Source organism: Lipophrys pholis (assembly GCF_963383615.2).
Source record: "Lipophrys pholis genome assembly, chromosome: 14".
In the NCBI taxonomy this organism is placed as follows: Eukaryota; Metazoa; Chordata; class Actinopteri; order Blenniiformes; family Blenniidae; genus Lipophrys; species Lipophrys pholis.
This window is the reverse complement of record NC_137633.1, coordinates 21,784,350-21,856,438: the sequence shown is the minus strand read 5'-3', so window position 1 is coordinate 21,856,438 and position 72,089 is coordinate 21,784,350. Positions and strand designations below refer to the sequence as shown.

Sequence of the window (72,089 nt, the reverse complement as noted above, 5' to 3'; positions counted from 1 at the left end):
GCAAGATGTAGAGATTAAGGAATGATGGCTATTTGTACACCTTCTAAACATTTGACCGGCTTAAGAGAGAATTTGATTTGGAGAATGGGGACCTATTTCGGGATCTACAATTAAGACATTTTTATGATAAAGAAATTAAAATCAGCAATACATCAGCAGTGTTGGAGACAATGTGGAATCATTAATGCCAATCATTCTCATATATTCTGGTCATGCACAAAGCTCGAGTTCGAGGAAGTATTCGGATAAACAATCCCCAAGGACCCCAAGATGGTGCTTCTGGGCTTGATACCTGGTAACAGTATTCAAACAAAAGACATACAGGATATCTCTTCACAATTATGACACTTGCCTCCAAAAAGGCAATTACCAGGAACTGGTTGAAAAGTGCTCCCCCGAATCCAGATGGATGGCAGACCATTGTACAAGAGATCCATTCCATGGAACCTGAATAGTTAAATTCTAAACAACAGAATTAAAGAAAAGACATGAGGGTGGAAAACATTGTGCTGGAGTCACTTGGCGTGGGCCGATCCAGCAGGCCCCAGCACAGCCTGTGAGAGCGTCTAAAAGACAGCAGGTCCAAGCAGCAATCTCCTGAGCTGGACCAAGACACCGTCCGGCCGGGGAAATGAAGCAGGAGCACAAAAAAAGAAAAACACAAAACAGAAGAAGACAAATGTTCTTCTCTCCTGCTGGTTCCTGTCAGGACTCTTGCTGTGGCATTATGAATCAGTCGAAGACGTTCAGCAGTTATTCAGACACCCTGATATTAGGGAGTTACAATAATCTACTCTGGAGGGAACAAATGTGTGGATTAGTTTCTCAGCTTCATTCTGAGTCAACATGTTCCTGATATTAGAAATATTAAGCAGGTGACAAAAGGCAGTCCTGCAGATTTGTTTAATGTGGAGCTGAAGGATCAGCCCTGGTCTAAAGTAACTCCAGGTTCCTCACAGTGGTACTGGAGGTCAAAGTAATACCATCCAGTGTTACTATATGTTCAGATCATTTCTCTCTCAGATAATTTGGGACAACTATAATAACTTGTGTTTAATCTGAGTTCAGAAGCAGAAAATGATCATTCATCCAGACTCTTGTGTCTTTAAGAGAAGCTTCTAGTTTGACAAGTTGATCAGTATCATCTGGTTTCATAGATAAATCGATTGGTGGATCATCTGCATAGCAATGGAAGTTAATGGAGAGTTTTCTGATCATCCCTGCTCCCTCCTGCTCATCCTCTACATCCTCCTTATTGGCAATATCATCAGTAAACATGATCTTCATTTCCACTGCTACGCCGACAACATACAGATCTACATTTCAACCAAATCTATCACCCCAACAACCTGCTCCACCTTCACCAACTGCCTCAGTGAAATAAAAACATGGATAAAACATGAAACATGAACTAAACTACGACAAATTGTACATGATAATCATGAGACCCAAATCCCTCACAAAACACATTGACAACTTCACCCTGACCACTGGAAACTCCACCCTGTCTCCGTCACCTCACACCTGTAATCTGGGAGTTATTCTCCACACCAACCTCACCTTTGAACAACACATCAACCAGATCACTCGGACCGCCTTCTTTCACCTCAAAAATACGGCCCACCTTCACAACTCACTCTCCTCCTCTGCTGCTGAAAGCCTCATCCACTCATTCATCACATCCTGAATCCACGACTGCAACAACATTCTCCTCGGCTCATCTTCAAAAGTCCTCAATAAACTTTGGTGTATCTAGAACTCTGCTGCTCGTCTGCTCACCCACTGCAACTCCTGTGAACACATCACCCCCGTCCTCCTGAACCTCCACTGGCTCCCTGTCCTCCAAAACATGTCACTAACATCTCTCTCTCTCTCTCTCTCTCTCTCTCTCTCTCTCTCTCTCTCTCTCTCTCTCTCTCTCTCTCTCTCTCTCTCTCTCTCTCTCTCTCTCTCTCTCTCTCTCTCTCTCTCTCATCATTTTCTCACCTTCTATCCACATATTTTTTTTTTCTCTCTGTAAAAGTACCTGGATATGACTGTGTTGAATTTGGTGAAATATAAATAAAGTTCAATTGAAGTAGAATATGGACCTTTCTGAATAATAACAGACGTTTTTTAATGCTTATATTCTAATCCTGCTAAATCTTCAGGCTAAATTAAAGCATCTCTAAAGGAGGAGATTTTATTTGTTTCAGGTGGAAATAAGTCGTGCAAAGATGTACAATTTAAAGATTTCTATTGAGTTTCGTTTTTTAACTCAAAAGAATTTTTAGGTTTCTTATAAATGCAAAGTACCTGAAATATCACTCTACATTTAATCTACTTTACGCCACATCTACGTCTCCTAATATCTTCTGTAGGAAACAAAGAGTTGAAATGTTTAATCAGAACAGTCTGGATGTTCACTGTAATTATTAGTATTAGTATTAGTATTTATTAACCTGATATCAGCAGGAAGAGACAGAAACTCCAACAAAGCTCATTAACTGCAGTAACAATTCATAAAATCAACCTGTATGCTGATGATGTGTTTAGTATCTTAACATATTCTCTCACTCGACTAACCAAAGTCAAATCACCATTTTGAGACTTGATCACACTTCATATAAAAAATGTAGACTGTCAAAGTAATCTGAATTTGTATTTAACCACATTTGTTCATGATGGATGAAGAGCACAGCTTCCTCTGACTGACTTTGTTTTGAGTCTGTTTCATATGAAAGTAATTCAGCAACAAGAGGTGGAATCCTGAGAGTATCTATCAAGTCAAACTTCTGCTCCAAAGAAGGTGTGAGGATGATTTTATTGCTGTAAAAAAGTCATGAAAGACCAAAGATTGAGGTGAAAACTGTCTTTATTTTGTCAAAGCTTGAAGAAAATGATGATGAAAGAAGATGAATATTGATGAAGTCAGTTTGCTTTGATGATAGAAGAAAGTGAAAGAGGGTGAATGACAGAGGTGAGATCAGTGTGAGAGTAAAAGCAGTGTGAGAGTCCCAGTGAGTCCGGTCAGGACTGGGAACACTGGTCTCTCCTCAGTGTCTCTCTGAGGGGAGTCTGGGAGCCCCGGGTGGCCTCACAGGTCACAGAGCCCACCTTCCTCCACTGGTCTGCAGGGAGCCTCAGGGTGCTGCTCCAGCTGTAGAGGCCGTCCTGCAGCACCCCAGGGCTCCTGCTCTCCTCCCAGCTGCTGCTGCTGCTGCGGCTGTCCTCCACCTTCCAGCTCAGACTCCAGTCTGAGGGGAAGCCCTCGTTGGCCAGGCACATGAGCGTGGCCTTCCCCTGCTGCAGCTCCTCTCTGGAGGGGGGCAGCACCGTCAGGGTGGGGCGGGTATCACCTAGGAGACACCAATCAAATTAGAGGACAGGGAGCACCCAGCTGTCAATCAAGCAGCACACACCTGGACAGCTTTAGTGGGACAGAGCTGATTCTGTCCTGGAAGAAGTTGCTGTCAGAGGCTTTTTCTGCTCCAGCAGTCACTCACTCACACATTGTTTCACTTCCCTTTAAGAAGCCTCTCATGCACATCAGCACAGAGAGAATCATCCAACACTTTGACCTGAAATACCTCAAACTACACAGGAAGGAACACAAGCTGATGCCTCAACGTTTACTCTTCATTTGCATCAACGTTATCAGAAAGTTTACACTTTAGAACTTATGACTGGAAACTTTAACATGAACTTCAAATCTAAATTAATATTTTCAATTTTTAGGAGAAAAATATGAAATAAACAGTAAATAAAGATGTTTTCTTTGGAGGATTTGATTATTTTACATTTATCATCAGTATTTCTATTTTACTGTAAAATAACATGAATTGTAAAGTATCAGCAGAAACAGAATTGGGAAACATTCTATAGAACCAAGAATAAATCCAGCTGTGATGAAGAGACACTCAATAAAACAAGAAGAATAAAACCTGCACACATTCCAACACAAACACATTTCAAACAGTGGACATGTCAACTAAAACTCAGCCCAAAGACAGACCAGTGCACCAGAAATGTCACTAAATACACAGGTCAGTGTAAAAACAGCTTCAACATGAGACTGGTCGAGTTAAATCAGTGTGTTCCACAGCCATCAGGCTCTAACTGAGCACTTTTAAAGACTGACAATATCTTTTGTTTTGTCATTTAATCCTAATGAGATTTTAATCCGGTGTAGATTTAAAACTAATAACTTTTCTCTGTGATAAAATTAAAGTGAAACAGAGCTGAGCTAAACTACATGAAATCAATGGAGATTAAAACTTGATCACTACAATAATTATTAAGAAATAAAAACATCTTTCTAATCTCAAATCCTTGAAAACAAGGTTTAATGTATGAATTTGAATTATTTAGTTGAAAGTTTTTAAAAGGAGAATAAACTTACCTCCAACATCCAGTCTGGTTCCTCCACCGAACGTGTACCACAGTGATACAAACTCATTGAGCCGCTGTACAAAAACCTCTGACTGTAGAGAGACGCCGCTCTCTGATTGTGAAACAAACAAACTCACCAAAACAACTTTTACCACCTGATCCTAACGGAACACAAGAGAACAATTCTTTCATCTGCAATGTCTACTTGAAATACATATATTTATAGAGATTGTTTTAAAGATCATTTTCTATTATTTCTATTATGTCTATTGGAATTTATTCCTTAATGGATTTGACAGCAAAATTAGAAAATGTAAAAAAATATAAAAACTACAGACGTATCTTTAATTATTCAGTTTAATTCCTTAATATTGTCATGAAAGTTATAATCCAGAGTGAAAATGAGAGATGAAAGTGATCCAGGTCCCTGCTGGAGTCAGTCAGAACATTTCCATAGAGCCACTTTGCATCAGCAGCACCATGCTCCAGTGCTCTGGGAGAGTTTATAGTCCTGACAGTTGAAGACTGGATGACTGACAGCCGTCCTTCATGACAACAGAAGACAGAGAAATCCTCCTCATCAGAAACATGAGTGTGATCTGCGTCCTCATCTGGACTCTCCTCTGCTGCTGCTTCACAGGTAAAGTCCAGAGAATCAAACTCCTCTCCTCTGTCAACATCCGTCCCTCTGAAATGAAGCCCACAAGACCATGAGGCTGCTTGATGTTTCTGTCTGTGTTTCCTCAGAGTCCAGAGGCCAGGTCACTGTGACTCAGCCTGGAGCAGTCAGCTCTGCTCCGGGAGCCTCCGTCACCATCACATGTAGGACCAGTCAGTACCCAAGCTATTTACACTGGTACCAACAGAGAGATGGACAACCTCCTAAATTGCTCATTTACAACACCAACTCTCGAGCATCAGGGACTCCAGCTCGTTTTACAGGCAGTGGATCAAACTCTGACTTCACTCTGACCATCAGTGGAGTTCAAGCTGAAGATGCTGCAGTTTATTACTGTCAGAGTGCTCATTACATCAACAGTCAGTGGGTGATCACACAGTGAAAAACCGTCGTACAAAAACCTCCCTCAGTCAGACTGAACAGAAACTGACTGCTGCACACTGATACACTTCACTGAACACACACACACACACACACACACACACACACACACACACACACACACACACACACACACACACACACACACACACACACACACACACACACACACACACACACACGCACACACACACACACACACACACACTTTAGAAATGTCCAATATAACCTGAACTTATGAATTTATTTATTGAGATCAGATGTTTCTTCACCAGAGGCAGTGGTGTTTCAACATGTAAATACTTGGTGGTGAGATTTTATTTCAGGTCTACTGAGCGCAGAGTTCAACACCACTTAATACCAAACTACAGTTTGTGCAGAAGTTTTGTGCTCCAACATCTTTATGACAACCATATACTGTAGGATCCCATCTTGTGAAAAGGTTTAACACGGGGAATAGCCTCTGATTAGATAATTTAATAAACTAAACTGTGTCTCGGTGGGGAGTTGAACACGGGCCTACTGATTGCAAGGAAAGAATTCCTCCACTAGACGAGCAGCATATTGATTTACAAGTGAGATTCTTACACAGATTTTATTATGACCTTACACTCACTTTACCTCCAGTTTCTCCTCTGAAGTCAGAGTTTTAAATTTATACACCAGTAAATAATCAACCTCATTCATTTGGATTCTTAACTGTTAGCTCTAGCGGTGCATAAGCTGGCGTCACAACTCACTCTGGTTCTGCCAAGCAGTGCCTACATTGACGCCAGCCAATCAGCTCTGAGCTTCTAAATCATCTTGTAGCAGGGCTTCGGGCTGCAAGCCCCACTCTACATAAAAATCATGTGATCTGAATGAATGTACCACAGTCTGAGCATGAACACTTACATATGACTGCATGAAATACAAACTGCATTGAGAGAGAGGAGCTCGTCCAACTCATGCAACCATCAGTGTGGATCAGGAGAAAACTCAGCCTGAAGCAGCAAGAGGAGACCAAGAACCAGGAAGTTCAATCCTCACACACAAATATGCAACTCAGGAGGAAGCTATATTCACAGAAAATAAAATACTATAGATGATCTTAAAGAGTTAATAATGTACTTTGCCTGCAGTTATTTTTCCCTGGTTCATCATGTGGTGCTCAGCTCCACCTGCCCCTAATGACCAACTGCTCCTGACCAGAGGTCATAATAATAATTTCCTGGGGAATTGCACCCCAGGAACTCCTATCTAAGGTATTTTACTACATAAGGTCAAACAGGTTCAAAGATACCACGAGCCAAGACCATTTACAAATTAGTTAAAAAATATTTTTAATTAGATTAATAGATAAAAAGAAATATAACTGAATAAGGTCACACACCAGTCAAACATGTTCACACTAAAATGAGCAACTGGACAAGAAAGAGGGTGAGGTCAGGGCCGGAGCTCAGCATGCGGCAGGGCAACCAAATGAGACGGGAATCCTCAACTGAATCATCTGTGACACTGCAAATACTCACAGAATCAAAGTAAGAGGGAGACGACTGTGAAGACTGCACCACCACTATGGAAGAAACTGCTGCAGTCAACCTACACCACCTGGAGACTAAGAAAACACAGGTTGATAAAACCTGCCCACAAGCTCAGACAACTGGTGTGGACAAAGTGAAGAAATCAAATACAATCACATCATTAAGAGAAACCAAAAGAAAGGAAACAAATACAGAGAACTAAAACAATTTATGCAATGAAGGAAATGCACAGAAAGGAACCTGAATAGTTAAATTCTAAACAACAGAATTAAAGGAAAGAAATGAGGGTGGAAAACATTGTGCTGGAGTCACTTGGCGTGGGGCGATCCAGCAGGCCCCAGCACAGCCTGTGAGAGCGTCTAAAAGACAGTGGCTTATCATGAATCCTTGATTAAAGGCAAACCGCCCCCAACCCTGTCTGAAGCAAACATTTCTCTTCTTCTAAAAAAAGGCAAGGATCCCCTTGAATGCCATAATTACAGACCCATCTCACTTTTGAATGTTGAATAAAAGATTCTTGCTGAAGTCTTGGCCACACGCCAACAATAGGCTCTGCCTCCCCAGATTTCCACCAATCAGACTGAGTTCATGGCAGGAAGAAGTTCCTCATTAAACACCAGACGACTCCTCAACATTATCGGCTCCACCAACCCTGTAATACCTGAGGCTGTACTCTCGTTAGACGCAGATAAATCTTTTGACAGGGTTTAGTGGGAATACCTGTACTACGCCTTGTCAAAATTTGGTTTCAGCCCCGACTGTATTGTCTGGATTAGGCTGTTTTATAAGTCCCTAACTGTCCACATCCTCACAAACAGTGTGAGATCACCCTCCTTCCCCCTTCTCCGGAGAGAGTTGGGACCCTCGTTGAGAGTAAGCTGGATATGCAGTGTTGCTACAGATACCTTGAAGAAGTAATCCAATTAATGATGACTAATTACTCCTTTAAAAAGTAACTTAGTTACTTTACTGATTACTTGTTTTTAAAAGTAACTCAGTTAGATTGCAAGTAACTTTTTAGTTACTTTCAGCAGCTGCCAACAACATGCCCCTCTCAATCTCAACATAAAAATGACAACTGGTTTTACCAGAAACCGAGTTCTGATCACTGCCTGGCCTCCTGCTGATACATTTTTAACCTTTGACCTTCATTCTTTGTTGTATTTATATCTGACTCATGGTTTTATTATCAGATTTTATGTATTACTGGTATTTATTAGTACATAGTCTATTCTATTGTTGCACTATTTATCTTTTTTAAATAGAGCAATAGTATTTATTTGTTTGCACAACCTGCTCTATGCAATATTTTAATCCCCCCCCCCCCCACCTGCTACCCCCCCCAAAAAAATAGTCCTTCGTTGATTGATTGATTGATTGATTGATTGATTGATTGATTGATTGATTGATTGAAAAAAGGGGCTGATTGTAATGTTAAGGTTTATTGATCATGTTAGTTTGTTCCCATTCTTTTGTGTTACCTGAACGCACCGTTAGAGCGAGTTGACCTGTGATTGGCCGAGAGTGGAGAAATGGGCGGGTCAGGTGAGCGTGCACACTGCATGCATGCTCTGCGTGTGTCAGTTTGGAGGAGAATGGAGGAGTGGCCGGTTCTGTGTGATGTCGAAACAAGGAACCCAAAAGTAGAGACGGATAATCGGAGGAAAAGGGAACAGTTTATTTCTCCGTAAAACACAAAGCGAGCCGGAGTGCGGCTGAAAAAACTAAAAACTGAAGCGCATGCAGCAAGCGTCGGAGACGAAACGGCAGGCGACACCGGGACCACTCAGAAGAGTGGGGAGAAGGGGAGAGAGGGAGGAGAGATGCACCAAACAGGAAACACAGAACATCACAACTTACATTGATATTGCAAATATACTCAATAGTCTATTTTTGGAGCAACTAAGATGTCTGAAGCTAAAAGCACTATTGGCAGGAGTTTTTTTTAGCTAGAAAGGATTGTAAAACTCACTTATTGAATCAAAATTCTTCTCAGAATGACTTAAGAACTTATTGAAACTTTATTCAGTCATCACAACAAAAAAACTGTCCATCCCTCTGGACGCTTGACCTCAGAGCCTCACCACCTCTGCTCTGAGCTTCTTCTCCTGTCTCTTCTCTCACATGTTCTGTCTTTTCTCTGCTGTGCAGACCTCCACCTCTCCTTTCCTCAGACCATTATGAAAAAATTTAATGTTCTGGATACCATCAAAGAAGTCATCATCATCCATGTCTTCACCTTCCTCATCCCCTGTGTCAGACCGGCTGCTGGACTTCTGGACTGACACCTCCTGACTCACCCTCTTATAAGCATGAAGTGTCTGTGGGGAGTCATTCTTTACTCCCAGAAATCTTCCTGCTGCTTCAGCCACAAACTTAATAACATCTGACCTTGATTTCTGCTGAACCGTATGGCTGTTAACGCCAGCGTTTCCACTGAGTTATTTTTATATGTGATAAAATTATTCTCAATTCTTTGATTTTCCATGTACGGACGATGATTCTAGACACATTAAAGATGCATTAACATTTTATAATATACGTCTTTAAAGTCAAAATCCTGATTTTATTTATTTTACTTTAATATAATATTCTCAGAATAAAGTCAAAATTCAGACTTTTTAAGTCTCCAAGGAGAAACTCGTCACTTTGATAACTTTTCATCTGGTGAATACAACTATGTACATGAGTCAATGTTTTATCAGCATTATCAATTGTCATTGTCATTGGTAATGCTCTCATTGCTGCACTGTTTAGCGCTCTCGCTTGACAGAAGATTGTGGGTTCAGAAATTTTGGGAATAACAGCCGCTTTTTTTATGCAGCTGAAACAGAAGGAGACTTGAACTTTGATTTTTTTCATCCATAAAGGTATTTATTCTGGCGGCACGAGTATCTATCTGTGATGCAAAGGCTTTTTATACTGCATTTCTGCATGATGACCTGGTTTTTGTAGCCATAAAAAGGTTAGTGAGGGGTGGATTGACTCAGACCAGCACTAGTGAAGGCTGAGGTGTGAAATGCAAGGCTGCCACTGTTAAAATCTAATCCAACCATTTATAGGACATGCAAATACGTTTCAACTTCCAGGTTTTATTGAAAGATATAAATAAGGATGTGAGGATATAAACACTCTCATATACTATTTTTCCATTCATTCATCTTCTAAACCGCTTTGCCATTATTATTTTATTGCTGTAGAAAAGTCATGAAAGACCAAAGATTGAGGTGAAAACTGTCTTTATTTTGTCAAAGCTTGAAGAAAATGATGATGAAGGAAGATGAATATTGATGAAGTCAGTTTGCTTTGATGATAGAAAAAAGTGAAAGAGGGTGAATGACAGAGGTGAGATCAGTGTGAGAGTAAAAGCAGTGTGAGAGTCCCAGTGAGTCCGGTCAGGACTGGGAACACTGGTCTCTCCTCAGTGTCTCTCTGAGGGGAGTCTGGGAGCCCCGGGTGGCCTCACAGGTCACAGAGCCCACCTTCCTCCACTGGTCTGCAGGGAGCCTCAGGGTGCTGCTCCAGCTGTAGAGGCCGTCCTGCAGCACCCCGGGGCTCCTGCTCTCCTCCCAGCTGCTGCTGCTGCTGCTGCTGTCCTCCACCTTCCAGCTCAGACTCCAGTCTGAGGGGAAGCCCTCGTTGGCCAGGCACATGAGCGTGGCCTTCCCCTGCTGCAGCTCCTCTCTGGAGGGGGGTAGCACCGTCAGGGTGGGGCGGGTATCACCTAGGAGACACCAATCAAATTAGAGGACAGGGAGCACCCAGCTGTCAATCAAGCAGCACACACCTGGACAGCTTTAGTGGGACAGAGCTGATTCTGTCCTGGAAGAAGTTGCTGTCAGAGGCTTTTTCTGCTCCAGCAGTCACTCACTCACACATTGTTTCACTTCCCTTTAAGAAGCCTCTCATGCACATCAGCACAGAGAGAATCATCCAACACTTTGACCTGAAATACCTCAAACTACACAGGAAGGAACACAAGCTGATGCCTCAACGTTTACTCTTCATTTGCATCAACGTAAGGTTTACACTTTAGAACTTATGACTGGAAACTTTAACATGAACTTCAAATCTAAATTAATATTTTCAATTATTAGGAGCAAAATGTGAGAAAAGACTGTGAAAATTATATCAAGAGGTTTTCATAATTTGACAACATTTATCATCAGTATTTCTATTTTACTGTAAAATAACAATATTAATAATGCATTTTAAAGTAAGAAGAGAAACAGAATTGGGAAACATTCTATAGAACCAAGAATAAATCCAGCTGTGATGAAGAGACACTCAATAAAACAAGAAGAATAAAACCTGCACACATTCCAACACAAACACATTTCAAACAGTGGACATGTCAACTAAAACTCAGCCCAAAGACAGACCAGTGCACCAGAAATGTCACTAAATACACAGGTCAGTGTAAAAACAGCTTCAACATGAGACTGGTCGAGTTAAAACAGTGTGTTCCACAGCCATCAGGCTCTAACTGAGAACTTTTAAAGACTGACAATAATTTTTGTTTTGTCATTTAATCCGAATGAGATTTTAATCCGGTGTAGATTTAAAACTAATAACTTTTCTCTGTGATAAAATTAAAGTGAAACAGAGCTGAGCTAAACTACATGAAATCAATGGAGATTAAAACTTGATCACTACAATAATTATTAAGAAAAAAAAACATCTTTCGAATCTCAAATCCTTGAAAACAAGGTTTAATGTATGAATTTGAATTATTTAGTTGAAAGTATTAAAAGGAGAATAAACTTACTTCCAACATCCAGTCTGGTTCCTCCACCGAACGTGTACCACAGTGATACAAACTCATTGAGCTGCTGTACAAAAACCTCTGACTGTAGAGAGACGCCGCTCTCTGATTGTGAAACAAACAAACTCACCAAAACAACTTTTACCACCTGATCCTAACGGAACACAAGAGAACAATTCTTTCATCTGCAATGTCTACTTGAAATACATATATTTATAGAGATTGTTTTAAAGATCATTTTCTATTATTTCTATTATGTCTATTGGAATTTATTCCTAAATGGATTTGACAGCAAAAATAGAAATTTAAATATAAAAACTACAGACGTATGTTTAATTATTCAGTTTAATTCCTTAATATTGTCATGAAAGTTATAACCCAGAGTGAAAATGAGAGATGAAAGTGATCCAGGTCCCTGTTGGAGTCAGTCAGAACATTTCCATAGAGCCACTTTGCATCAGCAGCACCATGCTCCAGTGCTCTGGGAGAGTTTATAGTCCTGACAGTGGAAGACTGGATGACTGACAGCCGTCCTTCATGACAACAGAAGACAGAGAAATCCTCCTCATCAGAAACATGAGTGTGATCTGTGTCCTCATCTGGACTCTCCTCTGCTGCTTCACAGGTAAAGTCCAGAGAATCAAACTCCTCTGCTCTGTCAACATCCGTCACTCTGAAATGAAGCCCACAAAACCATGAGGCTGCTTGATGTTTCTGTCTGTGTTTCCTCAGAGTCCAGAGGCCAGGTCACAGTGACTCAGCCTGGAGCAGTCAGTTCTGCTCTGGGAGCCTCCGTCACCATCACATGTAGGACCAGTCAGAATGTTTATGTTGATAGTGATGGTGACCATTTAGCCTGGTACCAACAGAGAGATGGACAACCTCCTAAATTGCTCATTTACTACACCAGCCGTCGAGCATCAGGGACTCCAGCTCGTTTTACAGGCAGTGGATCAAACTCTGACTTCACTCTGACCATCAGTGGAGTTCAAGCTGAAGATGCTGCAGTTTATTACTGTCAGAGTTATCATTACATCAACAGTCAGTGGGTGTTCACACAGTGAAAAACCGTCGTACAAAAACCTCCCTCAGTCAGACTGAACAGAAACTTACTGCTGCACACTGATACACTTCACTGAACACACACACACACACACACACACACACACACACACACACACACACACACACACACACACACACACACACACACACACACACACACACACACACACACACACACACACACACACACACACACACACACACACACACACACACACACACTTTAGAAATCTCTAACATAAACTGAACTTATGAATTTATTTATTGAGATCAGATGTTTCTTCACCAGAGGCAGTGGTGTTTCAACATGTAAATACTTGGTGGTGAGATTTTATTTCAGGTCTACTGAGCGCAGAGTTCAACACCACTTAATACCAAACTACAGTTTGTGCAGAAGTTTTGTGCTCCAACATCTTTATAACAACCATATCCTGTAGGATCCCATCTTGTGAAAAGGTTTAACACGGGGAATAGCCTCTGATTAGATAATTTAATAAACTAAACTGTGTCTCTGTGGGGAGTTGAACACGGGCCTACTGATTGCAAGGAAAGAATTCCTCCACTAGACAAGCAGCATATTGATTTACAAGTAAGATTCTTACACAGATTTTATTATGACCTTACACTCACTTTACCTCCAGTTCCTCCTCTAAAGTCAGAGTTTTAAATTTACACACCAGTAAATAATCAACCTCATTCATTTGGATTCTTAACTGTTAGCTCCAGCGGCGCAAAAGCTGGCGTCACAACTCACTCTGGTTCTGTCAAGCAGTGCCTACATTGACGCCAGCCAATCAGCTCCGAGCTTCTAAATCATCCTGCAAGCCCCACTCTAAATAAAAATCATGTGATCTGAATGAATGTACCACAGTCTGAGCATGAACACTGACATTTGACTGCATGAAATACAAACTGCATTGAGAGAGAGGAGCTCGTCCAACTCATGCAACCATCAGTGTGGATCAGGAGAAAACTCAGCCTGAAGCAGCAAGAGGAGACCAAGAACCAGGAAGTTCAATCCTCACACACAAATATGCAACTCAGGAGGAAGCTATATTCACAGAAAATAAAATACTATAGATGATCTTAAAGAGTTAATAATGTACTTTGCCTGCAGTTATTTTTCACTGGTTCATCATGTGGTGCTCAGCTCCACCTGCCCCTAATGACCAACTGCTCCTGACCAGAGGTCATAATACTAATTTCCTGGGGAATTGCACCCCAGGAACTCCTATCTAAGGTATTTTACTACATAAGGTCAAACAGGTTCAAAGATACCACGAGCCAAGACCATTTACAAATCAATTAAAAAATATTTTTAATTATATTAATAAAGTCAAACATGTTCACACTAAAATGAGCAACTAGACAAGAAAGAGGGTGAGGTCAGGGCCGGAGCTCAGCATGCGGCAGGGCAACCAAATGAGACGGGAATCCTCAACTGAATCACCTGTGACACTGCAAATACTCACAGAATCAAAGTAAGAGGAGACGACTGTGAAGACTGCACCACCACTATGGAAGAAACTGCTGCAGTCAACCTACACTACCTGGAGACTAAGAAAACACAGGTTAATAAAACCTGCCCACAAGCTCAGACAACTGGTGTGGACAAAGTGAAGAAATCAAATACAATCACATCATTAAGAGAAACCAAAAGAAAGGAAACAAATACAGAGAACTAAAACAATTTATGCAATGAAGGAAATGCACAGAAAGGAACCTGAATAGTTAAATTCTAAACAACAGAATTAAAGGAAAGAAATGAGGGTGGAAAACATTGTGCTGGAGTCACTTGGCGTGGGGCGATCCAGCAGGCCCCAGCACAGCCTGTGAGAGCGTCTAAAAGACAGTGGCTTATCATGAATCCTTGATTAAAGGCAAACTGCCCCCAACCCTGTCTGAAGCAAACATTTCTCTTCTTCTAAAAAAAGACAAGGATCCCCTTGAATGCCATAATTACAGACCCATCTCACTTTTGAATGTTGAATAAAAGATTCTTGCTGAGGTCTTTGCCACACGCCAACAATAGACTCTGCCTCCCCAGATTTCCACCAATCAGACTGAGTTCATGGCAGGAAGAAGTTCCTCATTAAACACCAGACGACTCCTCAACATTATCGGCTCCACCAACCCGGTAATACCTGAGGCTGTACTCTCGTTAGACGCAGAGAAATCTTTTGACAGGGTTTAGTGGGAATACCTGTACTACGTCTTGTCAAAATTTGGTTTCAGCCCCGACTGTATTGTCTGGATTAGGCTGCTTTATAAGTCCCTAACTGTCCACATCCTCACAAACTATGTGAGATCTCCCTCCTTCCCCCTTCTCCAGAGCACAAGACAGGGATGCCCCTTCTCCCTCCCCCTATTTGCTCTCGCTGTCGAACCGTTGGCCATCTGGCTCCAGGGGTAAGAGAAATTTTTTTGGAATCACCAGAAATACCATCACTGAAAAGCTCTCACTATATGTGGACGATCTGTTATTATATATATCAAACTATGGCTCATAAGTCCCAGTTATCATAGATATTTTAACTCAATTCGAAAAATACACTGGTTATAAATAAAATTTCTGTAAAAGTGAAGTCCTCCCTGTCAACCACCTGTCTAGGATGATGCCGTCCTTCTCTTTTCCATTTAGAACAGTCCTGCAAGGGTTTAAATACCTCGGCATATTTATCACGACTTCTATTGAGGACCTTTTTAAAAGAAATGTTCCTCCTCTCGTTGCGAGTAAGCTGGATATGCAGTGTTGCTACAGATACCTTGAAGAAGTAATCCAATTACTGATGACTAATTACTCTTTTAAAAAGTAACTTAGTTACTTTACTGATTACTTGTTTTTAAAAGTAACTCAGTTAGATTGCAAGTAACTTTTTAGTTACTTTCAGCAGCTGCCAACAACATGCCCCTCTCAATCTCAACATAAAAATGACAACTGGTTTTACCAGAAACCGAGTTCTGATCACTGCCTGGCCTTCTGCTGATACATATTTAACCTTTGACCTTCATTCTTTGTTGTATTTATATCTGACTCATGGTTTTATTATCAGATTTTTACTATTACTGGTATTTATTAGTACATAGTTTATTCTATTGTTGCACTATTTATCTGTTTTAAATAGAGCAATAGTATTTATTTGTTTGCACAACCTGCTCTATGCAATATTTTAATATGGAGAATGGAGGAGTGGCCGGTTCTTTGTGATGTCGAAACAAGGAACCCAAAAGTAAAGACGGATAATCGGAGGAAAAGGGAACAATTTATTTCTCCGCAAAACACAAAGCGAGCCGGAGTGCGGCTGAAAAAACAAAAAACTGAAGTGCATGCAGCAAGCGTCGGAGACGAAATGGGAGGCGACACCGGGACCACTCAGAAGAGTGGGGAGAAGGGGAGAGAGGGAGGAGAGATGCACCAAACAGGAAACACAGAACATCACAACTTACATTGCTATTGCAAATATACTCAATAGTCTATTTTTGGAGCAACTAAGATGTCTGAAGCTAAAAGCACTATTGGCAGAAGTTTTGTTTAGCTAGAAAGGATTGTAAAACTCACTTATTGAATCAGAATTCTTCTCAGAATGACTTAAGAACTTATTTAAACTTTATTGAGTCATCACAACAAAAAAACTAAACAATTACACTCTGCAGTCTTGTAGCTCTTATTTATGTTAACTTAAACAACTTCACCTGGTTTTTGTGGCAAATAAAAAAATATATAGAATGAAACCCAGTGAATCAGTTTGACTAACATATAAATTATAAAAAACTACAACATAAACAGTTTTCAGTAAAACCAATCAGAAGAACCCAATTCTAATTCAAAGTGTCTTTGGCTGGTTGGGTTGAAAATAAATCCTAAAAAAAGTGCAAATACAATAATAAAAATAAATAAATAAATCTTATAATATAATATTCTCTTATAATATAATATTCTCAGAATAAAGTCAAAATTCAGACTTTTTAAGTCTCCAAGGAGAAACTCTTCACTTTGATAACTTTTCATCTGGTGAATACAACTATGTACATGATTCAATGTTTTAAGAGCATTATCAGTTGTTATTGTCATTGTGCTCACAAATAATACATTAGTATAATCTTAAGCTCCATGGTATGAACTTATAAAGATAATTATAACAAATACAAATAAGGATGACATTATTTGTATTAAAAGAATAATATAATAAAAAAAAAAGAAAACACAAAATTGACCAGGGAAGCAGAGGGTCTCATTATTCTTTTGGGAAAAATTCTTTAAATAACTCAATAGTTTTATTGCTGCTTTTGGTGTTTATGTTACTTAGTGTTTTAATGTGTTCTTTAAATTCAATATAAAACTGAACAAAAATTTGGGTTTACCTTTGCTAATCTGCATTTGTGAATGTGACATTTTCCAACTAGAAATATTAAATTAACTATAAATTCTATGTCTTTATTTTTGTAAGTAAAATATGCAATTACACTTTTACAATCAATTTGAGCATGATTTTAGTTTTACACAGTATATAATTCCACTCTCACTTATCCGGGTGGCAAGTACTGTCACCCAGATCACATTGCATCGATTAAGAACCTTCCTAAAGGTGGTGAGCCCACAGGAAGGTGGCGCCCGGTGCGGTACACCACCTTCAGGAAGGTTCTTAATAGATGCAATGTGATCTGGGTGCTCAGACTGCCACCCCCGCCACCTGGAAACAGATAAGCTGGATGGATGGATGATTCAAAATGTGTAAACCATTAATAAACAGCAGGGTTTTATCCTCAGAACTTCTTGATATTGTAGGTGACTCTTCATCAGGTGAAGTAACCCAGTGCCGAAGGCTTTTATGACACAAATAGATATTGGTGACTCAGGACCCGCCAGCAGGCCTCGGGTGACGTCAGTGTATTCAAGCCCTCTGATTGGATCGTCAGAGAGTTCCCTCTCCAGCGTCTGGAGCGAGCTGCATTAACAATATTACAGTTGTGTTTGTTTAATAGTGGTTTTGTCAACCTACAATGGCTAAAGGAGAAGATAAAGAGGTTTGGTTGCAGATTTATTGTCAAAACAATTTTCAAATAGGACTTTTCCTAGAGGTCTTTGAACGCACCGCAGGGCTCCAAGCACACAGAGGTCCGGTACACTTTACTTGTGCTCACTACAACTTCCATGGCAGGATTCAGGATTATGTTATTTGCCATTATGTTCTTTTCAAACAACGAAAAACTGATGTTTGTCACCGTCCACGGTCCCCAGAAATTTTGGGAATAACAGCCGCTTTTTTTATGCAGCTGAAACAGAAGGAGACTTGAACTTTGATTTTTTTTCATCCATAAAGGTATTTATTCCGGCGGCACGATCTGTGATGCAAAGGCTTTTTATACTGCATTTCTGCATGATGACCTGGTTTTTGTAGCCATAAAAAGTTATTGAGGGGTGGATTGACTCAGACCAGCACTAGTGAAGGCCGAGGTCTGAAATGCAAGGCTGCCACTGTTAAAATCTAATCCAACCATTTATCGGACATGCAAATACGTTTCAACTTCCAGGTTTTATTGAAAGATATAAATAAGGATGTGAGGATATAAACACTCTCATATACTATTTTTCCATTCATTCATCTTCTAAACCGCTTTGCCATGATTATTTTATTGCTGTAAAAAAGTCATGAAAGACCAAAGATTGAGGTTAAAACTGTCTTTATTTTGTCAAAGCTTGAAGAAAATGATGATGAAAGAAGATGAATATTGATGAAGTCAGTTTGGTTTGATGATAGAAGAAAGTGAAAGAGGGTGAATGACAGAGGTGAGATCAGTGTGAGAGTAAAAGCAGTGTGAGAGTCCCAGTGAGTCCGGTCAGGACTGGGAACACTGGTCTCTCCTCAGTGTCTCTCTGAGGGGAGTCTGGGAGCCCCGGGTGGCCTCACAGGTCACAGAGCCCACCTTCCTCCACTGGTCTGCAGGGAGCCTCAGGGTGCTGCTCCAGCTGTAGAGGCCGTCCTGCAGCACCCCGGGGCTCCTGCTCTCCTCCCAGCTGCTGCTGCTGCTGCTGCTGTCCTCCACCTTCCAGCTCAGACTCCAGTCTGAGGGGAAGCCCTCGTTGGCCAGGCACATGAGCGTGGCCTTCCCCTGCTGCAGCTCCTCTCTGGAGGGGGGTAGCACCGTCAGGGTGGGGCGGGTATCACCTAGGAGACACCAATCAAATTAGAGGACAGGGAGCACCCAGCTGTCAATCAAGCAGCACACACCTGGACAGCTTTAGTGGGACAGAGCTGATTCTGTCCTGGAAGAAGTTGCTGTCAGAGGCTTTTTCTGCTCCAGCAGTCACTCACTCACACATTGTTTCACTTCCCTTTAAGAAGCCTCTCATGCACATCAGCACAGAGAGAATCATCCAACACTTTGACCTGAAACACCTCAAACTACACAGGAAGGAACACAAGCTGATGTCTCAACGTTTACTCTTCATTTGCATCAACGTTATCAGAAAGTTTACACTTTAGAACTTATGACTGGAAACTTTAACATGAACTTCAAATATAAATTAATATTTTCAATTATTAGGAGCAAAATGTGAAATAAACAGTAAATAAAGATGTTTTCTTTGGAGGATTTGATTATTTTACATTTATCATCAGTATTTCTATTTTACTGTAAAATAACATGAATTGTAAAGAATCAGCAGAAACAGAATTGGGAAACATTATATAGAACCAAGAATAAATCCAGCTGTGATGAAGAGACACTCAATAAAACAAGAAGAATAAAACCTGCACACATTCCAACACAAACACATTTCAAACAGTGGACATGTCAACTAAAGCTCAGCCCAAAGACAGACCAGTGCACCAGAAATGTCACTAAATACACAGGTCAGTGTAAAAACAGCTTCAACATGAGACTGGTAGAGTTAAAACAGTGTGTTCCACAGCCATCAGGCTCTAACTGAGCACTTTTAAAGACTGACAATATCTTTTGTTTTGTCATTTAATCCGAATGAGATTTTAATCCGGTGTAAATTTAAAACTAATAACTTTTCTCTGGGATGAAATTAAAGTGAAACAGAGCTGAGCTAAACTACATGAAATCAATGGAGATTAAAACTTGATCACTACAATAATTATTAAGAAATAAAAAACATCTTTCTAATCTGAAATCATTCAAAACAAGGTTTAATGTATGAATTTGAATTATTTGGTTGAAAGTATTAAAAGGAGAATAAACTTACTTCCAACATCCAGTCTGGTTCCTCCACCGAACGTGTACCACAGTGATACAAACTCATTGAGCCGCTGTACAAAAACCTCTGACTGTAGAGAGACGCCGCTCTCTGATTGTGAAACAAACAAACTCACCAAAACAACTTTTACCACCTGATCCTAACGGAACACAAGAGAACAATTCTTTCATCTGCAATGTCTACTTGAAATACATATATTTATAGAGATTGTTTTAAAGATTATTTTCAATTATTTCTATTATGTCTATTGGAATTTATTCCTTAATGGATTTGACAGCAAAAAATAGAAAATTAAAAAAAATATAAAAACTACAGACGTATGTTTAATTATTCAGTTTAAATCCTTAATATTGTCATTAAAGTTATAATCCAGAGTGAAAATGAGAGATGAAAGTGATCCAGGTCCCTGTTGGAGTCAGTCAGAACATTTCCATAGAGCCACTTTGCATCAGCAGCACCATGCTCCAGTGCTCTGGGAGAGTTTATAGTCCTGACAGTGGAAGACTGGATGACTGACAGCCGTCCTTCATGACAACAGAAGACAGAGAAATCCTCCTCATCAGAAACATGAGTGTGATCTGCGTCCTCATCTGGACTCTCCTCTGCTGCTGCTTCACAGGTAAAGTCCAGAGAATCAAACTCCTCTCCTCTGTCAACATCCGTCCCTCTGAAATGAAGCCCACAAAACCATGAGGCTGCTTGATGTTTCTGTCTGTGTTTCCTCAGAGTCCAGAGGCCAGGTCACAGTGACTCAGCCTGGAGCAGTCAGCTCTGCTCCGGGAGCCTCCGTCACCATCACATGTAGGACCAGTCAGGATGTTTATTATGATGGTGATCACTATTTAGCCTGGTACCAACAGAGAGATGGACAACCTCCTAAATGGCTCATTTACTACACCAACTCTCGAGCATCAGGGACTCCAGCTCGTTTTACAGGCAGTGGATCAAACTCTGACTTCACTCTGACCATCAGTGGAGTTCAAGCTGAAGATGCTGCAGTTTATTACTGTCAGAGTTATCATGAAATCAACAGTCAAGCTGTGTTCACACAGTGAAAAACGGTCGTACAAAAACCTCCCTCAGTCAGACTGAACAGAAACTGACTGCTGCACACTGATACACTTCACTGAACACAAAGCAAATCATAAACTAACAAGATTATAAGTCTGTTACATTTATATTTATATTTAAAGCTACATGGATTAACTGGTTCTTCAATTATTTTCTCGGTAATCAATTATTAAAACATGGCTGCCCACAGTTTTTAAACTACTTAAAAGAAAATATACAATTCAAACATAATATAGATATAACCGTGTGTTCAGAGTCAAAAATGATTGTTTACATGAAGTCAATCAACAGCTCAGCCAACCATATATATATATATATATATATATATATATATATATATAAACATAATTTCACCAGAAACATTTCCCTACAAGGAGATTTTCTGGCCCCTGAGACCAAACGGCTCTGAGTTGGGAGTGGTTGGAATCAGCTTGTGATGACCTACGTTATAGACTAACTGGAAATAATAGTGGAAAAAAAGCACCGGTGTAATCTGGAGCCTGTAGATCATTTTCAATTGAGATTCCTTCTCATTGTTGGTGGACTAACAGGCAGATGAGCTCAGACACACGTCACTATCCGCCTCCCAGAGCAATTTAAGATGACCAGCGCCCTCTGCTGGAGGCTACAGACCATTACAGAACCTGCTCATCAGTTTTTTGGGCTCAAGGTCTTGCAGTACTAGAGAACTCACCTGGGTCTAGGGATGGGAATCGAAAACCGTTTCCAATTGATCAATTCCACCGGAATCGTACACCTTAAATGTGTTCGATTCTTCTTAACGATTCATTTCCCAGCACGAGGTCAAGTCGCGTTGCGGTACGTTGCATTACGTCACACACTCCGCGATGCAGAGCTCCTTCACCCAGGAGAAAACATGGAGAGGAAGAAGGTCTAAGACGATTAACGACAAAATAATACGATACGGTAATACATGTTCCACTCACTGAGTCCTGAATCCACAGGGTCCACCGCCTCTCCTCACAGACACAAGGTCCAATTAAAAAAAAAAAAAAAAAAAGTCTCGGTTCAAATCCCGGCAGGAGCCTTTCTGTGTGGAGTTTTCATGTTCTCCATGTGTGCTGGTTCTCCTCCAGTACTCCGGTTTACTCTGATAGTCAAAATAATCTGCACCATGGCTCCCTGAGCTACACCCCTGGCTTCCATCACCTCCTCCTGAGCTACACCTTCGGCCTCCGTCACCTCCCCAGAGCGCTGCACTGTGTGGCTGCTGAAGACGGTCCATTTGGCCAAGAAATGTCCTGTCGGAGGACTAATGAGGGACTAATGAGGGACTCAATCTGTCCCGTGTAGTGAATGTCTGCTCCAACGAGCCGACAGCATAGACATACGCTCGTAGATCTTCACTATATGTGAGCCTCTAGTTTTCACACCATATACAAGTAAATGATCTACTAGAGTATGTCTACTGTGTAGACATACACAATCTAGTAGAGGACAACTATTGTATGTCTATGTATTAGATCATTCTGTGTTGAATATCCCCTCAAAAAAAGCACCAACACAATATGAAAACACAGCATTCCCTGCAGACCGAGAGAACGCGTTCCTCCTCGTATGTCACTTCCACATTCCTCTCCAGTCTCCAACCTCCCAGAGAGGGTTAACTTGTCAACACCTCAAAATTTGAAAAAGGGTCAATTCCAGGGGGCATCCAATGAAGGCAAATACACATTTGACTGTTCTTTTTTAAGGGAAAAATTATAATTCAAGTTTCATGTTTGGAAAAAATAGAATTGTTCCTTTTGGTGCAGAAGACTGTAAAACTACTTTGTTTCCCTTCAAGAAAATACTCAGGAATCGTTAGGAGAACTGATGAAATCTTATCAATTCCCACCCCTACTAATCTACCTGTTAAGTCTCCTTAAAAATTACTATTTTTATTTTTTTTTTAAATCGATAAAGAATTGAATCGTTAAACAGAATCGAAAATGGAATCGGAAAAATCGTATCAGTTCCCATCCCGAAGTGTGATGTGGTCTAGAAATAAGTTTTTATATAACTTTATATTCAGATTACCTTTGGATTTCCAGTTCATGAGGATAGCCTTTGTTGCGATGCTTTGGGAGACCAGGATGACAGAAACAGATAACCAGTGTTTTCCAACTATGCCCAGTGAGTCCTGGGGGGATTCTGCACGTCCGTGGGTCTTGTCAAGAGTCGGAGTGATTTTCACCCATGCAGTGTTACGGCCCTGGCCGTATGTTTCACTTCTGTGTGTGTACTCCTGTGTTTTTGTTTTGGTTCGTAACTCTCTGCTTGTGAGTCCTGTTTCTTTTCACAGCAGCTCTGCTAGCCCCGCCCACTTCCAGACAGCAAGCGGAGTCGATCCCCTATTGGTCGTCGCTTCGCCTGCCAGGAGCCAAAAAGTGCAGCCTTTGCCTTCCTGGGGGGGGGGGGGGGGGGGGGGGGGGTGGGACTCGGTCTGACAGCAGCTGCTTTGTGTTTATGTTTCATTTGTGAGTCTTGTCTCTGAACTGGTGGTGTTCTCGTGCTGATTACTGTGACGTTGTATATATCCAGCACTATCTTTGTTTTGGTTTAAGACCTTTTTACCTGGAAATCAGGCCTCTTTTTGTTCATAAATCCACGTTTGAACTTGCACCTAATTTGTTTTGTTTTGGGACAAAGTTTGCATTCCTCACTTCCTTTTACTCTTTTATGTTGTGTCCTTGCCCCTAGACTGGGCCGTAACAGTGGGGCCACCAAAAGAGTCCTGTGGTCCGGTCCAGGTGTGGCCGAGCCCTCCAGACCGTCACCACCCCAGGCCACGGGCCACGACGCCCAGACACCTGAAGGATCACAGAGAACGGCCGCAAGCCAGGAGACCCAGAGGCACAGCGCCCGCCACCCCCCACCATGTTGCTTTAGTACGCCACCCTGGAGTGACCATTGAAAAACCAAATATATAACACATGAATGAGCTTGGGGCTTATTTTTCAACATTCAGCTTTACATTGGGAATTTCTGCTCCTTTCACTTTATTTCTGGATGTGTCTGAATCAAATACTTCAACATGGAGGAATGGAGGTGAAGAATGATAGAACAGCTCTACAGCCGTTTCCAATGACAACCTATGTAAACACACGCTGATCAACAACAAAAGTTCTCTTTCACATGAAGCCATTAGAAGGCACAATTTATGGCTAAAATATCCAAGCTTTCATTTACAGTAGTATGTAGTTTGTTTTGTAGTTGCTGATGAACCAAAAGTATCGCTTCATTACAAAGTAGTTCTGAAAATAGTGGGTCGAAGTTAGTTACAATGATGTTACCATGAAAAGCCTGAAAAAAACCACAACAGAAAAGTGCTTCTAAATTATATATCCGACGTAGTTGACTGTGAGTGACAGCGCAGGAGCTCTGCAGCACAATAGTTCGAGAGCCACGGCTCCACGATAGCGGATTAAATGATCTCGTTCCCTCGCATTATTATCTTGAGGGAGCAACTTCATATCTCGTTCCCACACATTATTATTATTATTATTATCAATATTTACTCTATAGCCACTCTGGGGCTCCGCGTTCGCCCTAGATTTCAAAATGCCTGTTCAGCATCTCTTCCGGCTTGGAGATAGCGATGACTCCGCCCCCAGCTGATGATGTGTCAGGCCCCACTCTGGCCACGCTCTGACGCCGCTTCTGGCCCCGCTCTGGCCCCCCTCAGGCCCAGCAGCGATGTGGGGCCAGCTTAGCACCCGTTTAGACCCTGATTGGCCGGGGCTTTGGCGGTGGAAAGAAAAATAACTGGTGCTAAGTCTGGCCCTGGCTCCGAACTAGCACCTGGTTCTTTCTGGTGGAAAAGCCCCTTAAGAGACCTTCCTTCCTTTTTGGATTGGGTGACAGGATCTAATGTAAGGCCCCGAGTCCTCCTCCTCCTCCCCTCTGTCTGTCTAAATGAGCGAGTTCCCTCCCCCCTCTGTAAGCCGCTCCTCCCGAGGGAGTGGGGCTGGGGATGGGCGGTGGGAGGGTGACTCTCCTTTGTGCTGTGGTTGGAGCCTGGCTCCATCTGGTACTGACCCTGCAGATTAGGAATACAGTGCAGCGGGATTCTTCCCAGCACAGCAGGGATGAAAGAAGCTGCAGTGATCATGCAAAATGAGGAATTCTTTGTTGTAGTCTTCACAAGCTAAACATAGTTTATTCTAGAACTGAAATCAGGGCTAAAAATGGCCCTCAGTCGGAGAAAAATCAAAACAGCGCTGTCTCTTTAAATCTTCCAGCATCCGCTAGGATGAGAGGGAGGAAGTGTGGAAGTGGTACCCTGAAGTGACGTGATACTCAGCCAATGGGCAGCCTCCCTTGAGCCGTCTCCTCCTCTTCTGGCTGTGGCGTCTGTGTGTGTGTGTGTGTGTGTGTGTGTGTGTGTGTGTGTGTGTGTGTGTGTGTGTGTGTGTGTGTGTGTGTGTGTGTGTGTGTGTGTGTGTGTGTGTGTGTGTGTGTGTGTGTGTGTGTGTGTGTGTGTGTGTGTGTGTGTGTGTCGGCTGCTGGAGACTCGGGCTGCCGCTGCTGAAGCTGCTGATGCTGATGCTGCTGAAGCCGATGCTGCTGGGGCGGAGGGTCCAGGCCATGCTCGCCTCACACCAGGTACAATCTGAGTATCTACTGCTTTTTTTCATGCTGCATCACAAGCTGAAGAGCTGACTCAGCGCCTGCAGAGGTTCAGATGACAGATGATCATGGAGGAGACTGGAGGTGGCTTTGTGTGATTCACCACACACTCCTCAGATGGTGCCGTCTCCACGGCTGTAAACAGGATGTGTGTGTGTGTGTGTGTGTGTGTGTGTGTGTGTGTGTGTGTGTGTGTGTGTGTGTGTGTGTGTATGTGTGTGTGTGTGTGTGGTGTTTACGTTAAAAGGGTTTGAACATCAGATCCGCGTTCTATTGAGGGTTTAACGGTCCACTATGCTTTTAGCATTAGAGCGTTGCCATGTTTTTGTCACCTTCAGGTGATTCTGGGACATTCTTGAGAGCAAAGGAATAATGTTTTCTCCTTGCAAATAATCCATCTCATGTGATGTGAGTGAGTGTGTGGGTGGAAGTGTAAGAGGACGTCCACACCTTCTACACATGGAGCTTTCATTTCCTCTCGTGGTGAAAGGATAAATAATACAATCAGTGTGTTAAACTGTGTTTTCTACTCTGTCGCTGGCTGCTCTGACTCATTTCTCTGTCCTCTCAGACATTCGCAGCTCTGCCTCTTTCCATTCAATCCAAATCTTGCGTGCGAGCTTGTACTCACTTCCTGCTCTGGTCTGAGGGTTTAACTCTCTGCTTGCTCAGACGATCATGCTGCGCCGCGTCGACCTGAGTGTCACATGGGGCAGACACACGCCGAGCTCAGTGACAACTGGCAGAGATGCACGCTGCTGTTGATAAAACCAAGGTGCAAAGGTGAGTCCCAACCTAACAGAGCCAGACAGCTCGAATTTACCCACACAAACCGTTTCTGAAGCTGTGCGTTCTGATCACAGGCCCATCTGGACCTTGACGGGTTCAGGCCAAGGCAGCGATGGCCAAGCGAGATTACCTGGTGGAGGCGGCCAAACAGATCCGCATGGCGCTGGACAGCGAGGTCAACGAGGACTACGAAGCAGCTTTCAGCTACTATAAGAACGGGGTGGACCTTCTGCTGAACGGGGTTCAGTGTAAGTTTGTCCATTGAGCTTGTGACACGCAGTGAATGAGATCAAGCACGTTTCGCACCAGACATGTGATGCGACCAGAATAAAAACAGGAAGCGGCAAACCAACACAGATTTCCTCAATCTGCCTGAGATTTTTCATCAACGTGTCAGTCAGCTGTGTTTCTATCTGGGCACTTTTCTCCTGGTCAGGGGATTTTTCTTTTTGTTGGATATCAGAGTGAGGTTACTTGTTTTCCAGTGGACCCAAACAAGGATCGACGGGAGGCCGTGAAGAGGAAGACAACACAATATCTCAAGCGAGCCGAGGAAATCTTTATAACGCACTTACAGGACAACCTCGGAAAGGGGAGCTCGTATTTAGGGGTAAGACAACCATACTCTAATATTGCCTGGTATGTGTGTCTAGTGTGGATCAGTAGGAAGGCTGGCTTCACCCTGTGGCTGAACGTTATGAGACTGCCAAAGCTGTAAAATGCACTTTAAAAGTAAAGTCCATTTGCCAAATTCAATCTTGAGTTATACTGTAGGAGCACACAACAGTAGTTTTTGTAGTTTCTATCAAGAGGAAGTGTTAAACGGAGTTAACGGGAGCGTAAACTTTCAAAATAGCTGATTCAACTCAAGCAGACCATAATTTGATGAATGAACTAAACTGACTGCGCTGGCAGCTCCGATAATGTTTCACATTGACACAACTTCACACTGTGTGGATGTTTAAATGACAAAAACAATTAAAACAAACTCTAGATTTACTCTGTTTGTTTCAGTAACTGGTAAAGTTACCGCCACAGCGATCGTTGCCACAATAATGATTATTGGGATTGGTACATCAAATGAAATATTAATCTGAAGTGCAAAAAAAAAAACTAAAAAGAATTGGTTTCCTCTTTGGATGTGATCATCAGGGTTACAGCAGTCTGAGATTTCGGCCAATCAGACACCTGAGTTCCCCTGTGGAGGACCTGGAGATGTGTAAGGTGGTCGGAGTGGCTGATAAGGTATGAGAGACTTTTTTTTTTTAAACGATCCCTGAGTGTCAACAGACAAAACGTAAATGATCAACCCTGCAGCGACTATGAAAGAACTTTACAGTGAAATATATTGTAATAAGTTACCAGCTTATTTTATTCCAAAGGTCCTGATTGTCCAGAGTATGGTCAACAAGGAGACGTTTGTTGTAAAGGTGAGTCACTTTACTGGAGATATTTTGAGGGTAGTTTTCTGGAAGCGGTCCAGCTGTTGTGTACGGAGACGGGCCAGTCGATGAAAGCTCTCCATCCCGTCTCCCGGAGTATCGGCCAGCATTGATCTGCCTGAGAGCTCACACACTTTTAGCCCCGGCCGAGTGCGTCTCACGTTTCACACAGATCCTGTGACATATGGCCTCTGGTTTCTGAAGGGAAACCCAAGTAATAGTTACACTTTTCAGTCCTGCCATGACATCCGAATAAAATCACCTTTTCAAATATGAATGCTTCGAAACTTTTATTTAGAAAAGATTGGAGGTGCTCTCAAAGGATTAGAATACAATGGAAAACTGTGTTTTCCCAACATATTCATTCGGACAAAAATAATTCTATATAATCTAAATCTATTCATTTTATGACATATATATATGTATATATATACACACAGGGAGAATACGCAAACTCCACACAGAAAGACTCGAACACGCTCACTGTGAGGCGAGAGTCCTAACCACTAAACCAACCTGCCCAGCAGACGTCATGAAAATCAAATATTATATCAAATGTTTTATCTAAAATTTATTAAAATCGTGTATTTGCTTGAAACTTTTCAGTCTAGATATTATGATACTTAATTGTATTCAGCTTTTTAATTTTAATTACATTTTTATTACCTAATAGATTTTCTCTTTCAGCAATGAATCTTTTGTTGAATTTAGTTTTTAATTTTAGTTTTAACATCGGTTATTGCCGTCCCTTTCATTCCATTCATTAGTGTTTCTGAAAGTTTCTGTTACTTTGATTTTCGCTGACCTGACTTTAATAATCACAAATTTTTTATATTTTATTCATCTTGTATTCACTTGTTTGTCCTTTTACCAGAGGACATGTCTCTGAAAGACTCCTCATCATGTTACCGACTAATGAATCCAATTAGTTATCAAGTTCATCTCTCGTCGTATTTTGGTTTTGTACTGAGTATTTCTCCAGCCGTTTGTTGCCCCCGTTCAAACTTCTCTGAGACGTGTTGCTGCCATAACGTTGGAGGTGAGCTCACATGTTCCTAGAAGATGGTCTAATGTCTCAGCTTTCACATTTTGTCTATTCTTTTTATGGTGAATGGATTTCACTTATAGAGCTCTTTCTCCTCTGCTCGAGCAGTCCCCAAAGTGCTTTACTGTTCACCACATTCACCCATTCACACACACATTCACACGGCAAGGTGCTAACTGCCCCACCAACCGAACCACAGCCGCCCCGTGGCATGTCATGTTCCATTGGCAGTAGAGTGTGTCGGTCCAGCTTCTGGGGGACTAAAGAGATGTGTCTCGTTGCAGAGTCTGGTGAAGTCCAGCTGGGAGAGCAGGGACCAGTCCACCATCATTCCTCAGGGGGTGCCCTACATGGTGAAGCTGCTGAGGTACTACGTCAGCGAGGACGCCGTCTACCTGCATCTGGAGCACGTCAAAGGTGAGACGCTACGAAAGCATCTTCACTCAACAAGCACTTTGAGATGCAATATCATAGGGTTTGTTTTATAAGGTGGAAGGCTGTTCTCCAAACTGCACAAGCTAAAGAACGACAAGGCCAAGGAACACCCAGAATGCTTCACTTCTGGCCAGCACAGCATCAATCTGAAGACCAGCCTCACCTCACCCTCACTCAGCAGCGACTACCAGCAGAGCGGCAGAGCAGGTCCAGTTCCAGACGAGAGTCCGGACGCAGACTTCCCCACCTCCTGGGACGAGACGCAGCAGCGGCTGGAGAGCTGCGGGACTCACTCCTACATCGAGGAGACGGGCTGTCTGCAGAACACGCGCTCCGCTGCGTCCTTTCACTCCAGGCTGGACCGGCTGACCTTGGTCTCCGGCCCGGCCAGGGCGCGGGTCAACACCCGCCTCCACCCACCAGCCCCGAGCTTGTGTTTGCACTCCAGTGAAACTCAGGAAACGCCGGCTCTTCCTCTGTCCTGCGCTCGCGTCAGCCAGGCTCTCGACGTCATCTCAGAACTCCACAAGAAGAGAGCCGGGGTGGGCCTGATCGAGTGCAGCTCCGAGTTCGAGGTGGCCTGGAAGGCGGCGGATCCGGCTCACGGCCGTGACAATGTCAACCCCTATGCAGTGACTGACAGTGACTTCGCCAGACAAACTGCAACTCACACAAGTCAGACCTCATCCAACGGTGAAAACAACAGTTTGAGTTCCTCCCCGGCCATTTTGCATCTTCCTCTTCATTGCCAAACCCAGATCCGAGGAAGAGCATCGTGGGAAACCAACGGTTTTCACCAGGGGTCTGGTTCAGGTGGTACCTCTGCAGAAGTGGTTCCAGACTCAAACCAGGACGGCAGCAGTCCCACTGCAGAGGAAAGCAACGGGATGGTGGTCGTCAGGAGCACGGACAGAGCTGTGTTCTCTGAGCACTCAGAAACCAGCATCACTCTGGAAGGTTCCTGGACTTCCTCTCCTTTCCTCTGCAGCAGCATCACAGAGACACAGGGGACGTCTCAGTTTAGTAAAACATCCCCCGGTGACTCCAATGAGAGAGTAGAAAAGGCCTGCGAGGCGCAGAGTCCTGGAGAGAAGAGACTACCTTCAACAGAGAGGTCGTTTATGAGCTGGTTCTCCTCTGGTCCTCCTGGAGCTCCTCCTCCTCCTCCTCCTCCTCCTCCTCCCCAGAGGACAGAGGCAGGAGAGACTGAAAGACCAGAAGATCAGATCATCGAGGTGGACGGGTGGTGCCACCTGCCCCGGATCCCCGTGCAGACCCCCAGGCCTGCAGACCGATCCATGCAGACCTGCTGGGGGCTTCCTGAAGCGGAGGCGAGAGTCTGGGGGGCTCAGATCCTGCTGGCCCTGGAGAGTCTGCACCAGCAGGGCGTCCTGTGTCGGGACCTCAACCCAAGAAATGTTCTGCTCACCAGCAACGGTGAGTCCTTTAATCAGCGCTTCTTTTTGTATATTTTATAAACAGCACTTTATTTTGTAATTATCTTCATGTGATTTTTTTTATTTTTTATTCTCTATGGTACCAACATTAGAATTAGAAGGAGTTTAGTTTTTTTGTGAGTCATTGCTGTGAATAATCAAATAATCGACTCCGGTTCAGAAAATGACCCAACAAACAAGAACGTGTGAATCATTTGTCGTGAATTAAAATCAGACATTCAACGATGTAAAGCTAAAGGAAGAGTTCTCGCGTGGCCGCATCCTTTATTGGCGTGTGAATGTGTGTGTGAATGGGTGAATGTGATTTATGATGTAAAGCACTTTGGGATTGCTCGCGCAGTTGAAAAGTGCTATATAAGTGATGTAGATATGCCATCTTCATTTTGGAATTAAAATAATGACCTCCTGAGAACACGAAGGTGACATAGAAATCTAATAATTTTTTATTGCGTCTCAAGTAGTTACAGTCAGGCGGTATTTTTGGGGGCGTTTTACTCACACTGACATACAATAATCTACTTTTCCTCCATGTAGCTAATATTCAGATAAAACTAGAAAAAGAAATATTAATTTTATGCACTATATTGTTCAAAAAAATTCTCTTTTTCTCTAAGATGAATGAACAAAGAACAGTGAATCGGAGTAACTCCCTTGTTTTTAAATAAAGCAATGTGAAAATACTGAAGGACAACTTTTGTCCATCTTTTTCTTTAAATAACTATATAAGGCAGGCGTCTGCCTGAGACTTTTTCACGATTTACCAACAAATAGAATTTGTCTCATGTTAATGTGATGCAATGTGAAATAAAGGGGAAAAAAGCTTCTAAAAACACAGCTAGAGATACAAAACATAAAGGTACATTAATGAAGTATCACAGGTACAATTTAGATATATTCATTTACATTTTTAGCTGCTGTGGTCATTTTTAAAGTTTTTTTTTTTTTTATGGATTTTCCACTTTAGTCATTTGATTCATCTTGGCTATTTTAGCCTCTTTAGCTGTTTGTAGCCGCTGTACGTTTCCTCGTGGTTAAAGCAGGTTCAGATATACGAGGAATTAGTTTTTTCCCTTTTTTTTCTGCGATATCTTTTGCTTTTTCGTGTTTCTATTTTCCCCTCATTTCTTCTTCTTTCATTTTTTTCCTTTTTCTCTTCCTTCTTCTTTTCTCCTTTTGTCCTTTTTTAAAAAATATTTTTCTCACTTTCCCCCCCCCCCCCCCCCCCCTTTTCTTCTTTCTTTTAATTTTTCCTCTTTTTCAATTTTTTTTTTTTTTTTCCTCGCTGGCTGACTTGACTGTTTTACTGTATTCAACTGTTTTATGAGGGTTAAACTATTTTTTTGAAAGTCAGAGTTGCATTCTAATAAAAACAAAAGTTTATTGCCATGACACATTGCCAAAGCCTCACGGGCTCTGTGAGGTTGCTCCTGCCGCAGGTTGCAGACTCCCGGTCGGAGGACAGATGACCGATGATGAGTTTTCTCATTGTTCGTTGTGTTTCCACAGGGAAGGTGTGTTTGACATTTTTCAGCCAGTGGAGTGAGGTTCAGTCAGAGATCAGCTCTAAAGCCGTGGAGCAGATGTACTGCGCTCCGGGTACGTGACTCTGATTACTCTCTAGTTTAGTCTGCCACCTTGTGGCAACATGCAGTTGGTTCACCTCGTTCAAACACACACACACACACACACACGCACGCACGCACACACACACACACACACACACACACACACACACACACACACACACACACACACACACACACACACACACACACACACACACACACACACACACACACACACGCACACGTGTGACCGCCTCTGTGTGTTGGCAGAAATCGGAGGCGTGTCCAGGGTGACAGAAGCGTGTGATTGGTGGAGTCTCGGTGCTCTGCTGTTTGAACTTCTGACAGGAATGGTGAGAATAAAGCACCACAGTGAAATCTGCACACTGATAAGAGTTCATGATCTTTTTAGGCTTTGTCGGCGGCGGCGGCGGCGGCTGATTCAGAGACTCGAAACCACATTTTAATTCAGGGGCCACAAACAGTCCAGTTTCATCCTGAGTGGGCCGGACCGGTACACTAGTGCCATAATAACATTTAAATTTAAACTCTTTATTTGTTGTGGTAAAGAGTATATGTGATGGAAATGGGTATATTTTCACGAAAATCAAACAATTACTATAGAAATTGACTACAATCTGAACATAAATCAAATTTTAATGAGAAACAATAAACCAGAGTAAAAGTAAATCTAACTTAAATCTGTGAAATCAACAATAACAGTTCAAGGTAGCGTCTTCACACACATCCACACAACAAAAAAACAATACAACAACAAAAAAAATACTGCAGTACCCATAAGCCCTCAGTGTTCCTGAGCACCACAGATGGGGCAGGGAATATTTCTGTATTAGTGGAAGATGGAAGACAAAACAGGGAAAACAATAAATTCATTTTACTTGGATTTTTTAAGTAGATCCAGTAGTATATTTTTATTAGTGCACAACAAAAAAACGGACAATTTTCTTGGTTGTTTGACACCTTCATGTGTGATAACTGTTTCCTTACAGCTTTGAGTTCTATCATTTTGACTTTTAAAAGAAATGTGGATTTTAATGCAACAACGATTCGTTGAATAGTTGTTTTCTTTTTTAATCATGGTTTCTTATCAAAAATGAGAAAAGTCCCGTTGGGAAAAGGCCTCCACGTTGTAATGGGGGTTCCACATGTTTATCTGTTGCAGCCGCTGTGGCAGCTCCACCCAGCAGGGATCCACTCCCACACCCAGCTGCTCATCCCGGACCACCTGAGTGCCGCTGCGGCGTCTCTGCTCACCGAGGTCCGGTCCGGTTCGGTCCGAGCCTCGGCTCTGAACATCGCGCTCAATGGAAATCTCTCCGACGTTAACTCTGAACCACATCTGCTCCACAGCTGCTGCAGTTCGACGCCGGCTACCGTCTGGGCTCCGGAGGTGGAGGCGTGAGCGACATCAAGTGTCACCCCTTCTTCAGCGGCGTCTCCTGGAAAGCCCTGAGCTGCTAGATGAAGACCGGCGTGTCCGACGGTGTGGAGGCAAATAGCAACGTGTGCTTCCCAAAGAAAAGCCACAAAGATAATGTCCGAAACATGAAACTAGTTCCAAACTAATGCAATCCACATGAGGACCCAAGTATGCATTTAATGTTTTTCGGGGTTTTTGTTGTTGTTGTTTTTTTAAGTTGCCTGCATGAGACTGACACGACCTTTACCTAAAGTCATTTTTAAACTTTTGGAAAGTTATTGTAGAAAGACAAATATATTAGGCAATAAATTATTACAAAGTCTTGGAAAATCCCTGAAAGTTTCATCACTGTTATTTAGGGAACTTCTGCTTGGGCCCACCGGCCATAACATTAAGACCACCAACAGATCCTGCTCAGGGCTCAAGCACACAGAGGCAGACTGAGACACACACACACACACACACACACACACACACACACACACACACACACACACACACACACACACACACACACACACACACACACACACACACACACACACACACACACACACACACACAGACAGACAGACAGACAGACAGACAGACAGACAGACAGACAGACAGACAGACAGACAGACAGACAGACAGACAGACAGACAGACAGACAGACAGACAGACAGACAGACAGACAGAGAAAGGAGCCTGAATTCAAACCGCAGCTGAGGGTGGAGAGTGTTAACCACAGCGTGGAAAAACAATGATTAGCTCCTCGCCATTGCACATGTGAGTGGGTGGAATAGACTTCTGAAGGTGTTTCTTCTAAAACTGGGCGTAGCAGTTGGAAATCACAAATATCCACAGCACTTTAAAAGAGTACTTCACTACTTTTAAAATCATACGGACACAATTTGAACTTACATTTTGTTGATCTGCATTTTTGAAGCTAATAAAGATTCCTGCTTTATATCTACTAGTGTTATTTTTATATTCTAATGAATTGTTTGATAGAAGTCAGTTAAACTCACTAAAGATAATATATACTCTGATTAGTGTCAAAGAAAGTTACTTTGACTCTTTAACTCCAATCAGTTGCACATGAAAGTGCCTTTGTTAGAGTACGGTAGTTGTATTAGTGATATACAACTAGTTTTTACCTCTGGTTGGGCAGAAATTCCCTGTAAGTGTTTGATAAAATGTTTTCTTGTCTCTCCAGAGTGTCAAACCCATTTTAGTTCAGGGGCTACCGACAGAACAGTTTCATCTTGAGTCATATAGTGCCATAATAACCTTTAAATTCAAACTTTAAAGTTTGTCTTTGTGTGGTGCAAAGTATACCTGATGAGAATGTTATTGGTCAACAACAAATAAAAGAATTACTACAGAAAATGACAATTTCAACATATAGCCAATTTTAATGAAACCTGTTGCGAAATACAGTGAAATGTCTAATTAACATTCCCTGTAGCTGTTGCATTGTGTGTGTGTGGGGGGGGGGGGGGGTTTCTACAAACTCACCCTGACAGCATGGCAATGAGGCGAGTTTGACAGCAGCGAGTTCTCCATCTTTCATGGCTGCTTCACCCATATCTCAGCTCGGCACTCAAGTGTCATGTCGCTTCTCTTCAATTTGTTTTAATTCTTCAAATTGTTTTTTTTTTTGTTTTTTTTAAATTACTTGGTGGTTTGGCAGCCGGTTTTAGCCCACGGGCCTCATGTTTGACAACCCTGCTGAAGAGTTATTTCTGTGAGTTCACAAATGATAAATTGAGTTGTTTTCCTTCAATCAGCTGCAGCTCCTGCCCGGGGCCCTCGGCGCGCGGCAGTCCCAGAAAAGAAAAGGAGTTCACTACCACACCAGGTCACGGGGCAAAGGCTCACTATTTTCAGAACTTCAAACATCTCGGAGCCATAGCACACATTCAGATGTTTAGTGGAGCCCGTGCCTCCTCGTACAGCGTTCGGTCATAACGTTACGGCAGGAAGCCCGTTTGTAGAAGCAACACTTCCACTCAAAGATCAGATTTAGAATGACACTTTTTCTTTTTTATTAAATCAACACATTTTGTCACACTGAAACTGAGAAATAAAGTTGGTAGCTGCTTTTTGTTCACTGTGCTTTAATTTGACTGGTTCAGCCCAGTTTAGATGAAACATGTAAGTTGTGTGTCTCCTGAACCAAAATAGGTTGAACACGCCTGGTGTATACCATTTCACTTCCTATTAATAACAACAACCTGTCAGTCCATGGTGAAGGGCTGTTCCATGTATCCGTTTGTGGATTATTCTCATATATATATATATATATATATATATATTTATTAACACTCACTCGTCACCATTGCATTAAAAAAGGGTAGCAATGACATTTTTTGAGTTGTAATGAATCTTAAATATCTTAAAAATAGACATTCACTGTTTGTGCCTCTGGAGGGTCTAAATGAAAAAAGCTCAGCCGTCCCACACATCATCTCTCGCTCTGCTCCCACGGGGGAAAAACTTCCAGACAACGTCTACAGTCGAGTAATGCAGCGTTTATTTCTTAAAACTTTTTTTTTTTTTCTTAAATAGCCTTTCTTACACATCAAAAACAGAATTTTCCTCATATTTTGAGAAACGTATGGCATAACAACTCTTTTTCCTCAGAATGTGGATAACTTAGAGACCAGCATAGTGCTGAAGCCTGACGTGTGCTCGTTGTTCTTCTCTCAAATAAAATCATGAAGTCATGTGATGGGAGTTTCATCGATTAGCCATTTCGTCTCATAATGTGTGGAAAACCTTTCGTTTGCATGTAGAAAATGAAATATGGCGCAGGAGTTTTAGAATTATCCTTTGTTTTGATCTAGAGACCAGCACCACAAACCCCAGACCCCCAAAGCCTCTCGCCTCACCAATGTCCATTGCACGGCCCAACTGTTCTGGCAGAAAACCCTTTTTTCCTACTTGACCAACACGACGATACATAAACTGCAGTTACGGTAAAGTTCATCAGGTGAGTACGGCCACGGTTTGTGTAGGGTGGTTTGTTTGTTTGGGCCTGGAGTTCACGAGGGTTCACATGTCGATGAGCAGCACGCGGGGGTCTTCCACCACCGACTTGATCTTACGCAGGAAAGTGACGGCCTCTCTGCCGTCGATCAGACGGTGGTCGTATGTCAGGGCGACATACATCATGGGACGGATCTCCACCTGCAAGGCGAGAGCAAGCGTTCAGACCGTCGCTTGATTCAGCGGAACAATCACTTCTCGAGGATGCACCGATTCCAGTGCCGGGTCAGACCGTTCCGTTTGCGTATGGAGGATGAATTAGGCTTGATTGTATCTAATAAGTACTCATAAGTACTATTGGCCTGACTTTTTTTTTTAGCTTTCTGAAGACTTTATTCGGGTGGTGGTTGCACCGTCTGAATGAATGTGTATGAATGTCAAACTAGAAAATTCACCAAACAAATATGAGTTCCTAAATACTGAGGATTCAGGAAGCAGGATAATTATGAAATTTGATAATTTAATATTAGAGAAGGAGCAGGATAAAATGAGTTTTACTTTGTCCTACATGTGGATGTATGCCTAGATAGGTGTGTGTATACTTTATGAGTGTGTGTGTGTATACATATGTAAGTATGTGTATATGTGTGCGTGCACGTGTGTAAATAGGTGTATATATATAGATATAAATACATTGTGGGAGGAGGAGAGTGCAGCGCACCGGTCGGTGGTTAAGTGCTGATCACCTCTCTCCCCATTGAGTGTGTGTGTGTGTGTGTGTGTGTGTGTGTGTGTGTGTGTGTGTGTGTGTGTGTGTGTGTGTGTGTGTGTGTGTGTGTGTGTGTGTGTGTGTGTGTGTGTGTGTGTGTGTGTGTGTGTGTGTGTGTGTGTGTGTGTGTGTGTGTGAGAGAGCAGGGAGGATACGAACCTTTCCACCGATCGCCACAGGCCTGTCGAAGATGCCGTGCATGCCGAGGATGGCAGACTGCGGCGGGTTGATGATGGGCGTGCCGAACATGGAGCCGAACACACCGCCATTGCTGATGGTGAAGGTTCCTCCGTCCATGTCCTCGACGGCCAGCTCGTTCTTGCGGGCCTGCACGCAAGAAGTTACAGTTGTGACGAGGAGACTTGGAGATGAAAGGATGTGAACAAAAGCTGTAAACTGTTTTTACCTTTTCTCCCAACAAGTTGATGGCCTTCTCGATGTCGGTAAAGTTCATTCCGTGCACGTTCCGAATGACGGGAACCACCAAACCCTGAGCAAGAAATGGAACGACTCAAGCCTCTGTCACAGGAAAATAAGAGCAATGGAGTGTTTTAGCTCCTACCTTTGGAGTGGCCACGGCCACGCTGATGTCAACGTAGTCCCTGTACACAATCTCTTTGGTTGTGTCGTCAATCACTGCAAAAACACAGAAACACCTGGATTGTCGTGCACATTCAAACAGATATTCTACTGCCGAGATTAGCGCCCTTTTCTTGTGAGCTCTTTTCCTGTCACGTACCAGTTGAAAACACAGGCAATTTAAAAAAACAAAAACCCACAGACCATTTCAGATTTCTAAAAGACGGCTTTAGAACACCCTCCTGTTCCAATGCGGTGGCTCTAAATAGGTCAGGGTGGTAGAAGGGCAGTAGATGAGTGAGGCGTGGTTTTGTGGTTTGGAAATGAAAAATACAGAACCTTTCATCTCGATCTTCACCACACACACACACACACAAACACACACACACTTGCAAAATCTTCCCACCGAGCATGAGAAGACATGAAACGTTTGCGAGTGTGTACCGGCGTTGACAGCAGGTTGGTCAGTCAGAGCGTACGCCGCCGCCTTCACGAACGCAGACATGAAGCCCAGCTTGATGTTGTGCTTTTTCAGGAAGGCGTCTTTGTACGTTTTCCTCATCTCGCTGACGTTGCTGCAGAACGAGACACAAGAAGATAAAAAGACATTAAAATAAAAGCAATAAGCGGGTTTCAAACAGTGGCAACTTACATACATGCAGAGCAAAATAAAAACCAATCAGATCAATAAAATATAATCGTGTCAATTGAACTGGTCCAGTTTTTCAGGCGTCGCCACGGCAACTTGGCCAGGGTTTTACGTCAGACGGCCTTCCTGCCACAACTGTGACTCAATGGAGGCTTCACATCAGGTGGAGGCCGATCGGGGGCTGTCTATGTGAGGTCTGTATGTTCTCCCTGCGCACCCAGAGTTCTCCTCAGGTTAGACGTCTTTCTAAGGTCCAAATACATTTCTTCCAGGTGAATTAATGTCTCTCCCTCCCTTTCTCCTGATTCCACCTTATTGTGAGCTAATTCCAGCTCCCCTCAATCCTGGATTCTTAACATTAGTTATAGATGCTGAGTGGATGAATTGAACAATAATAAATAATCTACTTGTAAAATGATGTTGATTTTTTTGTTCAGTAGCAGAAGAAACAAAGTCCTTTGTAGTGTTGTTTGGTTTCAATATCTGACTTTAAATTTGATGGGCAGGATATCATTTTGCACAGGATTACAGTTGTCTCTTTCCCGCCCCAGAAAATTGTCTCAAGCCACAAAAACTTTTTAAACTTTAAAATGAATGGAACACAGCTCGTAAACTTTAATGTCACATTTGCTATTTTTGCTTTATTGTATATTTGGGGAATTAAGGAACACAGAGTTTTTCTTTCAGACCGTTGTCGGAGGTTAATCCAGGTTCAGTGTTCTGGGAGCTGCAGGACTCTTAAAACATCAGGCAGACATTTGTAGTTGAGAATTTTTTTTAAAGTTGCTATTGATGTGTAAGTTGAACTACAACATATTAAAGATGAATAATGTAGTTTATGTGTGTCTCTGTGACGGCTGCAGGGATGGTAGAATGTTTCAAATCAAGAGTTAACCATGTTCTACTCACCAATCATTAAGGTCCTTCAAAATGCCCAAATGTTACAGTATTAGTTGTTCAACTGACATGAAACTCTAAAAGATCCACACATCGTTTTGAATCTGACAGAGACACTTTGCACTTATGAGAGAACGCTGCTTCAGTGCTGAATAAAGATACTGAAATTGGCCCGCTAATTGTTTCACTATTGCTCATTTTTCCTCGCGTATCTCTCTTTTTAATTGTTTGTTTTCCTGTCTCTAACCCTGTTGAAGCTCTAGGGTTTCGCCGCTAACGTGATTAGCCCCTCCCAAGACGCAGACTCTCCGAGAAAGGAGAGAAGAAGCGATAAAAATCTTCACTTTCTAGAGCCTGTAAATCTTATTGGGCTGTCATAAAAGCCCATATCGGTTGAGGCTGCTCTTCCACTCAGAGCGCAGGTCTCTGCGGACCGCCGCAGATGCTCCCGGCCTCCTGTTCCGACTCGCTCCTTCGGCTCCAGATGAGTCCCGGCCTGGGAAGTCTTCCTCCAGACCGTCAATGTCAATCCAATTAGGATGCACAGAAAACCCTGAATAGCCGAAAGCCGACACCGCACATTTGCGGGGAAAAGAAACCCTCAAAGTGTCCTCTTTAGCGCAGGGGGCAAGTGCAGACAGTAACATTTCCTTGTAAATTAATAAAAACCTGTTTTACCAATTCTTATCTTGGTTTTAGATGGAATTACCACCAAATATTTACATTCCAGCGTTTAAGAGGATATTGGGTTGCAAAAAGCTTTTCCTATTTGGCAGATTTCAATCTATAACCACTTGTGTTGTTTTCCCTTTTACCAGTAAACTGAATCTGAATGTTGTCATGTATCTTTTCCTTCCAAGGCTTTGACTAGCGTGTCAACTTTAGAAGAGCATGTTTGACATTTCTCATCTGAAATAGTATTGAGGGTAAGAAAATGTAGGTTGGTTAATTTAGGATTTCCTACCTCATGTCGACCTCATTAAATGTAGTCAGCATCGCGCAGGTGTTTTGGGCTTCCTTCAGTCTCTGGGCAATTCTCAGCCTCATGCGGTTCATCTTAACCTGAATTTAAAAAAATAAATTATCTCAGTAAACATTTTCTAATTTTCTTTCCGAATTAACCAAGAAAAAAAACCAACACAACATCAAGATGAAAAGTTGTTCCATTACCCTGCTCTCTGTTCTGGCTGCTTTGGCCCCGCCCTCCGACGGGGCTGCGGCTGCAGTCGGAGCTGCAGTGGGCTTGATGGCTGAGACTTTCAGATACAAAAAAAAAAAATCTGTGAGTTTCTGTCAGACGTGAAGAGATATACTGGCAATGCAGAGGAGCTGCTGCCTACAAACCACCAAACAATGATTAATCATGTGAGCTAAAGGTCAAGAACACAGATGTCAACCAGAACGACTCTCGCATGACGGAGGCCGTCTGTCTGCCGGAGACTAACCTGGTTTGGTCTCCATAGCATGTGCTGGCACAGGTGGCACGGGGGGCATGCTGGTGGGAATGGGCCCCACAGTTGAAGGGGGAGGAGGGGGAGGAGGAGGTGGGGCAGCAGAGGGCGGTGGAGGAGCCGCAGCCTCGGTTTTCGGAGCCTCTGCAGCTTTGGGAGCACCGGCTGGGGGGGGGGGGGGGGGTGAGAGAGAGAGAGAGAGAGAGATTGAAAGCTGTTGATGGCTGAGAAGTATCGTTTCAATCTTGTTTTGAAAACAAACAGACAGACCTCCTTTTCTAAGCTTGAAGAGTGGAGTTCCTCCTTCAACCTTTCCTCCATCTGGGACCAAAAGCTCCTCAATCACTCCAGATGCAGGAGAAGGAACCTGCACCGAGGTCTGAAAGCAGAGAAAACAAAGAATACATGTGAAAACTGTTGATTTTACTCTCTAGTCTAAACACTAATGCAACATAGTTTATATAAGAAAAGTAAAAGGATTTTATCATTTTATTCACTCTAAACGGTAAATGGCAATAATCAAAAACAATTTGTTTTCACGTCTTTGTTAAATATTACCTTATCTGTCTCAATCTCACACACCACCTCATCCTCAGAGACGGTGTCACCAACAGCTGGAGGGAAAACACTTTGTTTTAGCATTTTTCTTTTTATATATACTTTTTTTTTATCATTCATATCATGAAAATCCCAATAAAATATGAAGATATCAAAATCGTTCACAAAATCACATGTTCCCCTTTAATTTTAACGCGAGCTCATATTCATCACAATTAAAATGAGAGACTTTAGACACATCTGTGTATAATGATTAACTTTAAATGTTACCTTTCTCCCACCTCACATCCCCCTCTGTGACAGACTCTGCGAAAGCAGGCGTGTTGACTGTGACGACTTCATCCCCTGGAGGGAAAAGACGAGTTATGGACATTCATTCAGTCTAAAAAAATTAATAAATAAAAAAACACTGATTGCACTTTAAATGATATAAAAGACCTACTGAAGGCTACAGATGTCCTGAAGTACTGAATTTGGAAGACACTGGACCGGGGATCATATTTGCTGAAAAGAAAATATTGCATGTTAAAGCATTTCTTCTCTACGGTTTAGGATGCTATTTAATGAATCACTCAAATGTAACACACGTGTGGACCAGTGATTGTAAAATACATTTAAGGAAGTGCAGGGATGACAGGGTTTGTCAGCTAGGGGCTGTGTCTTTACATATTTGCAAACAGAAGCTCCGATCAGAGAGTTGGTACTCACACTTGGTTGTTAAAAGTGACAGAATGGCAAGCAGATAAAGCTGTCGGAGGGAGGACAAGAGAACAAGGTCAAAAACTTCTTGGTAGTATCACATGAGTCCTTGTTTAAAAGGAAAACACTTCATACCTGCCGCGGCCCGACGAGCTAACCCATTATTCCCCTGTGGGCAAAACAAATAAGTCAAACATTACACAATAACATGCACTCATAGCAATGATTCATAACAACACAAACAAGAGGGAAAAATCTGTTTCTAAGAGATGTTGTTGTGCAGAAACGTCAGTCAAGCAGGTCAAAAGTCACTTAACAATGACCTTTGACATGATCAACGACAGATTAGAGGCTTGAAAAGCAATGTAATAAATACAAATAAGAACATCACAAGAAAAGGGACATTTAAAACAGATTAGATAAAAAATAACAAAAACAACAAATAAACAGCCGCATAGCGGTTTAATTAGGTGCTACTACTAATCCCACTGGCAAGATGAAAATTAATTCAGGCTGTAACTTTAATTGGCATGTGGCTGCACTGAGTTTACCTCTTAATGCAGCTGCAGGAGTGAAATATAGATGAATGTTTGCATAGATGAGTGTTTCTGTGTTGGATTACTGTGTGACCTCAACATGATGACAGCAAGGAGCAGCTAGCTAACTAGCCTGCAGGGCACCGAGCTCACAGATTTCTTCATTATCATATCCGTGGAAAAGAGCCAACAGCTGCCGCGCTGCAGCTACTTAATGTTATAAATAACTTCAAGGGACGTAGACAGCGAGTCCGAGCAGTCCGACGTGTTTCAGCCTCATTAGAGGCTTGTGGAGGGAAGTGTCATACTGTCCTTGGCCTGTCCGTGGCCTACAGTGGCAACACGGCTAAGGCTAGCGCGAGCTCCCGGGAAGCTGTGACCCGCAGTCCGGAGACCGCGAGGAGTCCCCGGGCCGACGGGCCACGACGGCGTGCGGTTGGTCGGTTGCCTACCTGGCGGAGGGCAGAGAGGGAGCGGCCGAAATTCCTGGTGAGACACCGGGAATGGGATAACATGGTAGCTGTGTGACAGCAGCCTGTCAGTGGAAACCTTCGGTCACACCGGCAAGCTAACGGCTAGCAGCGGAGGAAGCGGAGTGGGACGAACCAAATGCTCCAGGATGAGGAGGGGCGTGGGGGGAGAGGGGTGTCCACAAAGTGGTCCGTTCCGTCCTACTCTATCTATGCAGGGACATGTTCTGTTGCGGAAAAATGATGGAGGAACACAGTAATAACTATTCAAACATGTCAAACAACACAATAACCCTTAAAACATGTTAAACTGTTTCAGTCAAGATGCAGACTAATGTATTACATTTATAATTAAAGCTGTAAGCAGAGTTAAAAGGGTCCTCGCTACTTGTAGGACTCCGACTGAGCATGTCACTTGAATAATAGAAAGATGTGGCAACGTTTTAAAAGTTAAAGAGGTCACACTAAACAGCTTTTCAACACTTTCCCATGGGTTTGCTTGGTCCAGAGACGTTGCATTTAAAGTTTATTGCACCAAATCCAGCTTTTCCTTGATTTTCAGCCATTTGAATATTCAATCATATGAGCTACATTCAGAATCTGCTGTGTCCGTGTGAGCTGGACTGGCTCCGCCCATCTTGGGAAGAAGAGGAAGCACTTCTCATGGTGCCTCGTGCCATGTCATATGCACATTACACCACACCTGCAGCCAGAATGGAAAAATAAACTTCTCCCCTCCTTTTCAGTATCTTTACCAGCATTTACACAGAATTGTGTGAATGTTGGAAGAAATCGCACAATTACTTTCCAGGCTTCTGTATGTTCTTTTTGCTCACTTCTCTTCCTACAATTTCTATCCAATTTTGACCAGCCTAATATCCAAATGTGCAGCAGAGTGCTTTTCTGCATAAATTTAAGCTATGAAAATAAAATGATTGAATTTGCTGTGTGGTTAAAGTGTTTTGCATGAACTCAAACATAGATGTTACCTGCTGGTTTCTTTGTAATGTGTCAGGTGTCAGGAATGATATCCCTCTTGGATGGTTTGGTTGATTATAGTCCATATTAAATCCTCTGGTATTCTGAGACATTTTTGTGTGTGCTGTTGTGCTTCATATCCCCACCAGTCTCAAGGATGATATAAGTTTGGGGCCATGGTATGTGAAAATATAATTCCTTAAACTTCCTCTTACCAATAGGTGACGCTATGGCTATGAATGGACATTAACATATGGATGTGTTCAGGACTGCACTGTGATGGAGTTAAATCGCAGCTTGTAGTGCAGAGTTACGCATCACTTCCTGTTTCAAAGCGAACCATCGGATATTCATTGGGGCACCATGGCCATGCTCTTTGAGATTATAGTTACATTTTGATACGAGCCAGTTTTCAAGCCTCTAGGACTTACCCCCAAGGGGGATTGTGTTTCATGGGTTTCACACATAATCGCAAAATGGCGGACTTCCTGTTGGGTTTAGCGTTTGGGTGTCAGTGACATTTTTGTGCCACTCGACACACTGCATACGTCTGCCAAATTTCTTGCACATAGGTGACATGTGTTTAAGGTGTTGCTTGTAGTAGATGTTACGAATGTGAAAACAATGTAGGGGGCGCTATGGAGCCATTTTTTTTCCAGACAATTGCGCAATGACCATAAAATTGAAAATGGTTCGCCACTTCTGACGTATTTGCACATTTTCACAAAGGTTTGAGCACGTTTAGGCTGTCAAGAATACAGCAGTTTGTGAAGTAGAAAACGAAAGTATAATAATAATAATAATAATAATAATAATAATAATGATAATAATAATAATGATCTCTTGCATTCCAATAGGGTCTCGCCCAGCTCTGCTGGCACTGGGACCCTAATTAAAAAGTATTATGATAATGGGTGGGGATCGGGACCAAGGGTGGCCATAATAACTCATTACACCATTATCAGGAAAAAATCATTTCTTTAAATAAAAATGCATTCGTAGAAGTAATCTGAATTTATTGATTATGCCACTTTGAATTCCTAAACCAGATGTTTATGTTAACCTCAATAAAAACTATAAAATCTAAGGGCGATGGACTCACCTAGTCCTCTTTGACTGGATAAAGAGCAAATAGCTAAGGATGCATGGTTTCTTCTCATGATGTAAAACAGACAGACAAACAAGCAAAAGCTAAATTTTCTCCATAATAATAATAATAATAATAATAATAATAATCTAAAAAATGTTTAGGATCATATAAGATAACTGCAGAAATCTGAATGCTATTTGTTGGCCATGACATTTTGGATTTTGGTTAGTTGATGTTAGAATACCTTCTTTCAATGACCAGGTAGGCACCTCAGCGGAAGTTCATTTAAAACATTAAAAACCTGAATATTTATGCTTTGGCTGAGAGAATTAAAACACAAATAATTATAGCACTTTAGTTTGAGCTGCTTGATGTTAAAATCAATCCTAACTTCATGGAAACTTTCAGTTCTGATACTCATATAATCCAACTTTGACAAATACGTTACTTAAAAAAAGCCAAAATGGAAACTGCACTATAACTAATATTGTTCCCTTTAAAAAGGCATTGTGTCATCTTGGGACTGAACGTGATACTGTGAGTAAGCTGTTTAGTAAAATGATATGATAAGATCATGATAGGTTGACCAGATGATGGATATTAGCAGTTCTGAAAGTTACCTCTGTCTGACTTTCTATGAGACTTTCTCACTTTATGTGAGTGCTGATATTCAGTTTAACAGCGCTGAGACACTTCACAGCTTTTTTCTAATTTCAATGACTCTAATAACAGACTCTGGCTACAATAATGACATGGATGTGTTTTAGCTATCTGTATATTCAATATACCTGTAATAATAATAATAGCCGTACCCCCTACCTTTGCCTGGGCCGGGGTCTGAATTTACCCCAATCTGTCTGTCTATCCTATCCTTTCCTCTCCTCTATCCTCTCACCCCAACCGGCCAGCAGAAAGCCGCCACCTCCGAGTCCTGGTTTCTGCAAAGGTTTCTTCCTGTTAGAGGGAGTTTTTCCTTTCCACAGTCGCAAAAAAAAAATCTGCTTGCTCATGTGGATCTGTTGTGTTTTTCTCTGTTAAAAGCACCGAGAAGTGACTGTGTTGTATTTGGTGCTATATAAATACAGTTGAACTGAATTGAATCGAACTAATAATGGGTCAAATGTTATACAACTTCACTAATAGAGAGTTTCTTATGTTATTTGGGAAGAATCAGTTTGTGGTGTACTCATAACATTATTTGTGTTGCAGTAAACAAGATACAGTTAAAGAAATAGATCATAGTTTCTATGGTCTTAACACATGAATAGCTCATTTGTTGTATAAAAGCAATGACACACATTCTGTTGGACTCATTGTTATAATGGCCATGAGTTATCTGTACTGATATTGAGTATAGAATAACTTCGTAATAAGGAGCAGTAGAAGGGACACATTATACATATTCACATTACTGAAAGTAAATTGTGTTTTGGCATACTTGGAATATTATATCACAAGTAAGTCATTTGACTCATAATTTAGTGCAGATTACACAATGTACTGTATTATTTTAAAAGTATCAAGTTACACACACCGTTTTAGCCAACACATTTAATGCAAAAGTCTATGTTTATTTACCACAGTGTTTCCAACATAGATAGTGACTATGAGAATGAATGAAAGTTTCTATAATCAATTTGTAAGTACTTTGTATTTTTACTCCAGTATTTTCAAAGGACTATTTTACTTGTATTTGATTACAGTTTTGTGATGTGATGAAAGTACAGTGATAATAGCAGAGTTTGCTTATTTACCAGTGTTTTTATGTGTTTTGAGCATAGATATTCTTATAAAGATTAAAGTAAGTTTGTAAGTAGAGTGCTTTGTACTCTTATTCCCGTTCACTCTCTTACATGTGATTAGTTTAAGTGATGTGATGAAAGTACTCTGATAATAGGAGAATTTGTTTAAGTCGATTTTTTTTTTTAAACTCTTTATTGATTTTTTAGAACAGGGAGATAAAGAGAACAGCAACAACACAACCAAGTGTTCACCATAATAAACATATTACTGTCATAGTGCGTCCAAATTTCAATTCACGGCAATCACAAATAAATAAATAAACACACACACACACACACACACACACACACACACACACACACACACACACACACACACACACACACACACACACACACACACACACACACGCACGCACACTCAAATTAATGAACAAAGAAACAAGTAAATATATAAATATAGAAATATAGAAATAAATAAATAAATAAATAAATAAATAAATAAATAGATAGATAAATAAATAAATGAATAAATAGCCAGATACAGAAAAGAATAACGCCCAGCAATCAGGAGGTTCTTTTGTACCTGGGCCGAGCCGTTTATTTCGCTCTGCACTGAAAAGCCAAAACTTTAATCACTCTTCCTCACTTTGTTAGAAAAAGATGAATTCCAGCACCACCACAACACCAACCCACTTACATCTTTCCAAACATTAGAAGGAATTGAGCGACTTCACTGTGTATCGTTATGAGGCCCACTAGTAGCAATGGGCTCAAATGGAGTTGTTGCTCTTTAGACCCATCTCTCTACATACAGCCTGACAAAACAACTCCATTTCTTCACAGAGGCAATAAATTCTGGTCCCTGTATGTTATTTTATACTTTGGACACTTTGCGTCTATTGTGCATTTAGTAAAAACAATGTGAGATATATAAACATTCTGTAAAACATTATAATGCATCTCATTGCATCTTGTATATTGATAGTGACTGATTGTTTGTTTGAACATAGATATTTCATACAGATTAAAAGAAGTTAGTAAGTAGGCTACATCTTACTTTTACTCCAGTTTACTTTCTTGTATTTGATTAAACTTTAAGTGATGTGACTATAGGAGAGTTTATTTATTTACCACAGTGTTCGCAATGTGTTTTGGTCATACTGTAGATATTTTATATAGAGGATAAAATAAGTTTGTAAATAGGGCGCTTTGCACTTTTACACCAGTTTGAATGAAGTGATGGGACCAATTAAGTCCTCTGATAATCAGAATTGTTGTTGTTTCGCTAACAATTATTAATGTGATTAAATGTTCCAGTGAAATGAATCGGAAACTCCCCCTGACTCTTTGCTTTTCTTCATCTGGTGGTTTCAATCCATCCGGTGTGAAACCAGGCAGCCTGTCACTCTTAGAGTGGGCTGTCTTTTTTTTTTTGTTTTTTTGCCACGAGCCCATCGACCACCTCACCCGCTCCCACGTGGCCACGCCCCGGCTCTGCTTCACGCGCCCATCCACTCATCCATCGATCCTCGTGCACAGTCTGCGCAAGGCCAGCGGCACGGCAGCAAGTCCCGAGCGCAACAGGTAAGGTCCCGTCGGGGCGTCTGCACGCCCGCACACACACACAGAGACCCATGCGCACACACGCAGAGGCACTGTGACAAAGTGTATGCAGCCTCCAAGCTCAGTCTGCGGTCTTTCACAGGAGAAGGGTTTGTACCTGCGGCTCATTCTGACTCTTATGCATGCTTTCACAGCTCAGATGACAAATGTGCACATGTTAAACCACTTTTTAAATCGAGTCTGTAAGTGTCTGGAGAATGTTTCCAGGTTCTTCCCTTTTTAAAACGTTTGATTGTTGGCGTTTCTTGCCCATTCTTTCTGTGACAATTACAAATATGTACATTAGCGTTCTTCTTTTCTCGTTTTTCTTCTTGCCATGTGTGTATTTTTCCTGCTTCGAAAAATTGGCAAACTTTAACGAGTAAAGAAAAACAGTACAAAATGATATATATGATTGCGTGAAGAAAAACATTCACTAATGTAAAGTAGAAAGTGCTTGTTTTTTTTTCCTATTTAAAATCTGAGTAACATGCAACTAAAATAATTGACAAAGTCCAACACATTTTTTAATCCTCCTCGAGAAATATAAAGTAGAATCAGTCCTTCAACTTCTAATTTACTATTTTTTTCCCCCATTTCAGCACAAAAAATCTAAAATGTTTTGAATGAGTCCTGCTAAATCTGGAAGCAACAGAGTTTTTGGCTTATTTTCTTTCTCCTTCATGATCATTGTGATAATCCGGCAAGATGAAAACCCATGGATGGAAAATAAAAAGCTTTTCATGATAGCTTCTACTGTAAATAATGCGTAGCCGTGTCTTCTGAGTGGTCTGTGGCTCTCATGAGCTGAAATTGATCTTTTATGGCTTTATCACAATTCTTTTTATCCTCTGAGTTACTACTAGTACAAGAAACAGATGAAAGAAGACAAAAGAAAACAGTCCTATATTTAACGTGTGTCTAATGATGTATTTTTTTAAATTATTTTTTGATAGAGCTCTACGAAGCAGTAAAGGTCTCTATGAATTTCTATTATTGTCAGAGTAATGAAACATTTCCTTGATACAGATGTAAATAATATCACAGGTGTAATTCTTATAATTCAAAGGGAGGTTTCATTAGCAGAACGACAGCGTCGTGTTACGTTTTCTGCTTCCTGTCTTTGTCCCTGCTGTTGTCAGAATTTTAAAACTTATTTATATGCGTGTGTAGTTATTAGAAATGAAAAGGGCTCCTGCAAAATATATGGAGAAAAAGGTTTATATGCTTGTATTGAAAATGGATAAAAATTCTAAGTGCTTGATTTGATTTCTGTCTCTTCAGGATCCGACACATCACATCACTGATTCTTTCACACGTGCAGCGTGAAGCCCTGCAGTGAGCATGAACCTCAGTCTCCCCGACCAGAACATGCACAGCTCCGGCGACGGCTGCCTGGAGGACGACAAACCGGACGTCATGCTGCCCTGCTTCCGCAGGAACATGTACGACGAACCTCTGGCGCCGTACTCCAACGGATCCATCATCTCTCAGCTCCTCCGCAAGACGATCCACAACAAGAGAGCCCTGGACGAGAGTCACTTCTACCTCTCCGGCTCCGCCGCCGCCGACTCCGGCCAGGAGGACCAGAGCAGCGTCTCCTCCAAGGACAGCACGGTGGAAGCCGCGTCCCCCGTCGGTCACGTCTCCACTGGGGGCAGCCCGGAGGGAGAGCATCCCATTAACGAGCATCTGCAGGCCAAGAGAGCTCGAGTGGAGAACATCATCAGGGTGATGGCCGGCTCGCCCAACAGCAGGCAGCACGGAGACAACGAGAGGCCCGACACAGACGCCAGAGAGGCTCGGGAGGCATACAGGGAGAACAAACGCAAGCAGAGGCTGCCTCAGCATCAGGAGCACAGCTGTGCAGGGCAGGCGAGCAGGAAACCAGGCAGCAGCAGCAGCAACGGCGAGAGCAGCAACGCCAAGGACGAAGAGTGTCACAAGTTGAAAGAGCAGCTGCACAGCATGCAACGGCTCCTGCACCAGCTCCAGGAGAAGTTCCTCCAGGTTTACAATCGGGAGGACCCTGAATACGACAATCCAGACGAGGCAGAAATCGGTGCTGAGCACGACGTCCTGGAAGAACATTTCATAGGCAGTGAAGATGATTTTGACAGGAAGGATGGGAGGGCGGCTGCAGACTGTAAGGGCCGGATGAAGGTCGGTGGTTCTCCGGTACAACAGAGGGAAAGTCAGAACCTGCAGGAAGCCCTGAAACAGGAACTGTCCAGGGCTGTGAATGATTGTGTGGACCGGGTGTTCAAGAAGGTGTCTCCCTCAGGACTGGACCTCTCCCCTCAGCAGCACATGTGCTCTTCACCAGAGCTGCAGATCAGCGGGGGTGTGGACAGGAAGAGCCAGCAGGCCGCCTCCACCCTGGACCCGCCCCAGGCTGACGACCCCGCCGTGAAATCCCGCTCGTTGGAGTACTACGAAAGCTCCGAGGCCCCGAGCCCACAGGATCAGACGGAGGCGCTGTCACTGGTCGTCCGTAAGCCGGCGGTGACCCCAATGAGCTCAGTCACTCCCACGGTGAAGAGACCCTACCCGGTCCACCAGGCACCCTTTCAGTTCAACTACACCACCCCTCTGCATGACAGCCACATCCTGGAGCACCTCCTCAAGTACGGGCCTCACTCCAACTTCGGCGGCCTCCCCTGCATGCCCCCTTCCATTGACAGGACCTCCCCAGACTCCGTAGACCTTCCCTGGGACACCATGGCCATGAGGTCCAAGGTGACGTCCGGCCACCTCGGCCACCACCCTCGCTCCTCCTCGCTGGGCGCCGTGACGGTCGACAGCCTGTGTCTCCCTCACGTCAAGATCGAGTGCGGCGAGCTGCAGGGCATGGCTGAACGAAACCCCTACATGTCTCTCAGCATATCCTTTCACTTAAGTCAAGTCAGGGATTAGAGGTTTCCAGACTGAATAAAACAGAATATCATGTGCAGAAATATAGATGCCACATTTCCTCTCTAACGTCCATCTTAGAGAGAAGCCACTTCCACATGGTCTCGGGTCGTTTAAAATGTAAAGCAGCGCTGCAACTTTCCACAAATCCAGAGAGAATGAACTTTAAACCACACTCACACAGGATTTCCTGTGTTCCCACAATAAACAACATTGCTGCTCCATAACCAACAAATTTGATTAGTTAAAGGGGATTACTTTATAAAAAAGTATTGCTGTAGTAATACGGGTACATCAATGCTTTTATTGCATTAATCTTCAGTTTTAAAGCTTTGTGATCCAACTTTTTGCCCCCATTTACTGATTTCCTTCAGTTTTCATCCCTTTTCTTCCACAACTTTCATCATAAATGGCTCCCTGTATATATATCTCTAAATCCATATCTAAGTATAGTGATGTAAAAAAAGACAGAACCTTTGAAACGAACCTTCAATTTGGTTTGTTGCTTCTAAGTTGGCCAAAGATGCAGTCAGAAAAATGTTTTTTTTTTTTTTAATTGGATGTTGTATAGGTCGCACCTCACACCTCAACCGAACACAGTTTGCTTGATGGATTCTTGTGCATATATATATATATCCTATATTTTAAACAAACTGGATATTTCAGCAGCTCCATCTGAACAATGGCTGGTTGAGCTTGGCTGCAGCGCGGGTAGTTCCAGTAACAAACTTCAAGGAGAATTTTTTCTTTGATCTCGCTAACCTCATAGAAAATTATAGCATCTTCTTTAATCTGAGCCGAGTAATGACTTTAAGTCTAGAAAAAGACAAATAAAAAGGAATACAAGGCTTTGATAAGAATTGCCGGGAACAAAAGCCAATTTTTCAAAGGCAGAGAAAGCATCGGTTTCTGTTTCAGGAAGCGTCGTTTTTTCAGACTTGAAAAGGTGCAGGATCTATTTCTCCATCATCACAGTGATAGGGGTGCATCTAAAAGGTCACATCTGAGTGCTGCTGGAAACCACAAGTGCCTCCCAACCATAACACTTGAGCTCTTGTCTTGAGCATTTGTTGTTGGATACCTTTGTCAGAATGTACATGATTGAAGGCGAGTGCAAAGATAGCCGCGTTTCCAGCCGCAGAGCAACTCAAAGAAAATTTGGCTGTTTTATTCAGGGAAAAAAGAAAATCGACCTTTGTTTGACAACTCACATGAATTATTTGATCCCGCGCTTTCTTCCAGCCCCACTGGATAAATGAATTTACAATCCAACGATTATTACATTCTCACTTATGCGTTCCCGATGAAGTAAATAATGGCAGAAGAATTGAGATGATCAGTTATAGAGGGATACGATGTGGTTCTTCTTTAAAGAGCAAAGAGCTCGGGTCTCTTTGAACAATGCCCCATCAATCTTTCATCCAAACTTCCTCATTTCAAAGGTAGGATTGCCTAATAAATGTGCAGCGCGGTGACCCGATAGGGAAATATTATGACCTAAGGCGAGATGGTGGACTACAGAGGAAATAGTCCTGAGCGTCTTCATTGCCATGGGGGGAAAACTTGTGAAAAGACTGCATTTATTAGTGTTCACAGCGAGAGAAATGCACATTGCACCGAGTCCATGTGATGATCCTTTCCTCACTCCTCTGAGGAACAGCACACGTATGGCAACATATGTCGTCTTTAAATCAACTCAATTATATCTGCTAATCGGCGTCTTTTTTCCCCAAAACAAAGCGTCTTCACTGGCAGGCATGAAGTGCTCCACTCTCTAATTAAAAATCCCTAATCTAATTTGTAATTCTGTTTTGCCAATAAGCACATGTTAGGGTCATTATTGACTCCCCAGTTAATGCCGAGCTGTTCTTTAGCGAAATCCAATTTGGCCGAAGATTGAGGCAACACAATACTGCGGTCTGCGATCACTTTGCACGGGACTCGCCCGCCGTGTGTTAATTGTGAGTGTTTCTTAACGTCCGTGCTATACATCCAGGAGGGCCTCACCCCGAGTCATCTGAAGAAGGCAAAGCTCATGTTCTTCTACACCCGCTACCCCAGCTCCAACGTGCTGAAGACCTTCTTCCCCGACGTCAAGGTATGACGCTTTGTTCGGATAAATCAAAAAGAAGAAAGTAAATCTTTTATTTTTTGTTATTATTATTATTTAAACCACCTCCGAGAATTTGTTTGTCCTGCGTTCAGCTCTGTGGTATCTACTTGTCAGTGTGTGTTGGGCACAGAAAACAATCCGCAGCGTGTCCCGAGGAGAGAAACAAAAAGCGCAGAGGGTTTAAATCACAAAGCCACTGAGCTGCTCGTATGTCCTGGGGGCAGAGGGAGATACAGGGGCATTCTCTCTTTAAAAAAAGCCACTCCAGTCAGCAAATGGAGTGACAAAGGACTCTGTAGGCAAGGCATTGCTATTGAGAGTCAACACAGGGTTGGTATTAGAGACTTGTGCGGTTACAGCCAGGCGGCGGCGAGCTGCGTCCAAACACAACATCCTGTGTATTTTGGCCTTGGTGTCGTGTCATCCTTTTCTATCTCCTTTTTTATTGTCTTCTCTCCTTTCTCCTTCCCCGAGTGCCGCTGTTTGCTTTTCGCAATCTGCCTACGAATCTCCGCTTCCTTCTTTTTATATGACACACACACACACACACACACACACACACACACACACACACACACACACACACACACACACACACACACACACACACACACACACACACACACACACACACACACAATCACACACACACACATAGAGAAAGAAAATTCCCATTAAACATTCATGAGCTACGTCTTGAAGAGAGATGATTGTTTATCAGATTGTGTTGGGAAAAAGAGAGAATTTCATATGAGAAACAGGTTTGTATTTCAAGCGATTTTCGAGTAGCAATCGAGACAATCACATTTTAAATACATGGTAATACTTGTTTTTAACCCTTTACTGGCCACGAGTCTGTATATACAATATATGTGTGGATGTAGTGAAGGAGAACATGGAGATGGTCGGTGTTGAAGAGCCCATTCATACTTTTCAGGTAAAAATTGACCTATTTTGACATTTGACAGCAGTACTAATATCCTCCATGTAATTCTTTTATCTTGACTTTTCCTAAAATGATCCAAAACACACAAAATATGTTGTTTTGAATTTCTTCAAGTTTTAATGAGTGCTACACATTTCTGTACAATGAAATCAATTCTTTTGTTATATTTGGCCTGTACTGATTATTATTGTGGCTCAAATCATAAGAAAGTGTTGTTCAGTGGAGCTAAAATATGGCAATTGACTTTCATGCTTTCAAGTTTGATGTAAAACTGGGAACAATCGTGTGTAATAATGGATGTTTTTAACATCCCTAAAAAGTTAAGCTTAGAGAAAATACACTCTCCAATACTTTATACTGATGATTATTCATTTATTTATTAACATTAGATCAGTGCTTGTTCTTTGATATTATTTAACGCAGTGCTTTCAAGTTACTGGAACTTTTAGCTATAAATCATGATATATGTGAACTGTTCTCTCAGTTTTAACTTTCCCAACACATTTATTTTATAAGAATTGCATATGTTGTTATTTATAGGTATTTTTTTTACTAGTAAGAAACTCACAAAGTATTAGTGGAAGTGAAATATCTCCAATATTTTTTTCAGACATATAGATTTACCCACACACACACACACACACACACACACACACGCACACACACATATATATATATATACATGCCTCCATACCACACATAAACAGTAATCATGTCTGAAGAAGAGAGGAATAATCTTTTTAATTCAGCCCCATATCCTAAATTTAAAATGTTAAATATTCCAATTATTTTGGCGTGCTTTCAGTAAAAGCGATATATTTATTTGTATGTCAAGTGTGTGATAGTTGTGATAGTTACAGGGAATAAATACACAATCCAGATGCAGTTGTCAATAAGTCGTGTTTAGGGTCATTTCCTGTGAATCTCAACGTTTCGTCCTGCTCCTGACATACAGTCACATTTATAAATCGGCCATTATCCTCTTCCATCTCCTGTGTGAATCCTCCATCGTCTCGCCTGCGGAGCCAGCGAGGGCCGGGCCCCTGCCTCTCGATCCGCCCTGACCCCCGGGGTCAGGGGGGAGGATGCTGTTGCTGCAGCCCTGCAAACGTCTCCTCCTTGCTTACAATCCCGTGGTGGGAAGTGGCACTGAACAAAAGAGCACCTAATCCCAGTGTCTGATTCCATCCTATCAGCCCGAGTCAATGAGAGGGAAGCTTCCTTCTGTCCTTACGCCGGCGCTTTCTCACCCGCCGCACCAGAGAGAAGGAGCGTCTTTGATGCCTGCCCAGCCCTTAGGCATTTTTTTTTCTGTCTTTCTGGATGACGAGATAGAATAACAAGACTAATGTCAAGACCGAGTTTGGAAATACAGAGTCGTGACAGATGTTTTTTCATCCTGGACATTGGTGGGAAAAGATCAGAGCAATTAATGTTGAGTAGAGCGACAGACCGTTGGGGGGGGGCATTCGGATCCATCCGCGTGGAGTAAATCTGGACCTTCGGTCAGCAGCAGAGTCGGCCTCAAATAACAACCACTCGCTCTTTGATGATCAACAAATATATTAGATCTCGTAGTTTCTCTGTTTTGCTCTTGTCTCGACTTTGTCAATGCAGGAAAGTTTTTGATCTCTAACTTGAATCCCGTTTCCCTCCCCAGTTCAATCGCTGCATCACCTCTCAGCTCATCAAGTGGTTCAGTAACTTTCGGGAGTTCTACTACATCCAGATGGAGAAGTTCGCCCGCCAGGCCATCGTCGACGGCGTCAGCGACGTGAAAGACATCACCGTGAGCCGAGACTCGGAGCTCTTCAGGGCCCTGAACATGCACTACAATAAAGCCAATGACTTTCATGTAAGTGCCACTTATGAGTTCTAGAAGTTTGAACGGGCAAAGTTAGTTTCAACCTTTATGCCAGGGGTGTCAACCATGAGGCTCGTGGGCCAAAACCGGGCCGCAAGAGGCTCCAATCCGGTCAAGCCACCAAGAAAGTTGTAGGAATTCAAAAGAAAACATAGATTTTTATTTAAACAAATTTTCTTAGGAGTAGTGTACACAACACAACACTGAGACCCGAGCTGAGATAACGGCGATGCTGCTATGAAAGCTAGCGGCCTGGTTGCTATCAAACTAGCAACTAGTTTGTAAAAACACCCATAATGCAACAGCCGTGGGCATTTCACAACATTTTGCATCATTAAAATTGGCTTCACGTTGAGGTTGCAGTCATTTTCAGCAGTAATTGTTTGGTTTTTACACAAATATTGATATTTTCATCACAACAAAGAAAAACTTTAAAGTGTGAATTTAAAGGTTATTACGGTATTATTTTATTCAAAATGAAATAGTTCTTTATGTGCCCTTTGAACTGAAATGTGTTTGACACCCCTGCTTATTATACATTTTTTTTTATTGTCTCCTCAAACACTTACAGGGAATTTCTGCACAACCAGAGGTGAAAACATTTGTCGATCTCAAATAGAACTACTGTTATTTTACTTTCCCTCCAATCACTTCCAAATGATTTGTTAAAGAGTCAAAGTAACTTGCTTTGCTTTGACATTAGTGAGAGTTCAGTTGACTTTACTTGGAGGAAAAATCAATATTCACAGCACTCTTCTCAAAGAACAATGTAGGTATATATAGATATTACACTGTAGTTGATATATCATTATTGCCTTCAAAAATGCAGATCAAAAAAATATGAATTGAACTTGTGGCCATGCTGTGTTTAAAAGTAGTGAAGTATATTTTAATGTAACGTCAGTATTTGTAATTTGTGACTTCTACACCCAGTTTCGGAACAAAAAATCTCCATTTTCCATTTTCATTGTTTGGTTTTGTGAAAATATCGACATTTTCATCATGTGTACTCTGCGCCACAACAAAGAAAACTTCAATTTAAAGGTTTTGATGTCCCAATTGTACCGCGTGTGTCTCCTGTACGAGACGTTATTTGACACTCCTGCTTTGAATCCAACGTGAAAGGTGATCAAGTCATCGTAGCATTCGTCCTCTCACCTGACTCCTGTCAATAAGTGAGCTTCTCGGTGCTGACACATTCAGTTGTTTCCAGACCGCAGAGGTGTGTCATGCGGCCGCGGGCCACGTATCCCTGCGCGCGGCTGACCTGTGTGTCACACTGCACCTGTGGCTGGACCGGCCTTCACAGCCATTATCTAAACTCCAGAGTGATGCTTTATCAAACTGTGGGAAGAGGAAGCCGCGAAATCCCACTGAAACAACTCAGGATTAGAGGACCAGCACGCTTGAGCGAGACTCAGATTGCTACTGATGCGGAATGCTGAGAAAGACGCTGTGGAGCGCGAGGGAGAAGGCCGTGTGGTGGGAAAGGGATGAGACCGTTTTCTTTACCTTGGAACCAAGACATTCCTTTCCCAGGGACGCTTTTGTGTCGGGAGATGAGGGGAAAGAAAAATAACTTATGCCAACAACTGTTGTGCTAACTGGCCAGTGGCTGGGAAACAAGTGCTGCAGGGTGATTTTTCTCCCAGCATCCTTTGCATGCAGACTTCACTTACTGGTGAACTAAATCCCAGCATTGGGAATGTGCAGTTTGGTGGGAATGACAATAACAAAAGGTCATACAACCCCTCTGTGTAACCACGCAGCCGGTGCAGATTTCTTTGCTGGATGTTGCATTTCTTCTATTTCCAGAATGAAAGATAATATTGACGACCGTTGAGGGTTCCTTACATTTTTAAAAATGAATTCATGAAACCTGCTGGAGACTTTTCCTGTTAAATGTCACAAAAGTTATAACTTATTTTTTTCATAGTAATTTATATCTTTATTACATATTTCATATGACATAGGGCGCTTTAGTTCTTAAATTCACTCATAGATTTTCCACTGCTTTTTTTATTTCTTGTTTTCACTATTTTACTGTTTTTCCTCTTATTGTGAAAACTAAACCTGGCAAAAAAAAAACCGATTCTGATCCTGATTTTAATTCCACATTGTGTTTTTTTTAAATAATATATGTTTATCAATTTTCACTCCAACTTATTCCCTTCTTATCCTGATTTGTTTCTCATTTCTTCACGAATCCCACACTCACTGAACCCGATCATATACCGAGTTAATCGGCTCGATCACAGTTCGATCGAACCATGAGGGGGAATATTCCTCTCCAGGCAGCGCTCATAAATGAGTTTTGTTATTCTGGAGCTGAGCAGAAAGAGGAAGAAAGCTCACCTGCAGTTAGTTTGGGCTCAAGAAAAACAAGACTGGCTAATCAAAGAGGCTCTAATTGAAAGTTAATGATTGCAGCGCTGCATTCATTGTATGTGTGCCGAGAACAAAGAGGTGAGCGTTTCCCTTTCATCACCTCCACTGTTTGAAGATTCGTGCTGCGGGTCTCCTTTTCATATAGATGTTTGACTTTGAGAAAAATGGATGTTCGTAACTCAGCTTGACATAAAGAAACCTTCCACTGACTCGCCATTCTTCCTCTCTCAGGTTCCTGACAGATTTCTGGAGGTCGCTGAAATCACCCTGCACGAGTTTTACAACGCCATCTCCGCGTCCAAAGACTCGGACCCCTCGTGGAAAAAGGCGATTTACAAAGTAATCTGTAAACTGGACAGCGACGTCCCGGAGGAGTTCAAGACGTCTTCATACTTATAGGCCGCACAGATGAACTCATAGGTGATTTCTGTTTTTTCTTTTCTTTTTTTTAAAGAAGTCAATCAGACAGTGTTATTTCATCATTTCTTGTAGTGCATTTTAGTGAGGTGGGATGTAGATTCACTTTGTATTAAAAAAGAAAAGACAAACTTTCATACACGCCTTTTAAAAAGTTTCAAATCTTTGTTCTGATTTTTATTTTAAATTCTTTTTTTGTGCTCTGCTTTTGAAAAGAAGACAAATAATGATGATAATGATCAGTGATGCTCTTGTGGATTTATTGTTTAGTGCAGGAGTTTTCACCGTGTGGGAGGATTCATTTGAACCATCTGCAGGTCTTTATAAATAATCTGCAACTTTTGTAGCCGTTACACTTTTGGTTTTGCACTGAAGCCGTTTTATCATAGCAGTGACTTCAATGGGAAAAGAAAAGGTTGGGAATCACTGTATTGTAGGGTTAATTAGCTTTTCAGAAAGAAATTCATAGTTTTAATGAACTAGACTCTTCCTCCTATGACTTCCCTTAAGCTCGCCTGCATCCCCACATTTTGAAAAAAACTTCCCTTTCCTTGAACAATCTGCAGATTTAGAGAGTAACTGGATTTATAGATGTGTAAAATAATCTTTCCGAGTGTCGTCTGCTTCTCATGGCAGTCACCCTCTTGTTTAGACTTTGTCTTTTCCTTCTGTGTGTTTAAATGTCAGTGCGCCGCTGTCGTGTGTTGCATCGTGTCTTCTAATTATCTCGTGAGCTCGACAGAACGCATGTGAAAATAATTGCAGGTGATTGTCGCGGTCGTACGACCAGGTGTGTAGATATGGCTCTCGTCATGTAAAGAAGAATCCTTTTCAAACACAGATGTTGTACTGGATGGATATGAACATTAAAGATGCACTAAATTATAATGCAAAAGTCATGAGTCGTGAGTATTTTCAGTGTCCATTCGATATGAAGTCTACTGAGCAGTAGTACTATTTTGAGTACACTTTTTAAAGCTTTTTTTTTTTTTTTTAACCGGTTGGGTTTTTTTTTTCTCTGCTTTGTGAAAAGCACGATCTAATTTTCCTTTATAAAATAAGCAATAATTCAAGTAATATTTCAGACAAGCATTAAAAGGGGTGTCCAACATAAGGCCCGTGGGCCAGAACCGGCCGCAAGTGACACAGAATCCGGCCAAAGCAGAGAGCAAATTGTAAAAATAAATAAATAAATAAATCACAAATGAGCATTAGCGTCAGAGCCGTGCCGTCAGGGTGAGTTTGTAAAAACACCCATGATGCAACAGCTACAGGAGAAGTTGTTTGGACATTTCATTGTATTTGGCACCATTAGAATTACCTCCATGTTGAGATTGTAGACATTTTCTGCAGCAATTGTTTGGTTTTCTGAAAATCCAGACATTTTCATCACGTGTTCGCTGCACCACAACAAATAAAAACTTTTAACATTAAAGTTTTAAAGGTTATCATGGCACTACTTTACCGGTCCGGCCCACTCAAGGTGAAAGTTGGACGTGACCCCTGATTTAAAATGTGCTTGACTCCCCTGAAATAAACTATACGGTGATGAAATGTTGATGTAAATGTCTTTACTGTTTTTCCTCTTATTGTGAAAACTAAACCTGGCAAAAAAACCCATTGTCTTTCAGATTGTGGGTGTACTACCTTCAGTTTTCATGATTTTTAACGTTACTGTATTACATGTAATGTATGTTTATATTTCCCGAAGGCTTCATTCTTGCTTGTGAATGTTTAACCCTCCCGTGGCTCCCCAGCGCTTCAGGGCCCGAGCCCCTAAGGTGCCTCTAATCCACGTCCAGCAGCCAGCTGTTAAATGTCCCCCAAACTATGCTGCTCACATTGTTCACTGGAGCCAATTCAAGTCAACTTTCTAAGGCCTGCATTCATTGTGCGGCCGCTGCGGATGCGACGCCACCGCCATGTCTTAAAAACAACCACAATGCATTCCCTCCTAATGACTAATGCCCGAGGTGACCTCATATCGCAGTTGTGCCACCGAAGCAAAATTCCACAAACCCACTGACTCTTTCTTCCAGGGAAACACAAATCACACATGTAATGAGCAGCGTGTCAGAAGAAAACAGGATATAACATTCGCGTCAAAAAAAATGTGTGAAGAACGTGTGAATTGTTATTAAAGTTGTTTGATTTTCCCTCCTTGTGAGCCGCTCTCATGAACAACAACAACAACAACAACAAAAGTCCCCGAGTGACTTTTTTTCATCTCGCGTTTAAAAAAAAACTTGATCTTTAGTGGAAAGCTATTTCACAACGTGGCACCAGTGTGAATATTTCTGGCAACACCCAAAAGCCCCGGGCCAAATATGAAGCAGGCAATCAGAGTCCGTGAATTAAAGGTGATAACTTCAGTGTTCGGCCTCCCGTTTCTGTCAGAGCGAATAAAAAAAAACCAAACAAAAGGAAAATCAATGAAATATTGAAGATGTTATCGGCACACAGAGAGAAATAAAATGAGACGTAAAACGGCATGGAGCGCTTTTCTATAAGTCTATACGCGTTTTTAATTGAAAAAGCTGTGAAGCATATTTACGTTGAAAATGATCATGAAAACGCGTCATATTCAATTATTTCACTTTATGTATATGACATTATGTATGAGCTAACACACACTTGAAATTGTTTATGACAGAGAGAGAGAGTGGGAAGTGATAAGTACAAAATACTCAGTATGACTTGATTTCTAACCATGTTTTAAGTGGCAGATATTAAAAATATCCAAATCCAATTTCAAGTACATAACATTTACACTCTGCTTAACAAATGTACGTCGAAACTGGGAATTTTCTCGGCTGAAATAATAAACTTCTCTACAAAATGCAGGTAGAGAAGAGAAATATTACAACATATTTTTGGTGAATGATTAATAAAAAGACAGTTTTATCGCCGGTTCTTCTTTTTAAACAGACTTTTTTTTTTGCATTCTTCTGAAAGAAAAAACAGGAATAATGAAATGTACATAAATAAAAATAAAATAATGAGACAAGTTCCTAAAATCGCGACACATTAAAAGTCCCCCACACATTATGGAATTTTAGTTCCTAGTTCTCTTTGTTTATAAAAGAGAGTAACTGGGAAGAGATGAACACAGTAAAATTACTGGCTGCATCCATGACGGTTGATTTAAACAAATGTGTTGCTGCATCCATCTGAGATAATATCATTTCAGTTGAGGGGCCACATTTAGCCCAGTTTCATTTTGAGCGGGCCGGACTGGTAAAATAGTGACATAATAACCTTTAAATATAAATTCAACCTTTAATTTTTTTACTGTTTCTTTGTTGTGGCATAGAGTATTTTCACAAAACCAAACAACTAGTACTGAAAATGACTTACATAAAATCAACATAAAGTCCATTTTAATGGTGCAAAATGCAGTGAACTTCTCCAATAACTGTTGCATTATGGGTGTTTTTATACCCTCACCCTGAAAGGACGACTTTGAAGGCAACGCTGTTTGCTATCTTTAATGGCAAAATCACTGATATCTCAGCTCGGCTCTCAGTGTCGTGTTGTGTCACTATTCTTAAAAATATAGATATATATTTTTTCTAACCAACGTTTTCTTTGAAATTTCTACATCTTGCTTGGTTTGGCCGGATTGGAGCCTCTTGCTGGCCAGTTTTGTCCCACAGGCCTTATGTTTTACACCCTGTAATAACTCCAAATATAAATGTCTGGCCCATGGCATAATGCTTATTCAAAAAATATAATGAACTTTGTTAATTAAAATAACTACCAATTAGTAAAAATGAAGCAGTATAAGGAGGTGAAGTAGTACGTTGTTGTTATTTGGTTTAATGTGAAGAAAATAGTATTTCTGTCACGTGCGTGGCTCATTGAAAGTTCTCATTTGTCGTATTTTACGAGTTTATTGAAATGTTTCGAGTAAAAGCTTCAGAATCTATTGGGGGAAACAACCTGTAAATACATTCATTTCTTTTCATCTGCTGTAGATCTGCTCTGTAAATCACATTCAAGTCACATGGCTGGTAAACGGAGTATTTATGTGCCTGCGTCTCCTTTTCAAAACAGGAATTTGCTCCATTTTTTATTCCAATCAAAGTTTTCAAAAATGCGCGAGCGTGCGCAGCACTTTTCCAAAAGTCCTCCGTTTCTTGTCAGCGTGTGAGATTGCAATGTCAGAGCCCAAAACCAAACATTTAATTGAAAAACCTGTTGGGCAGCCAAGCACCAATTACATCAGAAATGATAACATTAAGGAAATTAAAACATTAGTTGGATTGGTTGATGACAAAGACTGGAGACAATAAAAAAGCTCACTAATCTTTTAATAGACATTTCTTTTCAATTAGATCAGTCTTCAGTAAATTGATTTACATTCTCAACTCAATTAAAAAGCCTCTGATTGAACCAAAGTGCTTTGCTCAAATTAATTTGTTGTGTGACATTTTCTGAACAAGACTTGGTAACCTCGGCAATAATGAAAGAAAACAAAGACACTACCTTCAGTTGGTAAACCGCCTCTGGCTGCCAGGGCCTCAACTTAAACGCGACGATATGAAATTATGTTGTGCGTTGGAGAGTCTGAGATAAAAGAGAGCATGCTTCATAATGAAGATGAAATGAAAAGTGAAAAAGGCGGCAGAACATTATCGAATTAAAACAAAAAGCACTGTCTGAAGCGATGGTCTGCATTTAACCTCCTGGGAACGTGCAGCCGCTGAAACGTAAAGGAAGAGGAACACGCACACACACACACACACACACACACACACACACACACACACACACACACACACACACACACACACACACACACACACACACACACACACACACACACACACACAGAGCTCAGCAGATTTTTTTTGTCGATTTTTGCCCGTGTTTGTTTTGTTCTATTCTTGTTTAAAATAAATATTAACAAAACATAATAAAAGTGTTTCAAAGCCATTTTAACTGATGTGAATTATCATGAAATAAAACCTAAAGTTTACACAACAACGCAAACATTTCGTTGTGTTTTTGTGTGTCTGTTTACATGACAACGGTACTCGGAGCCTCTAAAAACACAAGGTTTTGAAGATGCTGCTACTGTGTATGTGCGCCACGGCCGTAGTAAATAGTTTTTTTGCACTTATGCAAATAGATGGACAATAAGAATAATATTTGCCTCCAGAGTGTCATGACTCCCAGTCCATATTCTCCATAGGACTTTGTAGTTTTATAGTTGACAGTCAATGTAATAATCCTACTTGGTCGTCTTTCCACTAGAATGCTTATAGCGTACTGTTCTCTGTGGATGTGTGTGTGGTGTCATTACAATAACAACAAAAAGCACCCACTAGTGGCCAGACACGAAACTACATTGTTTTCAGCATTTTTAAAATAGATAAAATTGTGTTCAGAGTGTGTGTTCAGATGATTAACGCTTTATAGCAGTGGTGTCAAACATTAAGCATGTCAGGAGGAGCATAACAATGCAAACACATCACACTCGATTTTTTTTAGTGCTGGCAAAAATAACGCGTTAATTTAATTAATTGATTTGAAACGTTTAATTCGTTAAAAAATTATTTTTACGGAATTAAGGTAGTTTTGTTTACTTCTGGGTTTTTTTTGTTGTTTTTTTTAACTCCCTTACTGGAGCAGCATCATGTGCAGCGTCTCTGGGCGAAGCACCGTGACTCCAGAGCAGCACAATGCTGAGTGGAATAATATTAAGGCAGAAAGTTTCACTTTAAAAGTTACCCGAAGGCTGATTGAGAAGGTGAAAGTCATTAGCTTTACTTTGAAAAGCCGAATTTAACGACCACAGAAGTAATTCTCCAGCAAAACACCAGGTTGCCATGTTGGCTGACCAGCAGCCACCAAACTGCTAAAACTGTGTGTGTGTGTGTGTGTGTGTGTGTGTGTGTGTGTGTGTGTGTGTGTGTGTGTGTGTGTGTGTGTGTGTGTGTGTGTGTGTGTGTGTGTGTGAGTGCAGTCTCTTTCTCAATGCCTGCAACTTTCTCTCTCTGTCTGGCCTGAATATTACTGTATATTATTGCCACTTTGTTCATGTAATAAGTTCACAACCTTGTTTCTAATAATATTTAAATTCTCAAAGTGGTGGCCCTGCACTCTAACAGAACCCAGACTTATGTTAGATGTTTATTCATTCAGTTATTTATGTTTTTATTATTTTTGCTAATCTTGGAAGGAAACAGCATTCTCTATTATAAAGATAATCTTTGAATTTAAATATAGTCTAATATTGTGTGTTGAGTCGAAATATCCATTACAAGTTTCAGTCTTCAGTAGAAAAACAATGCAATTAATTGCAATTAATTACAGAAAATTGTGCAATTAATTAGGGTTTTTTTCAATTGATTGACAGCACTATTTTTTTTTCAATGTTTTTTTTGTCTTTGAAAAACTTTTTTCATCACTACAAAATCTTTCTCCTTCTCCCTCGTTTGCTTTCCGACTTGTGCCCGCGAGAGCTTTCTTTAGCCGCCTGTTATCAGATCACACCATTCAAATGAAATAAACTTGTGCACCAGTGTGTATGAGTTGTGCCGAATCGGTGATGCGTCTCTGTTATTGATCATATCAGCTACACATGCACCAACAGCTGTTAAATAGAGAAAATGCTGGCTCTAGATAATGTCCCCTGCATTACTTTGGCCCCTCTGCGCCCCCGCCGTGGACCAAAACCAGCCCACAAGAGGCTCCAGTCTGGTACACCAAAACACAGAAAATGGTAAAGTTTTTTAAAGAAAAAGTTGATTTTCAAACATATTTCTTTATGGCAGTGGACACAACACAACACTGAGACCTGAGCTGGGATATCAACGATGTTGCCATGAAAACTAGCTGCTTTGTTGCTATTGAACTAGCCGCAAAGCCTCGAGAGTTCAAACATTCATAATACAGCAGCTATAGGAGAAGGTTTTTGGACACTTCATTGTATTTTGCAAGATAACGCATAATTAAAATTGGCTTTATGTTGAGATTTTAGTCATTTTCCATAGTACTTGTTTGGTTTTGGGGAAAAAATATGACATTTTCATCACATGTACTCTCGCTACAACAAAGAAAAACTTTAAAGTTTAAATTTAAAGGTTATTATGGCACTACTTTACCCACTCAAAAATGGAACTACGCTGAATGCGGCCCCTGGACTAAAATGTGTTTGAGAGTCCTGCTTTACAGGGTTATAAAGAAAATGAGTATTACCTACTTTTTTTATTCTTTATTTTTTTTTATTTTGAGACTTCTTATATTATAAAAACACAAGTAGATACTATTTATATGATACCAGTGATACAAATGGCAGAAAAGTGTAAAATTTACTATATTATATTGACTTATAGTTTAAAAAAAATCTCCTAACTGGCTAATTTTCTCATTTGACGTCTTCAAAATCCTTTCACCATCATGGTATTTTGCAAAAAACTGTGTTTTTATCAGAAAAAGTGATGTATTGTGTTGTTAATTAATAACAGTTTTAAAGAAGGAAGAAAAAGCTTAAAGTGATGTTATATGATGATTTATGGTCCTTACCCCATAAAGGGTTATAAATCTGTTAAATTGCTCTCGAGATGGAAAACCATGTGAATGACAGTATATCCATCCATCTTTTATAACACTTTACCAACTCCTGAAACTACCCTCACATGCATGTTTATGGACTGTGGAAGGAAACTGGACTTCCTGGACTTCTATGTCTATTATAACATTAATATTTAGATTTAAAAAAAATAGAGAGAAATTAGTAAATGTTAAAGAGAAACATCTCTATTATAATTTGTTTTGGCGAGAGCAGCAAAACAAATCTATCCTGTTTTTGTTTTTGTTTTTTGTTTTTTTATGTAATTGTACTTTAACATAAGTAGATCATGCTTTGCTATTTTTTAAAAATCACAATTGCTGGAGAATATGTCCACAGTTTGGACTAATATTCAAACCTTTTGTAATCATTATATTTGGTGTTTTAACAGAGTAAATCCAAGATTTTCTATCTACATTTGATTTATCACTGTGTTTCTAGACTCTATTCTTCTCTCTAAAACTTGGATATTTTAATTATATTGAATTAAATGTCTTTTATTGCAAATGCGATACAACTAACTAATATTCTAAGTAGGTCTACATGAGTTTTAATCTTTTGTTTGATTATTACATTACATTTGCTTATAATTTTAAGCATTTTAATGGTATTTGTTACTGTGTACATATTTTCTTAACGCTTTCCATCTGTACTTTTAACCCCCCCCCCTTTTTTAACCCCTCCAAAAATGTAGCAGATGCGCCCATTACAGTGTCCATCCTGCATAAGATGGTGTCATGTGAACAAAGGTCCACAAGGGGGCGCACTAGTCACTAGAACGAGGCAGCTGAGAGTATTGACGCTGCAAATGCGCCACGGAAGTTAGTATAATGAAATACAATGTGTTCCTTTATCACAGTATTTCTTACCAACCTAATTGTAAACACTGTGTTGGTTCTGAGTCTTTCCTTCAGTGTGTGGTGTGAAATTAATAAAGGCGGCGCTGGAGTCCCCGTCCTCGGCGGGGTTCCTGGGGAGACAAAGCCGGTCTCCAACCCCCCCTGAGCTGCAGACGAGAGGAGCCCTGGGACGGTCCCCCGGTTTAATCTCCTCCTCATAGATAGGGGTTTATGTCAGGCTCCGCTCTGGGAGGCGCTGGGAGAGTAACTTGAGAACGGAGGCCGCTGACTTTAGGCTGCCCTTCAGACAACCACTTCTTGGTGTAGTTTGGTGTGATCACCAGTAAATCTTTATTAATTTTAATTGGAGCCCCCATTTAAAAGAGCAATTAAAGCGGATTAATCGAGCCCATCCCGTATAATGTCTTCTGTTAATTAGTTTGTCAGCACTGTTTTAATATCGCTTAATGACTTCATATTTCAGGGATGACATTAAAGGGATGCTGAAGGAAAAGAAATGGCCTTATCACAATGCACTGCTTTAATGGGTGACGTCCCCCCGCCAGCGGGCAAGGTCAGGCCCGGGGGGCCGCTGGGGAGGATGAGGCTTCAGGGTGCCACCGAGGCAGCCACCTCCGGGACACACACACACGAAAACTCTGTGTGTGTGTGTGTCTGCCTGTGTGTGTGTGTGTGTGTGTGCAAATATACTATATCATATCATATCATATCATATCATATCATATCATATCATATCATATCATATCATATCATATCATATCATATCATATCATATCATATCATATAATTTGCTGACATACTTTAAATACTTTAAAACTGACAAAAAAATATGCCACGGCTACCACCAAAGATGTGAAGAGCTCTAAAAATATAAATTTATTCCCGTTCACATGCTTGTTGATGTAGCAACATGCCATTTCACCAGAGGCAGAAAGAGAACTGAACATCTCCAATCATGTTCAATCACAGGATGAAAATACACAAAGTGCTTTTCTCAAGAACTAGTAAAAGCATCAGTTCCCTTTAAATGACATGGAAATGCATTATATATAGCAGGAACATCTATTTTCAAAGCACATTTCTTAGACCACTAAAGCCTAAAAATAACAGCGTAGTAGAATAAAAATAGATATAAAGTAGTTAATAATAAAATGTTTAAAATTCCATTCAAATTGTTTTATTCTCAGTGGCAACCTATAATTTTATGGTGTCAATTGTAATTGTAATCAAAGTTACAGACAGGAAGTAGTTGTTAATGTACATATATTGAACTTAATTACAGTAATGTGAGTACTTTTGAATTGTGACTCACATTCCTGCTTTATACACGATTCAAAACAAACTAGAACACCTGCTTTCTGCATCCCTCAAAAATTATAAGTCCGTAGGGTTAAACTTTCAGTTCAGATTAGATTATGGAGCATTAACTAAGTTGAGACTGTTTGTACTCAGAAATACTTTTACGTACAGTATATGTGAGGAGGATGTGATCCTTCTTTCGTTCCTTGTTCACTCTTCGTTGCTGTTACATTGGGGAAGGTTGTGTTTTTGTCTGAGTGTATTTATCTATTAATTGTTTTGTATGTATGTATTTTAAAAACTTTCCGCAGAATCTATTAATCTGAATTGCTTTAAATCTTCAGGGATGATTTGTCGTCGTCCAAGGGCCAATCGATTAGATTTTGGGACGTTAACGACTAAACTTTTCCAAATAAATCCCCCCAAAAAACCGCGAATTTTTTTTTCCCATACAATACGGATGGGAGAGACGGATCAACGTGTGTTGCCATGGAGACACTCCCTGCTTGTTTCACACAGTGATGTTGCTAGTTAGCATCAATATAAGCGGCTAACATGCTTGCAATGGTCACTCGGTTGCACGAACAAATGTGACAGTGGAGAGAGTCTGCGCTCTACCGAGTGCAGTTCTAGTTCTAAATGCAGTCATGCACTCTATGTGTCACTTTCTGCTATTTTGTGTTTGTATGAAAAGTTCAGTAGAAATAAAGATTTTGAGTTTGAAACAATACGGACGGTAACAACAGGTGACAGCACATCTGCGACACATTTCTACATGTTTTCCTTGTTCTGGTTTCCCCGGTGAAGCCGGAGCGGGATGAGCCGTCTTGCATGCGGCCTGTGCATCACCCTGTACTGCTCCCGTCACCGCGACACTGAGCCGAAGGTGGTCAGGCAGCAGGAAGTTGATAAAAACCAACAGCACACATTCCTTATTGCCGCCCTGGCTGGCGTGCATCCCTGCTAATTTGAGTGTGCCCTCGCACCTCCACTCTCCTCAGCAGATTCATAAATCTCATTCCCATTATCCCGCTAATTAGCCGGGATTACAGGAGCATGTAATGCCCCCGCTTCCCAATAGATTGATTGGAGGACGGTCTCTTTGTTTTGAAATCACTTCCTGATTGATGTACAGAGCCCTAGTTTGCAATTGTAATGGCCCAGATGTTAACAATCAAATGCGTTTCCGCTCCAGGAAGTAACAGTCTGTCATGGAAGAGGAGCCAGCCGAGCGTGTAACGACACATCACAGGAGTGTGGGGAAGGAGGGACTGCGGAGGAGGGGATGGAGGGATGGAGGGATGAAGGGGGGGGTAAGTGCTGGAGCCCTGGCTTGAGCTGATGCTGAGAGAGGGCGTAATGTCCATGCACATGCTTCTGTCTAAAACAACAGTTTACTGCAGATAACTTGTGTTTTTTAACCGGAGGAGAGGTTTGCCTTCGGGGGGCGCCAGAGAGCTGGAGAGAGGCAGGGAAGCTCTAGAGGTCAGGAGGACGCCTTTTCCCAGCATGATGGAAACAAATAAATGAAAGGTCACAAAATAAGTGAATATTACTGAATTAAACTGATAAAATAAGGATGAAACCGGGACACAGGTGGAGCAGTGGTCAGCGCTCTCGCCTCTCTGCATGTTCTCCCTGTGTGTGTGTGTGTGTGTGTGTGTGTGTGTGTGTGTGTGTGTGTGTGTGTGTGTGTGTGTGTGTGTGTGTGTGTGTGTGTGTGTGTGTGTGTGTGTTCCTCCTGTTTCCTCCCACACTACAAAAACATGTATGTGAGATTAATTGGTGACTTTAAATTGCCCCCAGGTGAAGGTGTGTGTGACTGTCCTGTGATGGACTGGTGATCTGGATGGATGGATGGATGGATGGATGGATGGATGGATGGATGGATGGATGGAAGTGTAAAACTATAACTAACAGTCGTGGTGGTTACAGTCTACACAGACTACAACACTCACAACATACAATATTTCAGATTGAAAGCATCTATCAGCACTTTATTTTATAATCTCAACAGTAACAAGTTTGTATGAGAAACACTCAGAAGTCCATCATCTAACTAAAAATCCTCCTAGAATATCCTCACCCATGTGAATTTCTTCACCTTAGTGGTATTTCAGGCCCTGCAGCAACTCTTTCAAGTTAAAAAGCCCAAACTTTGCTCGGAGTCACTGAAAACGCAACATGCATGTGTGTCTATGGTTTCATTACAGAAACTAACATCAGCACCCACTAAGATGAAAAGGACATTGTTCTCAGTGTTTCTGTCTTCTCTCTTCAAACAGACGTCGTTTTCAGCACAAAGCCTTTCTAAAATGAAAAGACAAAAAGGATGCATTTTTACATGAAAAGCTGTCGCCGTCTTTTTCTTCGCAGCGTCTCCTGTATCCAGGTGATCCACAGTTGTCCTATTTATCTAACATTTCACATGTTTCACTCTATAAACACATTAAACCTGCCTCTACTGAAGATATTATCTTCACCGGTTTTCCCACCGCCCCCCCCCCCTCATCAAAGTGGTCCACTTTACAAACACCAGAGGGCACTATTGTCTAACCAAACCAACTGCCCTGCTCTTCCTCCTTCGCTTTTTCCTTACCCTTCACCAATAAATCACTTTCCCAGATAGTTAATGGATATAGAAGCAGATCATGAGTGAGCTATCTGTGGGGCGATAATTTAAGTGAAGATCCCCACACTGATTGCAGTGAAAGGTTATTTATTTCAACAATAATGCAGGACACAAAGGGGGGAATCTGGGCAAGATTACCAGCGAGGGTACGCTAGAGTGCTCATCTCCAATGGAGCAGCGTGTAAATTGGGTTCACTTT

At 41.5% G+C, this 72,089-nt stretch overlaps 3 protein-coding genes and 1 long non-coding RNA gene across 4 annotated transcripts; 2 read left to right on the top strand and 2 right to left on the bottom strand.

Moving 5' to 3' along the window:
- Positions 1–2,834: 2,834 nt before the first annotated feature.
- Positions 2,835–5,438, bottom strand: LOC308119621. The gene is made up of 2 exons (XR_013935967.1): positions 4,382–5,438; positions 2,835–3,338 (listed from the first exon to the last, which is right to left on the bottom strand). It is a non-coding gene; the product is annotated as an uncharacterized lncRNA (long non-coding RNA).
- A 19,996-nt stretch (positions 5,439–25,434) lies between these two features.
- On the top strand, positions 25,435–34,217 carry rps6kl1 (ribosomal protein S6 kinase-like 1). The gene is made up of 12 exons (XM_080480355.1): positions 25,435–25,685; positions 26,382–26,492; positions 26,573–26,746; positions 26,984–27,108; positions 27,651–27,743; positions 27,881–27,928; positions 29,270–29,402; positions 29,475–30,857; positions 32,384–32,473; positions 32,713–32,795; positions 33,626–33,721; positions 33,814–34,217. Exons 3-12 carry the CDS (start codon positions 26,611–26,613, stop codon positions 33,922–33,924), a joined length of 2,298 nt encoding a protein of 765 aa, XP_080336481.1. The 5' UTR covers positions 25,435–25,685; positions 26,382–26,492; positions 26,573–26,610; the 3' UTR covers positions 33,925–34,217.
- Positions 34,218–36,378: 2,161 nt separating this feature from the next.
- dlst (dihydrolipoamide S-succinyltransferase) lies at positions 36,379–43,615 on the bottom strand. Its single transcript, XM_080480354.1, has 15 exons — positions 43,447–43,615; positions 42,594–42,627; positions 42,468–42,507; positions 42,202–42,263; positions 42,030–42,104; positions 41,760–41,815; positions 41,472–41,580; positions 41,196–41,366; positions 40,921–41,006; positions 40,715–40,812; positions 38,649–38,779; positions 38,188–38,261; positions 38,032–38,115; positions 37,785–37,952; positions 36,379–37,057 (listed from the first exon to the last, which is right to left on the bottom strand). Exons 1-15 carry the CDS (start codon positions 43,507–43,509, stop codon positions 36,923–36,925), a joined length of 1,386 nt encoding a protein of 461 aa, XP_080336480.1. The 5' UTR covers positions 43,510–43,615; the 3' UTR covers positions 36,379–36,922.
- A 6,608-nt stretch (positions 43,616–50,223) lies between these two features.
- On the top strand, positions 50,224–60,411 carry prox2 (prospero homeobox 2; the record flags this gene model as incomplete). Its single annotated transcript, XM_080479325.1, has 4 exons — positions 50,224–51,783; positions 53,789–53,890; positions 56,512–56,706; positions 59,335–60,411. 4 exons carry the CDS (start codon positions 50,224–50,226, stop codon positions 59,500–59,502), a joined length of 2,025 nt encoding a protein of 674 aa, XP_080335451.1. The 3' UTR covers positions 59,503–60,411.
- Positions 60,412–72,089: the final 11,678 nt, after the last annotated feature.

Bases quoted from the DNA above. Each gene is read 5' to 3' on its own strand.
- rps6kl1 (XM_080480355.1), top strand. From the start codon at position 26,611: ATGGCCAAGCGAGATTACCTGGTGGAGGCGGCCAAACAGATCCGCATG. The intron at 26,747-26,983 runs GTAAGTTTGTCC...CTTGTTTTCCAG, and splicing joins TCTGCTGAACGGGGTTCAGT to TGGACCCAAACAAGGATCGA. The intron at 33,722-33,813 runs GTCCGGTCCGGT...TCTGCTCCACAG, and splicing joins CGGCGTCTCTGCTCACCGAG to CTGCTGCAGTTCGACGCCGG.
- dlst (XM_080480354.1), bottom strand. From the start codon at position 43,509: ATGTTATCCCATTCCCGGTGTCTCACCAGGAATTTCGGCCGCTCCCTC. The intron at 42,105-42,201 runs GTAGGTCTTTTA...TTTTCCCTCCAG, and splicing joins CAGGACATCTGTAGCCTTCA to GGGATGAAGTCGTCACAGTC. The intron at 41,816-42,029 runs GTAACATTTAAA...TTTTCCCTCCAG, and splicing joins GGATGTGAGGTGGGAGAAAG to CTGTTGGTGACACCGTCTCT.